The 60,948-nt window shown below is 44.8% G+C and overlaps 2 long non-coding RNA genes across 2 annotated transcripts in view; both read left to right on the forward strand.

The window, feature by feature from the left end:
• The window catches only part of LOC134296887 (uncharacterized), a 7,575-nt gene extending 2,566 nt beyond the window's left edge, over positions 1 to 5,009 (forward strand). Inside the window, exon 2 of the long non-coding RNA XR_010003708.1 lies at positions 4,442 to 5,009. This is a non-coding gene — a long non-coding RNA (uncharacterized LOC134296887). The remainder of the gene's footprint in view (positions 1 to 4,441) is intronic.
• A 39,253-nt stretch (positions 5,010 to 44,262) lies between these two features.
• Positions 44,263 to 51,834, forward strand: LOC134295924 (uncharacterized). Its single transcript, XR_010002460.1, has 2 exons — positions 44,263 to 44,500; positions 51,267 to 51,834. It is a non-coding gene; the product is annotated as an uncharacterized LOC134295924 (long non-coding RNA).
• The last annotated feature ends 9,114 nt before the right edge of the window (positions 51,835 to 60,948 follow it).

The raw sequence follows: 60,948 nt of genomic DNA on the forward strand, positions 1-60,948 counted from the left end.
GACATCCATTCTGGCTTCTTTGCACTTGTCTTATTTTTCTTCTTTGTTGGCACTGTTTGCATTTGCGCCTTGAGTATTTCTCTTTTGAAAAACTCCCATCCATCCTTAACTCCCTTGTTTTTTAATATTGGCGTCCATGGAATGCCTCTCAGAAATTCCTTCATTTTTTGGAAGTCAGCCCTCTTAAAGTCCAGAATGCGTGTTTGACTTGTCTTAGTTTCAGCATTCCTTTGTATTGCAAACTCCAGGAGCACATGGTCACTTGCCCCTAAGGATCCAACCACTTCAACTGTATTGATCAGGTCTTCCACATTTGTTAAGATTAGATCAAGAGTTGCTGATCCTCTTGTTGCCTCTTCTACCTTCTGGACCATAAAAATGTCTGCAAGGCAAGTGAGGAATTTGTTGGACTTTGTACTCTTGGCTGAGTTTGTTTTCCAGCAGACATCGGGATAATTCTTTGTGCCTGTTTGGTCAGCTGTTGACAGAAGGCTTCATCAAGTCCTTCATCCTGACTCGGAGGTCTGTAGTAGACACCCACGACAAGATCTTTTTGAGTCCCGGTTCCCTTGATTCTTATCCAGATGCTTTCAAGCTGGTTTCCCGGATTACAGTCCTTCATTTCTTCTGCAATGTAACTGGTTTTGACATATAAAGCTACTCCCCTCCTCTCCCCTTTGTTCTATTTCTGTGAAAGAGGTTATAGTCCTCAATGGTTAAATTCCAGTGATGGGAGTCATCCCACCAGGTTTCTGTGATGCCTATGACATCGTATGTGTGGTGCTGTGCTAAGAGTTGGAGTTCGTCTTGCTTATTTCCCATGCTCTGAGCATTAGTGTAAAGACATGTAAGCCCCTGTGACCTCCCCTCGAGCTGTTTATTTGGGATTATTGTGCCCTCTGTACTTGGTCCTTGCTGTGTTTGTGCAGCCCTCTGTTTAGTCTTTTGGAGGTTCCCTGTGGTCGTGGGTAATATAGTGTTCGCCAGGCTGTTGTTCCCCTCCCCCAGTGGATCTAGTTTAAAGTGCGCCTGATGAGGTTTGTGAGTCTGTGTGCAAAAAGATGTTTTCCTACTTGTGTGAGATGCACCCCATCGCTTGCCAGTAGTCCATCCGCTTGGAAGAGTAGACCATGGTCAAGGAATCCAAAATGCTCCTCTTGGCACCATTTTCTGAGCCAGTTATTGACCTGTACTATTTTTCCGGCCCTTGTAGAGCCGTGTCCTACAACGGGGAGGAGGGATGAAAAGATCACATGTACATTATACAGTTTTAGCTTTGTTCCCAGAGCTCGAAAATCATTTGTGATCTTTTGAAAAGTATGCCTAGCGGTGTCATTGGTACCTACATGAATCAACATAAGGTGGGGAGGGTGATGGGGCTTTAGGAGCCTGCTGAGCCTCTGAGTGATATGGTGTATTTTTGCCCCCGGGAGGCAGCATGTTTCTCGAGCCATCCCATCCGGTCTGGAAATGATGGCTTCCGTTCCTCTAAGGAGGGAGTCACCTACTACCAAGACCTGTTTCCTTTGAGGATTGACAGGGTCCCTTTTGTGCAAGACAGTGTGTATGTCTCCTGAAGAGAGTTCCTGTTGAAGTTAATCATGTAGGTGTAAAGTGTTGTCATCCTCCTCAGCATCCCCAGTGCATTCATCAATGACAATCCATTGAGATACATCCGAGAGCCCATTACTCTCCCAAGGATGCTCCTGTTGCTCCTGGTCTACGATTGGGGATGGAGCATTTGCATGATTACATAAGTGTGAATGTGGTGATGCACTGTCCCCGTCAGGGCTATCCCCTGCCCATTGATCAAGGGTGGCCCACTGAGTGGTATCTAAGAAACTGTGGTCCTCCACAAGATGTGTTTCCTGATTGTATGTTAATGGTGTAAGACCAACAGTAAGGTCACAACAACTTCTGTGATAGAAGTCCAATATGATGATATGTAGTCTGTTCTCACTCAGAATAAAGTCTACAGCCACTTTACACACCTTTGCAGAAGCATACAAAAAGCTTGGCCTCTCATTGAAAATCAAGAAAACCAAAGTGCTCTTCCAGCAGTCGTCAGCCAATCCCTCTGCAATGCCAAAAATACAGCTTAACGGTTTAAAACTAGAAAATATTGAGCATTTCTGCTACCTTGACAGCCATCTCTCCACAAAAGTCAACATCGACACCGAAATACAACACCGTTTGAGCTCTGCAAATGCAGCTTTTTCTGAAATGAAGCAGAGAGTGTTTGAGGATTGGAACATATGTAGGGAGACCAAGATGCTTGTTTATAAAACTATCACTTTCCCAACTGTTCTATGCCTGTCAAATATGGCCCTTCTACAGACATCACACTTGACTTCTGGAATGATTCCATCAGTATCGTCTCAAAACATCCTGCAAATTTCTTGGGAAGATGAGTGGACAAAAGTGCTGGAAGAAGCAAAAACCACCAGCATTGAAGCCATGGTCCTCCTCCATCAACTTTGCTGGACTAGCCACATTGTCCAAATGCCTGATTACCGTCTCCCAAAGCAGTTACTTTACTCCCAACTCAAGAACGGAAAACGGAATATTAGTGGACAGGAAAAGAGATTTAAAGATGGGCTTAATCCAACCTTAAAAACTGTGGCATGGACACTGAGAACTGGGAAGCCCTGGCCCTTGAAGGCTCGAACTGGAGGTCAGCTGTGACTGACAGCTCTATAGATTTTGAAGAGGCACAAATTGAAGGCAAAGGGGAGAAACATATCAAGAGGAAGAAGGCATCTCAAACAAACCCTTGTCAGAACCGCCTTCCATCTGGAAATCTATGTCCTTATTGTGGAAAAAAGACCATCCAGATCTGGAACAGGTCATTTATGGACTCACTGTCAAGACTCTGCCCTTGGAAGACAATAAGACTTGGCCAAGAGTGATTACTTATGAGCAGTTCTCAACCTGTGGGTCCCCAGGTGTTTTGGCCTACAACTCCCAGAAATCCCAGCCAGTTTACCAGCTGTTAGGATTCTGGGAATTCTGGGAATTGAAGGCCAAAGCATCTGAGGACCCACAGGTTGAGCACTACTGGCTTATAGTAATAGTAATAATTAGGTCAATTTTCTTTTCAAAATAAGAAGTGATCCGAATAAAGTCCATTCTTGAGCCTGAAATGTGCTGGGAGAGGGACAATTGGGGAAACGTTCCCCATTCCCTAAAGCAGTGGTTCCCAACCTTTTTTTGACCAGGGACCACTTTGACCAGGGATCATTAGACCAGGGACCATTTTGACCATGGACCACTCTCCAACAGTAGTACCAAAAGGGTTACACAGCAGTTTTTGATCAACTTTAGATTTGGTTTGGTTATTTGGGGTGCTGATTCAGAATATGGCATTGGATAGACCACATCAGTTCTAGTTTCTGATACAGAACATATGCCACCCAGTAGTCGCTATCTCCTCACCCACAGAAAACCACATTTAATCATCTAGAGCTGATGTGGTCTATTCAATGCAATTTTCTGAATCAGCACCCCAAAGAACCCCAGGAACAGGCCTAAAAATGAAGACACCAAGGTGGCCCCGCTTCCAGGCGCCACATGGAACGGTTTCACTCAGGGGGAGGGAGGAGGAGGAGAATCGGCTTGCTTGCTACCGAAGAGGAAGGCCTTGCTCGGCGGCAAGCGAGCCCTCCAGGAAGGACTAGCTCTTCTCGAGAGATCTTGCAAGGTCTCGCAAGGTCTCCTAAGAAGAGCCTGGCCTTCCTCGTTCTGCCATTTGGCAAGCAATGGTCCCCACCGCCGGCGTTTCGCGAGGTCTCCCAAGAAGAGCTAGGCCTTCCTAGAGCCCGGCCTTCCTCGTTCTGCCGTTGGGCGAACGATGGTCCCCGGCGCTGGTGGTGGTGGTGGTGGCGGCGGGGACCATTGCTCACCAAACGGCAGAGCGAGGAAGGCCAGGCTCCAGGAAGGCCAGGCTCTACTCGGGAGACCCCGCAAGACCTCGCAAGACCTCATGAGGTCTCCCTAGAAGAGCTAGGCCTTCCTGGAGCCTGGCCTTCCTCGTTCGGCCATTCTCCAGCTCTCAGCCTCAGGTATTGGTTTGTGGGGGGGGGGTGCCAAATTTGGGGGGGGGAGATTTAGTTTGCCTACCCCTCAAAATTACCTAAGGCCATAACCTTGGCACTATAAGAGGGTTTCGTGAGACCAGTCACTCTTGTTGCAATGAGGTAGTAACGGTGAAGCTGTGGGCCATATTTTACTTCTTGGGGACCACAGGTTGGGAACCACTGTCCTAAAGGGTATTTGGGGTCATTTTTTGTCACCTGGGGAAGTCTGGGACCCACAAAAGTGGCCTTTGGGTCTCTTTCCCACCCTTGATTTAAGAGTTGGATCCCCTCCCTTGGTTCAAAGGATAGGAACAGTATGTTTCTGAGGAGGCCCCTTTCACATCTGACTTTGCTTCTCTTTCCAGACAAACCCAGTGTGGCGCCTTCTGAGCAGCCTGCAGATGAAACGGCGATGGAGTGACGGAAATCTGATTTCAGCCAAAGAAACATGGAAGGAAAGGAGGAAATCCAAGGATTTGGCTCAAGAACTGGAAGGAGGGAAAGAAGAGAAATATTTGCCCTGTTCTTGAAACAGAGGGACATTTGCAGCAGACTCCTTTTAGGACCTGCGTTGGGACTTGGCCTTCAATTCTGGAGGTGGCTCAAGTTTTGGGTGACACCCAATGCTTTTGGATGCTTAAAACAAACAGAAAAAGAACAATTGACAAGCTCCATGGAAGGACCTCTTCCAAATTGGCCGAGTGGACATTAAGATGACAAGTGAGATAGATTATAAATGAGGATTGAAATGATGCACACTGGGAATTCCACCTTCTCTCTACCATGTTGGGGAATGGGGATGACTGTCCAAGGAAGAGATTGTGGGAGAAGGAGGAAAGGTCCACCCAGTCTGCAGACTCCAATGAAAATAGGCAAAGCCCACTCACCCCTTGTACATAATAAGAAAAAGATTGTAAATAAAACTTGGACTATAACAGTGACCTTTTGCAAATCTATGGGATGGCTATATGTGGAAATCCCAGGTGTTGCTCCTGCCAGGAAAGAGCAAGGCAGGAAATGGTGCAAAACAAGGGCAAGCAAAGGATTGAATCTCGTGTAAGGAAAGGTTGCAGTGTTGTTGGCGGTTTCGCAAACAATACAAGATGTGAACAGTTACCCATGTGTTTTGGACTTCAATTCCTACAATTCCTAACAGCTGGTAGGCTGTTAGGAATTGTGTGAGTTGAAGTCCAAAAGAGCTGGAAGGCCGAAGTTTGCCCATGCCTGCTATAGACTAATGGATAAGTCTAGACATTTCAGCCAAAAAAATCAAGCCAAAAAAACTAGGTTGGTTTATGTATGAGTCAGTGTGAGTACGGCCATGTTTCATTGCACAATAACACACTAACATAATAGTCAACTCCCATTTTGGAGGCCCAACTCCTCACCCTTCCTCATGTCATAGGTTGTGTTAAAAACTAAAACAACTCTCCTCCTTTTCCCCTTTAAAGACAGTTAGAACAAATGGGGAGTCTTCTGTGTTTTCGAAGGCTTTCATGGCTGGAATCACAGGGTTGTTGTGTGGTTTCCAGGCTATCTGGCCATGTCCCAGAAGCGTTCTCTCCTGACGTTTTGCCCATATCTATGGCAGGCATCCTCAGTGGTTGTGCAGTCTGTTGGAAAACTATGCAAGTGGAGTTTATATCTGTGGAATGATGTCCAGGGTGGGAGAAAGAACTTTTGTCTGTTGGAGGCAAGCGTGAATGTTGCAATTAATCACTTTGATTAGCTTTTATGGCCTTGCCGGCTACATGTCCTGGTTTTCTTCCTGCCTGGAGGAATCCTTTGTTAGGAGGTGTTAGCTCCCCCTGATTGATTCATGTCTGGAATTCCTCTGTTTTCAGAGTGTTGTTCTTTATTTACTGTCATGATTTTAGAGTTTTTTTTAATACTGGTAGCTAGATTTTGTTCATTTTCATGATTTCCTCTTTTCTGTTGAAATTGCTTGTGGATTTCAATGGCTTCTCTGTGTAGCCTGACATGATAGTTGTGAGAGTGGTCCAGCATTTCTATGTTCTCAAATAATATACTCTTTCCAGGTTGGTTCCTCAGGTGCTCTGCTATGGCTGACTTCTCTGGCTTAGTGAGTCTGCAGTGCCTTTCATGTCTTCTCTTCCTCCTCTTCGACTCTGGGTAAAGTCAGCTTAAAAAAACAAACAAACTGGAAACTGGGAAACACAAGGCACTGGATTTATTTAATCATATAATGGCAAGGTTTAATTTGAGAGGTGATTTATTTTCACCAGTATATTTGGTGACCGATAAATGGCTAGCCAAGAAGACCTCCATCTGCAGGCTACACAAACATCTTCATAGTTGTATTGTCAAAGGATATGAGAGGCAAAGATGGACTTTGGCCACATCATGAGGAGACAGGACAGCTTGGAGAAGAGAACGATGCTGGGGAAAATGGAAGGAAAAAGGAAGAGGGGCCGACCAAGGGCAAGATGGATGCAATGTATCCTTGAAGGGACTGGCTTGACCTTGGAGGAGATGCAGGTGGCCACGTCTGACAGGGAGCTCTGGCCTGGGCTGGTCCAGGGGGTCATGAAGACTGAACAAATAAACAAGAAATTGTGAAAGGCTTTCATGGTTTTAATCCCTGGATTATTGTGTGGTTTCCATATGGCATTTTCATCTAACATTTCACCTGCATCTGTGGCTGACATCTTCAGAGGAAATTCATCTTCATAGTTATGAATGTATTTGGTCCAAAATTCAAGGCTCATGTTTTTTTTCAGGAATTTAGAGAGGAATGGGATGACCACCGTCTAGTGACCTCGTCTAGTACTGCAGCCTATAAGTGTAGGTACACAAATGACAACACATTTTGAAAGCATTTTTGAAACATTTTTCTTTTACTTTGCACAATGTTGCCAGGCTTCTGTGATTTTAGTGATAGGACAGATACAGGCAACATCAATGTCATATCTATAGACAGGTAGCCTATCAAGGCAATTGCATCATTTGGCTGCACTTTCATGTTGGAAAGCACATTAAAACAGCTTTAGGGATTCTTTATAACTTGTACTTTTTTCTCTGTAAAATTCATGAAAGTCTTAATTATCTTTGTTGCATCAATCTCATTGCCTTCACATATCTCTGCTCTGTAGAATGGGTGCCTCTGAAAGGATCTGAGCAAGATTGACATTAGGGATGTGATTCGTTTCTGAGCCATATAACCCAGAATATCAAGGCACAAAATCCCACAATATCTGCTCTGAATTGGGTTATTTGAGGGCCCTTCCACACAGCCATATAACCCAGAATATCAAGGCACAAAATCCCATATACTCCAGACAATCAGTCCAGCTGTAAATGTCACGGTTGCAGTGCCTGCAGAGAGAAAGCAAAAGGTAGCATCATACTCAGGGTGCATCTTCACTGGCTCTTTATGCCAAAGAGAGGATCAAATCAATTCTGTGGCTGTTGCATGATGCACAGAGCTATTTTGGCATAAAGTGGCCTTGAACTGCATTATGTGATTTCAGCTTGTGCCAGAACCATGGGTTCGGAGACCGGCATGTCTAGTGTTCCAGATGGCTAAATAAAACAGATGGACTGAAGGCAAAATCAGAGGTTTTATTCTCAGTTGCCAAAAATGATGTCAACAGAAACAGCATTCCAAAGAGATGACATCCATCATTGCAAACATTCTGAAATATTTCTAGCACTTAGACAGCATTTGAAATGAAGGACTTCTGTTGCCCTGACTGCCCAAACTGTAGTTTGAAAGAGGTCCGATATGGTTCCCGTCTATTCAATCCTGGGATTTGTAGTTTGGAGAACCCCTAGAACACCCTGGCAAATATGAATAAATATCTCATGAAAAATCCAAGGATTTTTGAGGTTTGAGGTGTTATAACTGTGTGGGACTGACTGTGCACGGAACACACCTATTGGCCAGGGAGGAAGGGAAATGATGGCGAGATAGTTGCCAGGCAACCAGATAACAAAGTTTGTAGTATAAACACAGACCAAAGAAATAAAACAGAAACCACATTCAATACTCAATGGCTTTCCTGTTGGCTAGCAGTCAACGCATTACTTCACCTTGCCATCCCTTTCACTGCTATGACTCATTGCTATGGAACAGTGGGAGTTGCAGTTTGATGAGGCACCACCACCATTTGGAAAAGCAGACCTTGGGAAACTACAACTCGTATAATTCATAGAATTTGGGCCATGTCAGATAATGCGTTGAACTTCATTAATTCTACAGTGTGGATTGTTTGTTCTTATATTCTTCATTAAGAACTGGATTAAAAGCATTGGACGTTAGAAATCTCCTTCCTGCAATATTTTCCCTTCTGTCTCCTAAGGAGACCTAGATTTTCTTTCGAGGAGACTTGGTGTAATGAAGTATGAATTTTGGTTTACAAATGTTATATTAAATTATAGGTATATGTTTGGAATGGGTAAGTATTAGAGTTACCAGTGCATGGGGGATGGTAGCCAGCTCAGCATTCTGAGGCAGGTTGCCATAAAAACGTAGCTGCTCCTGTAGAAATGTAACTATTTCGAAGCTAGCAAGAAAGGGGCGGAGCTAGCTGGATGAAAAAGGAGGGCATGTTTTAAAAAGAGTTCAGTCTGTGTTCAGGAGAAATCACAGGGAAAGACTGGTTCTGAGGTGGTTAGAACCAGGGAAGTTTAAATCGCAATCTGTGCTCTGATGAGACACAGGGAAGATTGATTCCAGGTTGATGGGATCAAGGAAACTCAATTGTTCATTTTGAGTCGGTTTTAAATAAGTTTGGTGACTTATTTAATGTAGTCTGTGTCCTGGAAAGGCACAGAGAATCTGTGATAGTATATCACAGGGGTGACTGTGGTTTGAAGTCACTGGATAGTCCAAGTTTCAGACTTTGGGAACCAATCCCAGCTGGACTCACAGAGATCCATTGAAGTAACAGTTAGAAAGGAGCAGAGGAATAGTTTTTAACTACTTTAAGTAAAAGAAGTGATACTTTAGAGAGTTTGATTCATCTCATTCTAGTATTGTAACTGTTAATAAGAATACCTCTAAGTGAAACATCTTTTGTAACCACCAAGCTTGTGCCCGAATAAACTTGTTATTGTTCTTTTAACATCCAAGCCTCTGTCGCGTATATTCTAAACCAAGTTACGCTATCCTTTAAAGTAAAAGTAAACATCTCCCTGAGTCTTTGGTGGTCGCGCATTGCTGAAATAGGAGGCACCTCCTTTCCAATTGGTGGTTGCATCTTTACAAACTGGTGGCAGTCGTTAATAGTTCTTTACAAATTCTTTACAAATTGGTGGCAGTGGTGGGATAAAAAGATACCCCCTGCCTGAAAGAGCCTTAGTCATTATTAGTCTTTTACACTTGGGTTTAAGGGAAGGTCTTAAGAAACCCCCCTTCCTGGGTTCCTTTCCTTTCTGTGTTTCAAGGAGACCTAGATTTAAAGATTTAACAAACCACGCTTCTTGAGATCCTGTCCTTTCTTTCTTTCAAGGAGACTTGGGTTTGAGGGAAGGTTTTAAGGGCCAGCTGTGGCGCAGCTGGCTAGTAACCAGCTGCAATAAATCACTACTGACCGAGAGGTCATGAGTTCGAAGCCTGGGTCAGGTTAAGTCTCTAACCATTAAATAGCTCAGCTTGCTGTTGACCTATGCAGTCCAAAAGACAGTTGCATCTGTTAAGTAGGAAATTTAGGTACGCTTTATGCTCCATGCAGTCATGCCGGCCACATGACCTTGGAGGTGTGGGAGTTACAGTCCAAACAACTGAAGGGCCGAAGTTTGCCCCATGCCTGCCATAGATAGTTGAGCAAATAGTTTTCATGGTTGCCCCTCACTGTTAGGAATTGTGGGAGTTGAAGTCCAAAACAACCGGAGGGCAGAAGTTTGCCTATGCCTGCTGTAAAGTAAACAAATGCAACTTGGCAGCACTTTTAACTGCCATGTCTCAATGCTATAAAATCCTGGGAGGTTCAGAAAGTCTTTGGGCCGGTGACTCCCTTCCTCAAACCCAGGTATCGGAAGCAACCAATCAGGAGGCAATACCTCAGCCCTCTTCAGGAGCACTCGAAGAGCTCCTTCAACCCCCTTCCGAACCCCCTGCCTGCCCCGAGTCCCGGCTTATGGTGCTGAGGAGTCAGGCGAGGACTTGGGGCTGCTGCAGGAAGTGCCACAGGTTGAAGGGGCTGCCCGCCTTGGCCGCTCCATAGGCGCCCCCATCACCCTGGCGCCTGCTTTCTACGCTGCCACCCTCAATTCCTCACCAGTGCTGGGAGCAAGCTGCGGCCGCCACGCCCAAACTCCTCCTCCTCAGGCCATGCCCCCAGGGAGGAGACTTCAACTCCCAACAGCCTCACTGCTTTGGCTGATGATTGGGGTTGGTGGGAACTGGAGTCCAAAACACCTGGGTCATCACCAAAGCTTGGGAAGCAGTTGAAGGAAGTGACTCTGTGCCTCTGCTTTAAAGTGAAGGCACCTCGGCCGCGGAGACAGGAAGGCCACACCTCGGTGGAGGTGCCTCAATGGCGCCCCCTAGGCGCCCCCCTAGAGGATGGCACCTTAAGCAACCTCATACTTCGCCTAATGGTTGAACCACCCCTGATTCTACAGTATCAGTGCAGCCTCAGTCTACAAAACCCTATGCTACCAACTGTGATCTTCCAGGATGACCCATTGCTGTCAATGGGTTGGATTGAAAACAAATCTTTCGGCTTTCTGGATCCAAAATGGATTTCTGTCCTCTCGAATTCGGGTGGCTCCCGAAAAACAGATAGGGGTCCCCACTGAAATCTGGGACACCCAAATTGGTTGCAGTTTACCCTAGATACTACCCCTTCATTATATATGACTCATCTGCTGCCTGTGCTTTTTGGAGATTGAACCAGGATGAAGAGTCCAGCTCAACCTTTTCCAAGAAATTAGGCATGAAAGAATAGGAAGCCCTTTCCATCCGGGTCAAAGTATTATTTGTGTTACGTTAACCGTTGGCATTAATGATGAGTTGGTTATGATAATAAGCTATAAAAGAATGCTACCATAAATGTAATGACTGGCATCTTGTTAAAACATTTACAAGATCGTAAAACAGACTTATGACCTCTTAACTATTGGAATTGATATTTGTGTTATTTATGTTTATGACATTTGCTATCTGTGACTTACAGTAAATGTAATAAAAGTATAATAACGTTGAAGCTATAAAGGGGGCTGCGGAGAGACACGCAGCGCAGTCTTCGAACTTTCCTTCAGGGTGGATGGATAGTTGTGCAGCTGGAGAGATGAGGATGGAGGTGCTGGAGGAGCGCTACTCGGCCTCGGAGCTGCATCGCCTGCGGGCAGAGGCGGAGGGGCTGCGGGAGAGGCTGGCGGAGATCCAGGGCCAGTGGGAGGACGCGGCCAGAGAAGGCGAAGAGGAAGGGGGGGGCTGGCAAGGCGAGGAGGCCCAGATGACACTCCTGGAGAAGGGCCTGGCACTGATGGAGAGGGTCCAGGCCCTGTGGGAGAGGAGGAGAGCAAGGGGAGGAGAGCCTCCAGGCCCGGCTCCTGAGGAGACCTCTCCCGGCGAAGAAGGAAGGATGGAGCAGGCAGGAGGAGAGCTGGAGGCGGAGGAAGAGGAGGAAGACCATGGGGACCAAGAGAGCGACAGTGAGGGAGGTGACACCCAGGAAGAGGATGGAGACAGTGGTGTAAACAGTGGAGGTGGGCATCATGATGGAGATGAGGATCAGGAGGACGTTGAAGATGAAGACAAAAGTGCCATCTGTGATGTTTTGTTGGAAAGGTTAGACAGTCTGGAACAAGAGGTGGACACAGTGCAGGATCCCTCGCAGGAGAAGACGGACGCCTTGAGGAAGGAGGCAGAAATTTTGAGGAGTGACTACCAAGATAGAAGTCTAGACATGGAAAAGGTCCTAAAGGAGAAGGTGATGGACGTGTGGTCAGTCCTATGGCTTAACTCATTACAGGCCGTGAGTGCCCTTCAGGAAGTCTTGAGTCAATTCTCAGCAGTGGACATGACTGCATTGAAAGCGGAATCTGACTCCTTAGAGGGCTTCCTGAAGGCTGCCCAGAGCAAAGAAACATTGGTAAAGCTGTCCAATTTTTATTGCTCACTGGATGCTCTCTGGAAGTCCCCTCTGCTGAAGACAGACCCTACATGTAATGGCCCACTGAGGGAAAGGGGTGCCATTAAAGGAGAAATGGACTCCTGGTGCTCTGGTCTGCTGCGTGTCCTACTGAAGGAGGGTCAGGAGATGACAAATGCCCTGCAGGAGAAGGTGGACACTGTGCAGGGTATCTCTCCAGAGCAGAAAGGTGAATTGAGGGCAAAGATGGACGCTCTCCAGAAACAAATGGGTCTCCTGTGGAAAGTCCCCCTCAAGAAGATAACAATCTTGCTGGCAATGGCATATAAGCTGGCCTGTAAATTGCGGTCAGGCCCCACAAAGGAAGAGACCACCATCTGGAAGAAAGCATGTGGTCTTGCAGTCACTCTAAAGGTTGACCTGAAGGATGTCCAGCAGGAAGACGGGAATCTTCTGTGGGGGAAAGCGAATGCCTTGCAGGCCACCCTTTATGATATCCCTGTGGAGAAACTGGTGGTGCTGAAGAAGAAAGTGAAGGTGTGTATCAGGAAGATGGATGAGTTGCAGGATACAATATGGGAGCCCTTGGAGGAAGAGCTGAAATTCCTGAAGGAGAAATTGCATTCCCTGAAGGATTCCTCACAGAAGGAGCTGGACGAGCAACAAAAAGAGCTGGATGATTTACAAGACAACCTGGATGTACTGCAGCTATTTCAAATTTACCCACTAAAGGGAACAGTGAAAGCCCTGCAAAAGAGGACAAATGTCCTGCGGAAGAAGATGAATGCCCCCCAGAATGCGGGTGCCCCCCTTGAAGAAGGTGATGAAGCCATGCAAGGGGACAAAACAGGATTCCCAGAGACGTTGAACGCTCAAGATACAGGTATGTTTCCCTAGAAGACTTTCCCATTCCCTGGTTCTTATTAGAGTTGGAAGTGCGTGGAGCCTAAATATTTTTTTGCAGAAGCCTAAATAGACAAGGTTGTCGGTCTGTAAGAAGAAATCCAAAGTCTGCAGCTGGATGATATTTTAAGTTTGGGGACCAGCATTCTTTTCAAACATTTCAGGAAGTGGTGGGGAAATGGATTTTTGGTAATGATCTGGATGTATGGCCTATTCTCTAATGTGATGGCGCCTGTATCCTCTAATGTTTTGCTCCCAAATTTAAAATGAAACATTTCCCCAATTTGTGCAAGGGCAGATTGTGGGAGGAGCCAAAAGTACCCTTGTTAGGGAAAGCAATAATACTACTACAGTAGAGTCTCACTTATCCAAGCTAAACGGGCCAGCAGAAGCTTGGATAAGCGAATATCTTGGATAATAAAGAGGGATTAAGGAAAAGCCTATTAAACATCAAATTAGGTCATGATTTTACAAATTAAGCACCAAAACATCATGTTATACAACACATTTGACAGAAAAAGTAGTTCAATACGCAGTAATGTTATGTTGTAATTACTGTATTTACGAATTTAGCACCAAAATATCATGATATATTGAAAACATTTGACTACAAAAATGGCTTGGATTATCCAGAAGCTTGGATAAGCGAGGCTTGGATAAGTGAGACTCTACTGTACTACTACTACTACTACTACTACTAATAATAATAATAATAATAATAATTTTTTATACCCCCCTCCATCTCCCTGAAGGGACTCGGGGCGGCTTACATGGGGCCAAGCCCGTATAAAACAGCAAATGAAAATAAAATAACATCAAAAAATACAAACACATAGTAAAAGCATAAAATGATAATCATAGTAAAACTGTGGATTTGGCGCCCAAGTAGAGGGGGTAAAACAGACTGGGCAAAGTGCAACGAGTGAATATTGTAACACGAGGAGGTAGTTGATTAAGTGCTACCGTCAATGGGAGAGCAACTTGGGGTGGGTGAAACAGGCTTAAGGTCTTAACTTCTTCTTCATTAACTTTGGCTCGCAAAGTTTTTACTTTGCCAGAACAATTTCTTTTTTAAAAATAGCCTTTCCGGGTCCTTCCCTTCCTTCTATGATATGTCTGTGCCTTGTGTTGCATGGGAAAGCCAGAAGAGAAGGATTATTATTATTATTAACATTATCATTATGCCATATCTCAATGCTGTGCAGTCCTGGGAGTTATAGTTTCCCAAGGTCCATACCCTTCTCTGGATGCATCTGCACTGGAGAATAAATGCAGCCAGGACCCATATTATTATTATTATTATTATTATTATTATTATTATTATTATTATTATTATTATTATTATTATTATCAACACAACGACGTTGTATGGCACAGCAAACAAGATAGATATGCTGGATTTCGTTTCGCAAAACCACAAGTCGAACACTTCCCATTATTATTATTATTATTATTATTATTATTATTATTATTATTATTATTATTATTATTATTATTATTATTATGACATGTCTCTATACTATGGGGTCCTGAGAGCTATAGTTTCCCAAGGTCCATACCCTTATCTGGATGCATCTGCACTGGAAAATAAATGCAGTTAGAAACCATTTTAAATGCCATCATCATCATCTTCTTATTCTTATTCTTATTATTACATGTCTCTATACTAAGGTGTCCTGAGAGCTATAGTTTCCCAAGGTCCATACCCTTATCTGGATGCATCTGCACTGGAAAATAAATGCAGTTGGAAACCATTTTAAATGCCTTCTTCTTCTTCTTCTTCTTCTTCTTCTTCTTCTTCTTCTTCTTCTTATTATTATTATTATTATTATTATTATTATTATTATTACATGTCTCTATACTAAGGTGTCCTGAGAGCTATAGTTTCCCAAGGTTCATACCCTTATCTGGATGCATCTGAACAGGAAAATAAATGCAGTTGGAAACCATTTTAAATGCCATCATCATCATCTTATTATTATTATTATTATTATTATTATTATTATTACATGTCTCTATACTAAGGTGTCCTGAGAGCTATAGTTTCCCAAGGTCCATACCCTTATCTGGATGCATCTGCACTGGAAAATAAATGCAGTTGGAAACCATTTTAAATGCCATCATCATCATCATCATCATCTTCTTCTTCTTCTTCTTCTTCTTCTTCTTCTTCTTATTATTATTATTATTATTATTATTATTATTATTATTATTACATGTCTCTATACTAAGGTGTTCTGAGAGCTATAGTTTCCCAAGGTTCATACCCTTATCTGGATGCATCTGAACGGGAAAATAAATGCAGTTGGAAACCATTTTAAATGCCATCATCATCATCATCATCATCTCCTCCTCCTCCTCCTCCTCCTCCTCCTCCTCCTCCTCCTCCTCCTCCTTCTTCTTCTGCCATATCTCCATGGAAAACATCCATTTCATTAAAAAAGGAGTAAGACTGAGCTCTTTTCTGCCGCACACTTCCCTGCCTAATGTGATGAAGTGGTTGGTTGATTTTCCAGACTGCTTTCCTCCTTTGTTCATTACCCGTTGTTTTCTAATCCCGGTTCTAGATCTTACTGATAGATTAAAATCAACAGAGCTGCAGGAGGGGAGGACAGAGGGAGGGAGTAAAGCATCCCCAGGTGTTTTGGCCTACAACTCCCAGAAATCCCAGCCAGTTTACCAGCTGTTAGGATTTCTAGGAGTTGAAGGCCAAAACATCTGGGGACCCACAGGTTGAGGACCACTGCCTTTAAAGCAAGTCACTCCTCTGTAAGTCCCTAAACTTCTGAATAGTTTTCACCCCAATACTCCTGAAATGCCCACCAGTTAAATGAGAGTTACTTAGCTTTGAAAACACCTAAATTCTGCAATCATTTATTAAAGATTAGCTGTAGGGAAAATAAATATGAATTAATCACTTGAAAGTACAGTACAACCTCCGTAGTATATGTTCTTGAATTTACCATGGAAACAGAAGACCATAGAAAATAGTGAAACCTACTGAAATAAATTACCATGGAAGACCTAGACCTTTGAGGTTTTCTCTCTAGGAATGTGGTAGGTCAGCGTTTCTCAACCTGGGGGTTGGGACCCCTGGGGGAGTCATGAGGGGGGTGCCAGAGGGGTCACCAAGTTTGCAGGTAGTGTGCCAAGTTTGGTGCAGATCCATTGCAGGCTAGGTTCAGAGTGCTCTTTGATTGTAGGTGAACTATAAATCCCAGCTACTACAACTTCCAAATGTCTAGGTCTATTTTCCCCAAACTCCACCAGTGTTCACATTTGGGCATATTGAGTATTTACGCCAAGTTTGGTCCAGATCCATCATTGTTTGAGTCCACAGAGCTCTCTGGATGTAGGTGAACTACAACTCTAAAATGGAAGGTCAATGCCCACCAAACGCTTCCAGTATTTTCTGTTGGTCATGGGAGTTTGTGTGCCAAGACTGGTTCAGATCCATCGTTGGTGGAGTTCAGAATGCTCTTTGATTGTAGGCTAACTATAAATCCCAGCAACTACAACTCCCAAATGACAAAATCAACCCTGCCCCCAACCCCACTAGTATTCAGATTTGGGCATATTTGGTATTTGTTCCAAATTTGGTCCTGCGGAGATGTTGAGATGTTTTTATTAAATAAACATTATTATGTTATAATCGCTGCCACCAAATTATAAAGATGTTTTTATTTAAACTCTGCCACCAGTTATTAAAGATGTTTATAATGTGGCCACCAGATGTAAAGGGGATTATCAACGCTTGCCACCACTATGGGAAGATGTAGACACTAGCTACTCAGAGAGGAGACCTTTTAAATTTTGTTTTTCTTCTTTCTTCTTGTTTGCTTTTGATGGTAATATATGTGACAGAAGCTGAGATATTTAAAAGAACAATAACACGTTTATTCAGGCACAAAGCTTAATGGTTACAGTAACTTTCTCGTTAGAGGCACTTTAGTTAACAGTTGGAAAGCTAGAATGAGGTGTTTCAAATTCCTTAAAATGTCACTTCTTTCTCTACTGCTCTAAACTGCAGTCACCCTGTGAATTACAATCACAGATTATCTGTTCCTTAACAGGAGACAGACTACTTTAAAATAAGTCACCAAACCTATTTTAAACTGACTCAAAAATAAGCAATTGAGCCTCCCCGATTCCTTCAACTGAGGATCAGTCTTCCCTGTACCTCATCAGGACACAGACTAACTGCTACTTTTTCAAACCTGCACTTCTCTACCAAAATGGCAGTTGGCTCTGCCCACTTCTCCATGGTAACCAACTCATGAGTGCAGAGATGTAATAACTGAAATATTGACCCTTTTAAAACACGATTAAACATGACATCTGTAAACTAAAAAAAAATCACACTTCATTACAGGTCCAGAGAATGAAAATACATCCTGCATATCAGATATTTACATTATGATTCATAACAGTAGCAAAATTACAGTTATGAAGTAGCAACAAAAATAATTTTATGGTGGGGGGGGGGTCAACTCAACATGAGGAACTGTATTAAGGATTCGCGGCATTAGGAAGGTTGAGAACCACTGTGCTAGGTCCTCCATAACATCTCTGTGAAAACTCCTGAAGAAGCAACTCATAGAATCACCTGGAAGACCAAGGACATGCCTAGAGTGGAGATATTGTGTTGGATGTTGGTAGATGAAGCCCAAATACCAGCCACATGGGTATAGGGTTTATCCTGTACTGTTAACAAGCCAGTTTTTCCTTTATCCCTCAAGACTGAATGCCTAAGATAGTGCTATGGGATATCTTTTGCCTCCTTTGACACCTTGTGTACTTGTGAGGAACTCTACTCAGTGAGAGCAATGGATCTGGGGAAGTCTTTTGGCCAGATGATATTTAGTTATCAAACCACTGTGTTTGCTAGTTGTTCTGCTGCCTAATACCTCTAAGAATTTAAAAGGGCTTGTGGGCTCTTTTGTGGAAGTCTCATGTGTTGTGTTTTCCTCCAAATCAGGCTGTGCTCCCCATTCTGCATCTCAGAAGAGACCTCCTTGTGAACTTCAGGCGGCAGATGATCCAAGCAAAGCTTTTCAAGAGACAACGTGTGTGGAAGGTTCTGGGGAGAGTCTTGCTGGCTGTGAACCGGCTCTGACGGAAGGAGCGGGTTCAGAACCTCCCCATAAAAAACAGAGAATGAATCCCACCGGTGGGACCCAATAGCCATCTTTAACCCAGGAACTGTTTGCTGTTCTCCAAAAGCACGTTTTCCTTACTATAAACCAAAGTATGGAGAAACTGAGCAACATGGTGAGCGGATTGCATGGCACTGCCTTAAAGGATACAGAAGAAGCAAAAGCCCTGACTGCTGCTTTGGAAAAAGCTCTGGCACTTTTGAGGTTCCTCCTTGAGAATGCCTGATATGAATCTGGGGTGAATAATAATAATAGTAATACAGTAGAGTCTCACTTATCCAACCTTCACTTATCCAACATTCTCTATTATCCAACACAGTCTGCCTTTTAGTAGTCAATGTTTTTGTAGTCAATGTTTTCAATACATTGCGATGTTTTGGTGCTAATTTCATCAATACAGTAATTACTACATAACGTTACCAAATATTGAACTGCTTTTTCTGTCGATTTGTTGTAAAACGTGATGTTTTCGTGCTTAATTTGTAAAAACATAACATAATTTGACCTTTAATAGGCTTGTCCTTAATCCCTCCTTATTATCTAACGTTCTGCCACCCCGTTTATGTTGGATACGCGAGACTCTACCGTAATAATAATAATAATAATAATAATAATAATAATAATAATAATAATAATAATAATAATCAACTTTATTTCTACCCCGCCACGACCTCCCATAAGGCAGCTTACAAAATAGCACACAAAGGTTCCATACATAAAATACATCATACAGTAAAGTCTCGCTTATCCAACATTCGCTTATCCAACATTCTGTATTATCCAACGCAGTTTGCCTTTTAGTAGTCAATGTTTTTGCAGTCAATTTTTCAATACATTATGAAGTTTTGGTGCTAAATTTGTAAATACAGTACTTACTACATCATGTTTTACAACAAATGGACAGAAAAGGCAGTTCAATACACAGTAATTACTACATAGTAATTACTGTGTATTGAACTGCCTTTTCGGTCTATTTGTTGTAAAACATGATGTTTTGGTGCTTAATTTGTAAAATCATAATATAATTTGATGTTTAATAGGCTTTTCCTTAATCCCTCCTTATTATCCAACATTTTAGCTTATCCAACATTCTGCCAGCCCGTTTATGTTGGATAAGTGAGATTCTACTGTACATAAAATAAAATACATCAGCATGAAAACAGTAATAACATTACATAAACCAGGTATATAAATTGGATAAAACAACCTCTATTAAAATAGAATCAATCAAAAGATCAATGCAATCAATATATCAATATAAATGGGTTTGGAGATAGGGTTGTGTACCTAACAAAGAAATCTAGAGACACGAAATTAGGAAAGGAATTTGTCTCTACTGATACTGCACAGCATGAGCCTTGTATGCACTAGTGATATGTTCAAAAATGCCAGTGTAGAAAAAATAAACCTTATTTCTTTTGGCCATGAACATACCATAGAACTGCACAAAGAGGCCCTAGAGAAGCCCACAAACCCTTTTGCATATACAGTTCTGTTTATAAATTCTGACTATATTAAATGATATCAGGGATGCCATTCTTAGCAAAAGAATCCTGCCTGGAGCTCAGGAGAGAATGGTTGCTGGTCAGAAATTAGAGCACTGGGCTACGTGGACCAAACATTGTAGAGTCCATTCAGCTACATAGCTTAGCCCTGTGGTTTATTTATTTATTTACAGTATTTATATTCCGCCCTTCTTTCTCACCCTGAAGGGGACTCAGGGCGGATTACAATGCACATAGATATGGCAAACATTCAATGCCATCAGACAAACAACATAAATTGTTGTGTTGTAAATTAGTTAAATTAGTCTCCCGCATAAAGTGTATCTAAATTTCCTAGTTGACAGATACAACTGTCTTTCGGGCTGCTTAGGTAAACAGCAAGCAGAGCTATTCAATGGTCAGGGCTTAACCTTTAAACCATTAAACTTATGACCTCTCTGTCAGTAGTGATTTATTGCAGCTGGTTACTAGCCAGCTGTGCCACAGCCCGGCCCACAGTGGTTCTCAACCTGTGGGTCCCCAGATGTTTTGGCCTTCAACTTCCAAAAATACTAACAGTTGGTAAACTGGCTGGGATTTCTGGGAGTTGCAGGCCAAAACACCTGGTGACCCACAGGTTAGAACCACTGGCTTAGCCTTTTGCTTATTCATTTGCAAAAACAGTTTTCTGTCTTTTCACCAGTTGAATATAATCACTCCTTTTTAAATATTTGTATCTTCCAATCCATTATTTCTTAATTGAATCATATCAATGATATTTCATAAAAAAGAAAGCTTTTCTTGCTCTGACCAAGTCATTAATGGATTCAGGGTTTATTTCTCAAGTGGAAAGCCCCAGGTAATGGCATGCACCCATCTTTTTGGGGGTGAGGGCATTTCACTCATAGACTCACAAAGACAATCCTATTCCTTTGTTATTGTTTTTGAGTCTGTATTTTGTTCATTCAGGTTGTCTCTCACCAGGAAACAGTTTGTTGAAATTAACCTGAAATTGCTCATTTTAAAATATTCTCATATCGGAGTTCAATTACTAGATCTTTATAGAAGGTACTCAAGCAATTACAGTAGAGTCTCACTAATCCAAGCTAAACGGGCCGGCAGAAGCTTGGATAAGCGAATATCTTGGATTATAAGGACTGATCAAGGAAAAGCCTATTAAACATCAAATTAGGTTATGATATTACAAATTAAGCACAAAAACTTCATGTTATACAACAAATTTGACAGAAAAAGTAGTTCAATATGCAGTAATGTTATGTTGTAATTACTGTATTTACGAATTTAGCACCAAAATATCACGATATATTGGAAACATTGACTACAAAAATGGCTTGGATTATCCAGAGGCTTGGATAAGCGAGGCTTGGATTAGTGAGACTCTACTGTACCTTTATGCTACTTTTGTATATATTTTTAGAGAAAATTTGAACAGAACTTTATAGGGTATCATCTATTTTTAGCACTCTGAATGAATAGCAGAAGTTAATTCCTTTTTTAAATGGTCTACTTCATATTTCTATCTTCTTATTTTGTTGGAAAATGCAAGTCTTCTCCATCAGGTGCTTTAGTTGGGATATGAAATGAAATGCTAACAATGCTGTGAATCTTGGGGTTGTTGTGTGTTTTCACCCTGTTGTTCCATAATTTTAGAAGCCTTATGCCCCAGCCAAGCAGAATAGAAGAATACTATTGTTTCAGGTTGGGTTCGTTCAACTTTTGGTAGAAAAAAAAAACTCTGTAAGGAAATCTGTGGCTCCATTGTTCTATATTAATTATAAAATAAATGTATGATTGCAAATATCCATATATATGTCTCTGTATGTGCTTTTCAACTTACAAGCTGTTGCTCATCTGATTTTTTGATTCAACATGTGAGCCAGATCCAAGTTATGAACCCATTCCAAAAAGGTGGCTGTGTTGGGAGACTCAAACAGGGCCAAGCTTTCAGGGAGGGATTTAGGACTGGCTAAAGCCCCTGTACTCTGTGGGGTCTTGGCAAATGGGTTTAATTTGTTCTGTGTGTGCTGGTACAGCTGTACCAGAAGCTCCGGCTTTATTTTCTTGCTGCAAATGTTTGCAATCATAGGACAGGCCACCTGTCAATCATCATTAAGTTTGGTTCCGCCCCTTCTTCAGGGCTCTGGGAGGGAAGGAGCCATTTTTTAAGTCTGTCTCTCTTAAGGAAGCTAAGCTATAGGGCGTAGACCAGCTCGTCCCATAGAAAAGCTTCATATCTCAATAACATCTGGGGACACAGAACATCAGAGAAATCAGAAACAGGAATTCCAGGGGAAAAGGTCCCAAAAGCTCTGGCTGAGAGCTTACAGCCTCTCAGCCTCACAGCTCCTGAGAGAAACAGCCCTAAGCTTCCAAAGAAACCTCAGAGAGAGAACAGCATCACAGATCCACGGAACCCCAGCTGAAACATCTGCAAGCCTTGGTTGGTAGGTCCACTCAATACCCAGACGAATTTGGAATCGGTAGTGGGTCCCACATCAACTAGGCCCATTTAATAGACAGCCTGGGAGAGGTTATAAGAGGGTTTTCAGTTATCCAAACCAATCGCCTGTCCCCTGGGGACAAGACTGAAAGGGCCAACAGTTTATTAAGGAAACCTTGAAGTGTTATTTGACTCCTTGAAGATTTATTATTTGTTCATCAATAAAGACTTTGTTATCTCATTAAAGACTCAAAGGATCATCCTTTTCAGGAAAATCTTCAACAACCTCTCTTTCGAGGCACCCTGGCTTCCCGCTGGGCATAAAGTATACGTCCTATACAAAGACAATAGTTACAGGCCCAGCGCATGACAGAACACTGTGACCAAGCTCCGAAAGAGATTAATAGCATTTCAATGCTATTTGCTCTGGCATACGAGCAAACTGAGTTACGAGCTTGGTTATAGAATAAATTAAACTCGTATGTCAAGGTATCACTGTACATAGAAAAGAAAAACATGCCAATTGTTTCTCAATTATGGTATTTCACAAGGCAATTTCTATCTCTTTTTTATTGTGCAGTGAAAAAACCATGTCCCCTTTCAGCTACATGGTCTACCTTGCCCGTGTGCCCACCTGCTCGCCTCCTTCTTGCTATGGCACTTCACTCAGCTGAGTCCAAAAGCACTAGGTTGAAGAGAGCCAGCATTGTCACTCTTTTCAATGCCTCACTTTCAGACTCAGTGGAGTGAAGTCCTGTAACTGAAAGGGGAGTGGACAGGTGTGGGTGGGTGACGTGACTCAGTTGCATTAAATGCCCTTGCTGAAAGAGGGTGGATGGGTGAGCAAGCGAAGCAGGGACAAACTTTGGTGGTGAGATGCATCATATGCATCATAGACAAAAGCAAAAATACTGATTTGGGGACCCAGAAAGAGGGGTACGACTATTACGCAGTGGCACCTATTATGCAGTGGAATATGGTTACTTTTAATTTAAAGACATTTGAATTCCATTTTGGAGAGAATGGTGGGATATAAGTGAGATAAATAAATGAAATAACTTTTGTGTTTATACTTTTAATGTTATATAAATGCAGTAAAGAAATAAAAAATGCAAATAAAAAAGCAAAACATAACTTACAACAAAGATCGATCTATCGATTGCATTTGTATGCTGCCTTTCTCCAAGATTGGGACTTGGCGAGGCTTCCAAAACAAAACAAATGAGTGTTATGTTTGGTCTTGCATCAAATCTCCAAGATTCCTCATGATGCATGTAGTACATGCAAACACAAGTATTCCAACTTGTGAAAATATCCCTTGCAGCAAGGGGCAAACCAAGAATGGGCAACTTGGAAGTCCCTAAATAGACTGAGAAGCGGAGTGGGCAGATCAAAAGACAACCTGGCAAGATGGCACTACCTGGAGGAATCTTCCACCTTGTGTGACTGTGGAGCTGAACAAACAACTCCTCATATGTATGCTTGCCCACAATGTCCTGCCTCTTGTACAGAGGAGGAGTTGTTTAAAGCTATGGACAATGCGGTTGCTGTTGCCCGCTTTTGGTCCAAAACAATTTAGCTGTTTGTGATTCCTTTATTTTATCACTTTTAAACTTGTTTATTATGCAATGCTTTTGACACGAAATAAATAAACCCACATCTATGGCAGGCATCCTCAGAGGTTGTGAGGTGACTGCCATCTAGAGACCTCATGTAATACTGCAACATATAGGCGCATTTACACACACGACAACACATTTTGAAAGCATATTTGAAATGGTTCCTTTACTATGCACAGTACGTAGCCAGGCTTCTGTGATTTTACTGGCAGGACAGATGCAGACACACAAAAATGTCATATCTATATATCAAAGACAGGCAGCCAATCAAGGCAATTGCATGAGTTGACTGCACTTCCATGTTGGGAAGCACATTAAAGCAGCTTTTGAAATTCTTTATAACTTGTACTTTTTTTTCTTTCTCTGCAAAATCATGAAAGTCTTGATTATCTTCGTTGCATCAGTCTCATTTCCTTCACATATCTCTGCTCTGTAAAACGGGTACCTGTGAAAGGATCTGAGCAAACAAGAGAAACAGAGAAAGATTGACATTAGGGATGAAATTAGTTTCTGAGCTGGATCGAGAGTTACTTTTGCTCACTTTTGTTCACTTGCTCTTATTTTAAAATGCATGTCTGTGTATAAAAAATAGACTTGGAGGACCTAAAATATGGCAAACTGCCCTCTCTACTCATAGGCAGTATTTGGAGTGTTGCACCCCTAGGCTGTGTAGGCACCTTAAAACCACACTGGAGCCCCAGAATATAAGTAAACAAGCTGTTTATTGATGGTTATAAGTAAGCACAAGCAAATAAAGTTCAGAATCAATAAAATGGGTTTAAATCCACAAGGGTAGTGTGCTTAAAAATCCTAAAGCAAGAGTCTAGGAAAGTCATTCAAAGAACATAGTCCAAACCAGATATCAAACACAGTTCCACGAAAAACATCAGGAATAGTCCAAACAAGATTCAATTTCAAGGCATGGAACAAACTGGAACCACAGGAAACAAGACTAGAATGCAGCATCAAAAGTAATCCAAGGTAACAGAAATCCAAATGGCAAAGTTACTAGAACATTCAACTGGATTCAAAGGCAAAACAAGGATGGAACTTGAGCAAAATCCGTGGCTGCAAGAATATAGGAACACAGAGCAAAGCTCTTTCTCTCTTGAATTGCAATGTTGACACCTCTGCCATAGCAGAGAGGGACCAGGCATTTAAGGAAAATTCAAGGTCTTCCTTTCATGAGAAAACTCTTTCTTTCAGTCATGAGAAAACTATTCATTAGCGCTGCTTCAAAAGCAGTTGTTTACTTTTCCATAAACATTCTATTTCCTTCCTTTAGTGAGTTATCACCTCCCTCCTGTCAAATACATTATCCTCCTCTAAACGAGAATGTCCATCTGACACCTAGTGAACTGGCCTTGGCAGCAGAGAAGAATGTGGTTCAGAATGCCTGCTTGCAACCATTCTGTCTCTGGTCCCAGAATCCACTGGAACAGATGCTTGCTGCATCTCAGGCCCAAACCCAGAGTCCTCTGGCAAAGCTGGCTGCATCTCAGGCCCAAAGTGTGGCTGCATGTCAGGCCCAAACCCAAAGTCTTCTGGCAAAGCAGGTGCAGGGACAATTACAGGCTGAATGGGCCCCATCTCAGGCTCAGCTACAACATGGAAGCACATCATCATCATCATCATCATCATCATCATCATCATCATCATCACAGGGGCATGTGTTCAGGGCTGCGGCCCTCCCAGACTTTCCTACTGGGGTTTTTAATCATTCACAAACTTTGTAAGTTTTTTTCATTTAAGCAAATGAACTTGCAAAACCCAAGTCACCCCTTGATGGTTCCTTCTGTCAGAGTAATGCACGCAGCGTAGCAGCAGATGAATGACGTCAGTGGAGCGCAGAACAAAGGAACGTCAGAGACGATGTTAAAAAGTATTTACAAAGTTTTACTGAACAAAACAAACAGACTTGCAGACAATGGACATAAGACTTTCAATCTAGACAAACAGCACAGATCTTCTCAGTAGGCAGAAACAGAACTCATCTGATGCAATCAGCTATATACAAACACACTTGTAGTCTGGACACTCCTCTCTGTGTTCCAGCCACACATCCAAGGTCAATACAGCTTCTTACCAAATTAACTCTTTACACACTATAGCATTTCCTGGATGATGCAATACACGCTAGACACAAATTTCATTTAAACACTACTAATACACAAATCCCACATTAACACCTTCCCAGGATAATTCTACTTCTAAAGTGTTCCTTACAGAATCTTAGGAATGATTTGGGATAATAACTCACCATTCCTTTCCCGCTTCAGGTGTATTTTCTTCTTCTCCTGACCGACAACGTAAACAATAACGATGGCGGCGATGGCTACAATGCCAAGGACAATGAGACCCTGGAAAGCCATGGTTGCAGGACCTGCAGAGAGAAAGCAAAAGGCAGCATCATTCTCAGGGTGCATCTTCACTGGCTCTTTATGTCGAAGGAGGAATCAAATCAGCTCTGTGGCGGTTGCATGATGCACAGAGCTGACATGGTGTAACCTAGCCTTGAACCACATTAAAAAATCATAGAATTGGAAAAAAAAAAAACCCCAAGAGCATCAAGTCCAACCCCATGCTATGTGGGAACACACATTTAAGGTTGGGACAAGGGCCGGGCTGTGGCGCAGGCTGGTTAGTAGCCAACTGCAGTAAATCACTATGATCCAGAGGTCATGAGTTCAAGGCCAGCCCATGTTGGAGTGAGCAACCGACAATTAAAATAAAAAATAGCCCTGCTGGTTGTTGACCTAAGCAACCCGAAAGATAGTTGCATCTATCAAGTAGGAAATTTAGGTACCACTTATGTGGGGAGGCTAATTTAACTAATTTATGACACCAGAAAAATCATCCAGCAGCATTTGAGGAAGTATCCAAGGACTCGGCATCACAGTGGATGATGAAGCAGCTGCTCCCCCTGTGGCCGGAATTGAGCATCCCCTCAGGAAGCTGGAAGCTGGAGAAGGTTAAATTGCCTCTATGTCTCTGTCTCTATGTTCATATGGCATTGAATGTTTGCCACGTACGTGATCCACCCTGAATCCCCTTCGGGGTGAGAAGGGCAGAATATAAATACTGTAAATAAATAAAAAATATATAAACACACAATTAAAACACCCCTGACAGATGACCATCCAGCCTCCAGAGAATGAGACGCCCAGGCAGCATATTCCACTGTGAAACTGTTCTTACTGTCAGAAGGTTCTTCCTAATGTTCAGGTGAAATCTCTTTTCTTGCCATTTGAACCCATGACTCCATGTCCTAAGACTTTATAAATCTCTCCAAAAGTTTCAAATGCTTGTGAATGTCCATACTGTAATATGGTCTAATATGGTTCTCATCTATTCAATCCTGGGATTTGTAGTTTGGGGAACCACTAGAATATCCTAGCATATATTAGTAAACATCTCATGAAACTACTCATCCGATAATTGCATAGGATTGAGCCAAATAGGTTTGAAGTGTTATGAATGTGTAGTGTGGACTGACAGTGAATGGAACATCCTTGTTGGCCAGGGAGGAAGGGAAAGGATGGCAAGATACAGACAACAAGATACAGACAACAAAGTCTGTAATATAAACACATACCAAAGAAATAAAACAAAACCTGCATTCAATAGTCAATGCTCTTCCTGTTGGCCGGCAGTCAACAAATTAATTCATCTTGACACCTCTCTTACTGCCATAGCTTATTGCTATAGGATAGTGGATGTTGTAATTTGATGAGGCACCACCACAATTTGGAAAAAAAAAAACAGGCTAAAGACCCTGTGATTCCATAGGCTTGGGCAATGTCAGATAATGTGTCAAACTTCATAATTCTAAAGTGTAGATGCATCCTGAGAGAATATAGGTTTTTGTAGATGAAGGCTGCACCTATACAGTAGAATTAATACAATTTGATACCTCTTGAACTGCCATGGCTCAATGTTATAGAATAGTGGCAGTTGTATTTTAGTGAGGCACCAGTGTGTGTGTGTGTGTGTGTGTGTATAGTAGGCTTGCTCAAAGAATTCGATTTCCCCGTTTGTCTTTACTAATTCGTTAGTTTTGTAACTTGTGAAGCAATATTCGACCTAGATTGTCCAGTCGTGTGGATCCCGCGGTTTCGAACCGCGATAGGCCCTTTTTCTAATGTCGTCGTATTTTTCGTTAGGAAAACAAACTTTTGCAAATCACCCAAACTTGTTTCAGTGCACTGGGGCAACCTAGTTTGTTGTTTCCACCTTGTGGCCAATCAGAGAGTACGTTTAACTCAGGGGAGGGGCTTGTACGTCCTGAATGAAAATAGCCAGCAGGGAGCCTCGTGGCTCATTTGCACCGGGGACCTGGAGTGGAGGGTGGGAGTGAGATTTCAGGCAGGCAGGCAGGCAAGATTGCATTGCTGCGTCACAGCTTCCTTGGCTGAGCTAAAGATTAGAAGACCGGGAGAAAAGGGTGGGTGGGTGAGGAAAACTGTTGGGTGTTTGTGGAGGGTGTTTTTCCAAAGGGCCTGTGGGCTTTTTTCCCCACCAGCTTGGCATTTGCCATTTGCCCAGCACTGCAGCCCTGCAACTTTTCTGCTGCGCCATATTGCCTGGTGCGGGGTGGGCTTTTTTCTTTCGGACAAAGAGGAGTTCAGCAGCTTTTTGGGCGTTTGATTAGGAAACTTTTCTTTGCATAGGCATTAAAGTGAGTTGCAAATAGAAGAAATCAAATTTACCAATTTTCATTTTGCAAAGTCTGGCAAAACTCCCCATAATCCACCGAAAAACAACTTGGGGAAAAGGGAGGGTGTATTGTTTTTCCCTTTCCTTTCTCTGAGCTGCTCAATTTGGGCTCGCAGCAAATCTCTTTCCCCTATCAACCCTAGCAAAGTCTGGCCAAAGGTTGCAAGTCCCATCATCCTCCACAATACAACTTGGTTTGGGCAAAAGGGAGGGTGTATTTCTTTTTCCCTCTTTCCTTTCTCTGAGCTGCTCATAGGGCTGGCAGCAGAGACTCTCTTTCCCGATCAACGCTAGCAAAGTCTGGCAAAAGGTTGCAAGTCCCATAATTCTCCGCAATACCACTTGGCTTGGGCAAAAGGGAGGGTGCATTTGTTTTTCCCTCTTTCCTTTCTCCGAGCTGCTCATAGGGCTGGCAGCAGAGACTCTCTTTCCCTATCAACGCTAGCAAAGTCTGGCAAAAGGTTGCAAGTCCCATAATCCTCCGCAATACCACTTGGCTTGGGCAAAAGGGAGGGTGCATTTGTTTTTCCCTCTTTCCTTTCTCCGAGCTGCTCATAGGGCTGGCAGCAGAGACTCTCTTTCCCTATCAACGCTAGCAAAGTCTGGCAAAAGGTTGCAAGTCCCATAATCCTCTGCAATACCACTTGGCTTGGGCAAAAGGGAGGGTGTATTTGTTTTTCCCTCTTTCCTTTCTCTGAGCTGCTCAATTTGGGCTTGCTGCAAATCTTTTTCTCCTATCAACCCTTGCAAAGTCTGGAAAATACAGGTATACCCTTTTTTAAGTATAACAATAAGAACAACAGTAATAGAAGGGTTTGCGGTATTTCGACCCAGAACACATTGCCAAACAAGAAACAACACATCTTTCCCCCCAGTAACGCAATACCTTCTTCCCTTCTGAAAGCTGAAAACACTCCCGTTATCATGAAGCGTTCAGCTGAACGCGGGTCTGGTGGAGCAAGTCCTGCTAGTGGTCAAGCAACAGCCCGGACACTGTGGGGGGCCAAAAAAGTTAGGGTGGGTCCCATCCGTCTGGAACGCAGAACGATGGGAGTGGGTGGACTTGATGATGAAGCTGGCTGTTCGACTGTTGAAAGTTCACAGCCCTCCACCCGGAGCCAGTTGTCGGTTGGAGCTGAGACAAGTGGACGAACAATGGAACATGGAGGTGTTGCCGTCCTGGAAGTACAGGTGGTGGATAGTGAGGATCATGTTAACCCCACCCCTCCACCCTCAACTGACAGTGAGGAGGAGGTAGAGGAGGTAGTACCATCAAATCATAGACTTTCTCATGCCGGCGTTATGGTGCCCACGACTCCTACCTCCCTGGGCGTTGGCACAGTGGCTATGGGGAGGCCAAGGTCATATATTTGGGACCATTTTAATGTCCACACTCAGCGTGCCACTTTGGCAGTTTGTAGACACTGTGGGGCAAATATCAGCAGAGGCAGAGACCCGAGACATCTTGCGACCTCGGGGTTGAGCTCTCACATGAAGCGGCACCATCCCTCGATATCGGTAGGAGGGGGAGCTGCAAGCCCTTGCAGTGGCAGCATTAGCACACAAAGTTCTCCTGGTGTAGAAGGTGGAAGGCAGACACAGTCCACCTTGGAGGGATTGGGGCCTGCCATTAGCCAGGAAGAGAACGGGGGAAACATTACCCACACCCCACCAGATAACCCAAAGTGTGGGAGAGATGATGGCCCTTGATCACCATCCCTTCCGCATGGTTGAACAAGATGGCTTCGTTTGCCTTATGAAACGCCTGTGCCCCTGCTACAAAATCCCCTCCTGTCACACCTTTTCCCGAAAAGTTATTCCCGGATTGTACGAGGGCTGCAAGGAATGCATTATCCAGATGTTGCGTAGCGCCATGGGAGGACACATCCATTTTACCTCTGATATTTGGTCAAGCTTGGGAGGAGGCCATTCCTACCTCTCTCTCACGGCACATTGGTGGGAGAAGGAAGGCAGTATGGATACATCCCATCGTTGGGCACTCCTCGCTTTGGAGGTAGTTGATCATGATCACAAGGCAGAGACCATCTGCAGCTATCTGGAAAACATGATGGGGAGTGGATGCGGTGCAGGCCAGAAGAAATGAGGTGGGGGTTCATGGTGACTGACGCTGGTAAAAATATGATCAAAGCGGTTGAAAGTGCAGGGTTTTTGAATGTCACCTGCATGGCCCACTTGCTTCACAATACCATCAAGGAAGGTTTAAAGAGCCCGGAAGAGCAGCCGGCCAGCACCGCAAACATCGCCCTGCTGATCGAGCGCTGTAGAAAGATCGCGGGCTACTTCCACAGGAGCATCAAGGCAGCCCGGCAGCTGAGAGACAGGCAGAGCCTTGAAGGGTTCCCGCAGCACAAGCTGCTCCAGGACGTCTCTACCCGGTGGAATTCAACCTATAAGATGCTCGAACGCATGGTCGAGCAGAAGAAGGCGGTACACGGCATCTCCCTTACATTGGTTGCGCCTGTTAGCAAGCTTGTTCCAAATAAGCAAGAGTGGGACACCATCTCCCAGCTGGTAGACGTCCTAAAGCCATTCAAACATGCCACAGAGACCCTTTCGGAATCAAAAGCCCTTCTTAGCCAGGCAGTGCCCATGGTCTTGGGGCTAAGGAGGCACCTAGAAAGGCTTGGGGCCGGTCGAACACTGGACTCCCTGGCTGGACCGCTGACACCGCCGGTCCAGGAGGTGGTGAGGAGGTTGTCCTTTGCTGTACGGAAACGCCTAGAGCCACTTCTTTCCAGCAAGGTCCATATGCTGGCGGCCTTGTGTGATCCACGGCTAAAGTACACCGTCTGCCCAAAAGACTTTACCGTATGGAAGGCCCAACTAGTTAACCTTGTGAGGGAGGTCTTTGCTGCCAGGGTGGGGGAAACGGGCACAGTGGCCCCTCTACCGGAAATGCCTGCCACCCCCAGCACTAGCGCTAGTGGCAAGAGTGATAGTCCCGGGGAGCCGGCAGGGGGTTGCCGTAGGGTTACGGATCTCCAGCCGCGACCAGGAAACGCTTTCTTTGCAGAGACGGTGGCCATACTAGCCCGCTCGGAAGATTCCTCTTTGCTGGCTTCTGCGCAAAAGGTAGACTCGGCCGAATGCTCGGTCAACAGGTACTTTGAGGAGCCTCCTGAGATAATTTCTTGTGATCCATTGGCCTATTGGGCTTCACGTGATCACATGTGGCCGGATCTGTCGCACGTAGCCCGTCAGTTTCTCAGCTGTCCGCCCACCAGCGTGCAGAGCGAAAGGGTCTTCAGCCTATCGGGAGATGTAGTCACGCCCACCGCAGCTTGCTGGACCCTCAAACAATTGAGAAACTGGTCTTCCTGAAGGCTAACCTTCCCGTGTTGAATTTCCCCAATTTGGATTTTGACACTGACGCCTCCTAGAACAACAGTACTCCTCCTTTAAGCTGCTCTGCTTCTGATTAACTTTGGCTATTTTGGGGGGGGGGGGGGTTGCCCCTTTGGCCTATGTCCAACAACTCTCTCCTCTATCCTCCTATGCTTTCCTTCCTCTCATCCCTTCTGTTCTCGTCTTAATCATCACACACCGTTGCCCACTTTCGTTTTTGGGTAATAATGATTCTGGCTGGGAAGAAGGATATTCAGGGGGAACTTAGTCTATAAAAGCCAAGGTAGGAAATGCATCCGCTTTGGATTCAGAACGGATTAAATTCAAATCTCTACCCTTTTTTTGCAAAAAATGTTTCGGGAAAGAGCCATGATTGTAAGGTCTTCTCCAGATCCTCGCAGTTACTGTACAGAAAGAACATTGTTATAATCGATGTGGATCCTTCGGTAAGACATTCGGTAAAGGAATACGGTAGAGTCTCACTTTACAGAGATAACGGTCCATCAGAATCTTTGTCGAGGTGAGATTGATGAGAAGCTAGCATCCAATTTGAAAATCATGATTTTACGAATGATAAACGAAAAGATGATGTATTGCTACTTCTTGGTAGAAAAAAAGGAGTTCAATAACACGCACCGATGTAAAGTTGTTTTTAAACAGTAGCACCGCAATATCACGACATATTGAAAACATTTGCAACAGGTAATGGCTTTGATAAAGTATCACTGAGTCTTGGATGATGGAGACCATAGCACTGTTGGGTTGCATCTCTACCTCAAAGTCAACAATGGACTACCTCAAAATCAACAACGGACTACCTCGCCTTGATAACTCGGAAGTGTCTGAGATTGTGACACTCCAAACAACCTTTTCTTTGGGTCAATCGAGCAGCATTATCCTATCCATCGACTTGGGGATGGTGAAGATTTAGCATTGAGTGAAGCAGTAGGAGATGTCAAAAAACATAAAAGTTTGTGGAAGCGACGCAAAGGGGAGGAAAGGTAAAGCAAACAAGAGAAATTGCGAGGTCAGGGGCCCCATTTTTTTCTGCATTCCTGGTCGCGATGGGCAATAAACTGTCTGCTAAGGCCTTGGAGTGCTGGAGTTGTTTTTTGTCTGGCAGTAAAGCCTCTTCGGTTTAATCGAGTGGCGGTATAATCATTTTTCTTTCCCACGTAGGGGTGGGATGACACTTGGGCTTTAATGACAGCCGTTACGGAGACCTTCCGGTAGTGCGGGGCTTCTCTGAGAGAAGTAACATGACAGAATTTCGCCGCAGCGCAGAGGCTAAGATCACAAAAGCAGAAAACTTTGTGGGTGGGCCGGGCCGGTCTCTCAGGGATGCGTGCCGGCCAACTGTGGCTGGCGCAGGGTGGGGTCTTTGCTGCTGAGATAGACATAGAGGTTCGGATCATCTCGGAGGGAAGTTACATGACAGAATTTGCCGCAGGGCAGAGGCTAAGGTCGCAAAAGCAGAAAACTTTGTGGGTGGGCCGGGCCGGTCTCTCAGGGATGCGTGCCGGCCAACTGTGGGCGGCGCAGGGTGGGGTCTTTGCTGCTGAGATAGACATAGAGGTTCGGATCCCCACGGGGATTTTTTCTTTCTGCTTTTTGCTGCCTCTTGGCCAACGTGGTCGAGTTTCCCGTGAAGCATCTTGCTTCTCTCCCAGCTGTCCTTCCGTACATATTTGTGCTATTTTCCCCAGATCCTTCCTTTAGAGCGGGGTCCTCTTGTTTTTTCTCTCTCTCTCTCTGCGGGATGCATGCCGGCCAGCTATGGCCGGCGTGGGGTGGGGTCTTTGCTGCTGAGATAGACATAGAGGTTCGGATCCCCACGGGGATTTTTTCTTTCTGCTTTTTGCTGCCTCTTGGCCAACGTGGTCGAGTTTTCTGCGATGCATCTCGCTTCTCTCCCAGCTGGCCTTCCGTACATATTTGGGCAATTTTTCCCAGATCTTTCCTTTGGAGCGGGGTCCTCTTGTTTTCTCTCTCTCTCTCTGCGGGATGCGTGCCAGCCAACTGTGGCCGGCGCAGGGTGAGGTCTTTACTGCTGGTTCTTATCTCCCCGGGGATTTTTTCTTTCTGCTTTTTTGCTGCCTCTTGGCCAATTGTGTCGAGTTTCCCTCAATGCATCTCACTTCTCTCCCAGCTGTCCTTCCGTACATAATATTTGTGCTATTTTCCCCAGATCCTTCCTTTAGAGCGGGGTCCTCTTGTTTTCTCTCTCTCTCTCTGCGGGATGCGTGCCGGCCAACTATGCCGGCAGGGTGGGGTCTTTGCTGCTGAGATAGACATAGAGGTTCGGATCCCCACGGGGATTTTTTCTTTCTGCTTTTTGCTGCCTCTTGGCCAATTGTGTCGAGTTTCCCGTGATGCATCTCGCTTCTCTCCCAGCTGTCCTTCTGTTCAAGGCTGCAAAACGGTTGCAGTCCTACCTTCCCCTCCCCCTGCCAGTGCTTTTAATGGATCCAAACCCCCATGTCTATCTCTGCAGCTAAGCCCCCGCCCTGCTGCTTTGGGGAAAGGGGCGGGGGTGGGAGCCGCCCCACAGTGGACGGCTCCCCAGGGGAGTGGGATCCAAGCCCCCATGTCTATCTCAGCAGTTAAGCCCCCACCCTTCTGCTTTGGGGAAAGGGGCGTGGGTGGGAGCTGCCCCACGGTGGCCGGCTCCCCAGGGGAGTGGGATCCAAGCCCCCATGTCTATCTCCGCAGTTAAGCCCCCGCCCTGCTGCTTTGGGGAAAGGGGCATAGGTGGGAGCCGCCCCACGGTGGCCGGCTCCCCGGGGAAGTGGGATCCAAGCCCCCATGTCTATCTCCGCAGTTAAGCCCACGTCCTGCTGCTTTGGGGAAAGGGGCGTGGGTGGGAGCCGCCCCACGGTGGCCGGCTCCCCAGGGGAGTGGGATCCAAGCCCCCATTTTGCCATCAGGTGATAAATCAAACCAACGTCGCACAAATCTTACATTTCTTGGGAGGGGGAGGGGCTTGACCACTGTGGTATAATGGCCTCCAATCCGGATGCCTGGGGAAAGTCATTGCGCATTGTGGCAGCACAATGTGTCTCTTGGCCACCAATGTCCTAACATTTTGACAGATTTACGGGCACTGAAACAATGTTACACAAGTAGAAGAAGGACTTTCACAGTGAAGGAACCCCTATTGAACAGGAAATAACAATTCAAAAGAAGGAACAGATTTTTGCAATTGTTAAATAAAGTTTTTTAATATGAACTATGAAATTGCTCAATAAATCTTAGGAAAGGGCAAACGCTCTGCAATTTGGCGAGCAAGCAGGGTGGATTGTGTTCTCGCACTGTACCAAATTTGATCAGTATAGCTGAAAAAATGAGTGCAGGAGAGCCCCATAAACCCCCCCCCCTTGGGCTGTTTTGGGCCACTGCGCATGCGCATCCGCCATTAACGAATTACTTTTGAAACTAATGAATTTTCGTTAATTTTGAATTTTTTTGTGGGCAAAATTCGGAAATGACTTCAGAAACGAAACGCTACCCCCCCCCCCTTTTGAAACGAGTTTAGAATCAATTTTTTCGTGGATCGCTCAAGCCTAATATATATATACTAGCTATGCCCGGCCACGCGTTGCTGTGGCAAAGTATGGTGGTATGGGAAATAAAGTATTGAAGAATTGGTGGTAGTCAAGGTAAAGGTTTTCCCCTGACATTAAGTTGAGTCCTGTCTGACTTTGGGGGTTGGTGCTCATCTCCATTTCTAAGCCAAAGAGCTGGCGTTATCCGTAGATTCCTCCAAGGTCATGTGGCCAGCATGACTGCATGGAGCACCGTTACCTTCCCGCCGGAGCAGTACCTATTCATCTACTCTCATTTGCATGTTTTTGACGTTCTGCCAGCCTGTTTATGTTGGATAAGTGAGACTCTACTGTATATTTATAATTTTATATTATGTGCTTAGAACTGGATTATATGAGGCCCCTTGTACAAAGCTGGATAAAATGCACACTGAAGTGGATTCTATGGCAGTGTGGAGTCAAGATAATGCAGTTCAAAGCAGATAATATGAGATTATAAATCGGTTATATAGGTATGTGGAAAGGCCTTGAGTTGACACTGCCATATAATCCAGTTCAAATCAGATAATCTGTATTTTATAGGCAGTGTGGAAGAGGCCTAAGTGAGACCTAACTCTGTCTGTCCCCTGGGCTGATTGGGTTGCTAGGAGACCAAGTGGGCGGAGCTTAGCCTTCTAACTGGCAGCAATTGGATAAAAACAATTATTCCTCTCCCTCTAATTAGGACTTTATTTTTCTTTTCTTTTTGTTGTATCAACCTAGAGGCGTGGATGAGGGGTTGTGCTGTCAATTTTTGAGGTTGTGGGGTGTTTAGTTTTGTTGTTTTGTTGGTCGCCGGGATTCCATCACTCTTTTATATATATAGATAGATAGAGAGAGAGAGAGAGACAGACAGATAGACAGAGAGCGCTAACATACAAGAGCCGTTAGGAAAAGCAGGCAACAAATTATATTATTGTTATTATTTTTATAACATACCATAAACTCTGTATTGACCTGATAATGAATATTAATATACAGCAGTTAAAAGCAAATTGAGACAAATGAAGACAAACATAATGTAATGTAAACCCTTTAAACTTAATGTAATGTTTCCTCAAAATTATTTTATTTTTTTATTTAAAGTTTTATTTTTTTCAATTTTGTTACCAGTTGCTTGAGAATTACAGTTGCTTGAGTTACTGTTAACTGGGACCCCTTCTACACTGCCATATAATTCAGTTCAAAGGAGATACAGTGTTCCCTCACTACTTTGCGGTTCACTTTTTGCAGATTCACTGTTTCGCAGTTTTCAATAAATTCTAAAAAAAAATTATAAATCATAAAAAATTACAATTTACAGCCTAAGGAAGGGAGGGAGGAAGCAGAAGCCGAAGGGAGAGAAAAGGAGCCCAAGCGGCAACGGGAGGAGAAGGAGGTGATTTATCAACACACGACCAGTTGATAAAGGCTTAAAATAGTGTATAACTACTAAAATAATGTATACATATTAAAATAAATATAGTGTCCCTACTTCACGGATTTTCACTTATTGCGGGAGAGCCTGGAATGTAACCCCTGCAATAAGTGAGGGAACACTGTAATCTGGATTTTATCTGGCAGTGTAGAAGGAGCCAAACTGTCTATTGTATTTATGTATTTTAAAAGTGTTATGTTTGTAGAAGCAGGAAGAAGCAGCCCAAAGTTTGGACGGCACCAAGTGATGCTGGTATTATTCTTCAATGACCTTCCATCCAAAGATTCACTAGGCCTGACCTTGCTCAGCTTCCGAAATCAGACAAGACAAGTGTCCATAGGATGGTTCACTTTCTTAGCTGATCTAAATATAAGCCCAAGAGGAGTGTTCCGTCCCCCAGGACGATGGTTTGCCTTACCTATTGGTCGTTTGTTTGTTTTCCCTCCTTTACATTTTGTTTGAGCCTCTGGCTGCAAAAGCCTAGGAAAAATGGCTTGGAATCTGCAAGAGCTGGCTGCAGTTTTCTTTGCAGTGATTGGTCAAAGAATGCAACATCTTAGGACCGCCCTTTTTACCAGGGTCTAGTCTCCATTTTGGAGCTTCATTCTGGCTATAGTCTTCCAACGTGCTGGAGCTGTGCAAGGCTAACTGGGACAAATCATCCTCAAAACCAGGCCAATCTAAGCCTATCCAAATTAGATAAGTATTGAATTATACTGATCTGGAATAGGAAATCTAGTTAGAGGAGCAGGGTTATTCCATCGCTTCTAGAACTAATCTTTGCTGTAAAGATAGGGAAGGAAAGAGTTTCTCCTTCTAATATAGACAGCGTGATTAGGGTATAGTGGTTCTATAATCACCTTTGCCTTCTGGAACCAGGGATAATTCTGCAACTAAAACCTATGGAAATTTGTTTCATTTTCTGCAACTTTAAGATCTGTGCCAGGTTTACAACCTTGTATGAATAAACATCCTTTTTTGAAGTTATCCAGACTCAGTCGTTCAATATCTATAGGACAGCTTATAGGGATTTGCAGTTCGCCCGGATAAAGGACAGCACGTTTCAGTTTTATAGTTTTTTATTGTCCGGCGGACGGCACAGTTTTGAGGACGATCAGCGGTTTTTCCGCTTCAGCTAGCTTGCACGGCCATAGAGACTTTGATTTTGTGGTCTGTTGCAGTGAAAGCTTGCTGCCAGGCCGAAAGGCAAGTGAGAGAGTGGGGCTCCATTTCTTCAGCCTCTGCAGTATCCTGCTCTTCAGCTTGCGTGTGTGCGCGTAGCCCTGCGGCTGTTTCTGCAATTGCACGGCTGTGCAAAACCCAGCAATCTACCCCGAGCTCCTTCGGTGGCAGGCATCGAGCCGCGGAGCTCCAGCAGTAGGTCCTGGGCTTACACGGAGGTGGTGAGTCCAGAAGCGCTCGGCCGGGACGGTCGCCTGGCGGTGGTGACCTGCCTCATTGTCCTGCGGTGGTGACCTGCCTCATCGTCCTGCGGTGGTGACCTGCCTCATCGTCCTGCGGTGGTGACCTGCCTCATCGACCTGCGGTGGTGACCTCCCTTCACAGCGGGGAGGAGGCGTCTTTTCTCTCCTCCTTTCCAAAGCCAGCCTCGGTGCTCCTTCGGCGGCAGGCCTCGAGCCGCAGAGCACGAGGTGCTTGAAAATTTGGCGAAGTCGCCATTTTGGCAGTTTACGTCACTCGGGCAAGGGAGGTATCAAGTGGCAAGTTGCTGTCAGTTGGCATTTTGCAGCTTGCCCACCAAAGTCTGGCGCCAAAGGTCACAATCTTTGTAAAGTATAGTTACTTAGTGATATATATTGCTATGGTTAAGTGCTGTGAATTGTATTATATATTGAATTTGCCTTTATTGTAAATTTACTTGCAGGTATATTGCATTTGCCTTTGTTGTAAATTTACTTGCTATTAAGAATACATAATGTCTATGCAATTTCAAGATGATGCAGATGGTATACCTCCTTCTGAGGCTGAAAGTAGGAATGAAAGGCCCCAAAGGATAAAGCACCCTTCAGCCAAGATGCTAGCCCATCTAATAGATGAAAAGGAGCTCCTCCATGTGAGGTTAGGTTCGGCATGGGAGCGAATTGTAACATTAATGGACAGAATTGAGAGCTTGGGTATTACAAGGGTGCCATCCATATTACAGACAGACCTTGAAGAGACCTTCGGTATTTGGAGGGGTTTGGTGTCTAAGATAGTCCAGGTCCTCGAGCGCATTAACGCCAAGGATTCAGAGTTAGAAATAGTGAGTGTCTTAGCTGACACTAATGAGAAAGAAAATAAGGTGAGGGCAATTCTAGATGCCTTGGAATTTAGTTCTCCATCTGTTAATCTAAGGTCTGAGCCAAAAGGAAATCAGTCTTCCTTATGCAGCCATGAGACCAATCTTTTAAAATCACCTGCTGTGGCACTTAGTCTTAAGTCCAACCGCTCTAGCCAGGTATCTAAACTAAGGGAGTGTGCATCATCTAAACATAGCCACTCTAGCAAGTCTTCTGCTGCTGGGAGTGCCATCTCTTCCCTAGCTGCCTTGCACATTAAGGAGGCTGCACGTCTAGAGCTAAAGAGCAAGGTAGCGGGGGCGGAGGCTGATGCTAAGGCAGCTGATCTCACCCTTCCCTTTAAAGAAGAAGAGCAACGACTGCAAATAGAACAGGCCCGTAGACAAAGCGAAATGCAAATGGAACAGGCCCAAAGGCAAGGTGAAATAGAAATGCTTAGAATAAGGATGGATGCTACTGCCAAAAAGGTAAGGGCTGAGACTTTGGCCAAGGCCCTAATTGAGCCACTCACAGAAGAAAATGTAAGTCAGTTGCCGAAGCAGGACCTTTCTTCCAAGGTGCTTGTGCATCTTAATAGCTTAAACAGCCAGTTTTCGGATGAGGAACAGGAAGACTTCTCTCCTTACCCAGAGCAGGGCCCCAAAGTCACTTTTGAGTTTCCTGCAGAGCAGAGCGTCATAGCGGGGAGCTCACCCTTGCCCGAGCTACCTGTGCCTCCTGCTAAATCCCTAGGTCAGTCAATCAGGGCCTCAAGGCCGAGTGCTAGTTGGCCCTTACAGACAGCTGCACAGGGAGCCACCGATTCGTCAGTGGTCGATGTCATCCCTCCAAGAGGCCAAAGGTTGACGCAAGGTGCACGGTGGGAGTCCACTCCACAACAGCAAACTCCTCAATTGTTCCCTTCGACGCCAGAGTCCCAGCTTGTCTCCATCATCAGAAGCCCCAGAAGAGATCTTAAGGACAAGGGTGTCGAAAAGTTTTCGGACAAGCCTGAGGAATTTCTTCTCTGGAAGGCCACCTTCCAGAGAGCAATCAGAGACTTAAAGTTATTGCCTGAGGAAGAACTGACTCTTCTGGCTGCATGGTTGGGCCCAGCCTCATCCTCACAAGTTAAGAAGATCTACGCAGCCCACGTAGCCGATCCCGACAAAGCCCTGGAAAAGGCCTGGGCCAGGTTGCAGCAGAGGTATGGGGCCAGCACAGAGATTGAAGCATCTCTTATGGACAAGCTCCAAAGGTTCCCAGCTTTGAAACTCAAAGACTTCAAACTCTTGTGGGACCTCAGCGATCTCCTTACGGAATTAGAGTCGGCCAAGGAGAATCCAGAACTGCCCGGTTTGAAGTGCCTCGATCAGCACCTGTCCCAGAGGCAGATCTTGACCAAGCTGCCCTTCACTTTGCAAGAACGCTGGGGACAGGAGGTCTTCAACTACAAGGAGGCCCACTCCCAGGCATACCCTCCATTTTCTCATTTGGTCCAGTTCATCACCAGGGCAGCCAGAGAAAGGAATGATCCGCAGACGGGCCTCCCCACCTTATACCAAGGGACCCATCCAGGGAAGGCATCTGAAGTGGACAAGAAACCACCTAGAGAGGCCAATAGACCTGTCAGCGTAAAGGCAGTCGAAACTCAACACAAGACTGATGAACCCAGGTCGGAGGTAAAAGAGTTGCTTTGCCCTATCCACCAAAAGCCTCACAGCTTGGCCAACTGCAGGGAGTTTAGTAGAAAGTCATACAAAGAGAGGCAACAGCTAGTTCAAAAGCAGGGAATCTGCTTTAGATGCTGTGGAGCAACTCCACACTTTGCGTCCAACTGCAAAGAAAACGTCAAGTGTGAGAAATGCAACAGCCTCAAGCATTGCACCGCAATGCACAACTCCAGTGTCATCTCCCACCCCAAAGGGAACGTTTCACCAAAAGAAAAGTCAGCAGTCGAAGACACCGACAAGCCAGTCGTACCAGAGATGCAGGTGGAGGTTTCAGCAGTCGCCTGTACAGAGCTGTGTTCTGACTCGCACCAGTACAGAGTTTGTCATCCTATCTGCCTAGCGGATGTATATCCAGCCAAGAGCCCTTGGCTTAGAAAGAGACTCTATGTGGCCCTGGATTCACAGAGCGACGCCTCCCTGGCTACTCCAGAGTTCTTCCGCATGTTTGACCTTAAAACCAAGATGGTTGACTACACTATGACTACGTGTGCAGGAAAAAAGAAGTTGCAGGGTCGCATAGCATCTGGCTTTGTTGTCTCCTCTTGCGACCAGAAGAGGCAGTTCAAGTTGCCAGACCTGATTGAGTGTTCCTCCATCCCTCGGAACAAAAAACAAATTGTAACTAGAGAAGTTGTGGAGGCTCATCCACATTTGCGACGATTAAAGAATGCCATACCTGCTTTCCGTCCAGATGTGGACATTGCCCTTCTGCTTGGTGCGGACTGTCCGAACTTGTTCTATGTGAACGACCAAGTTAAGGGACCTCCAGGGGCGCCCATTGCTCAGCTGCTACCACTAGGCTGGACAGTTACAGGCCCAGTGTGCATAAACAAGATGCACCCACCATCGTCGTTGGACTCCAATCAAGCATAGGTGCTTAAAGGTGGACGTCCTACACTTGTGCGCAGTTGCCTAAGTCACATCTCAGTCTACTGCCAAGCAATAACTCCAGAGTATTCCTCCATCTTCAAAGTCTCTGAGAGAGACGAAGCCACAGCGCTCTCGAAAGATGAGCAAAGGTTTTCGGACATTATGAATGCTCAAGTCTCACGAAGTGCAGAGGTGAAAGCCTGCAAATCAACCACAGAAATCAAGATGGGCCAAAGATCTTGCCTGGAACCACACCGTTTTGAATGTTTTTCGGAGTGGCACAGTCTTCTTAGAGCAGTTGCTAGGCTTATACATCGTTTAGCTTGCAAAGATAGTGAGCCTTTACAGGTCCAGGATATGATAAAGGCTAAGAGCGTCATATTCAAGTCAGTACAGAGATCTGCTTTCAAGCAGGAAATAGCTAGGCTAGAGCAAGGGCTCAACATCCCTAATCAAAGTCTTCTAAATGAGTTAAACCCATTTCTAGACAAGGAGGGTATTTTGAGAGTTGGAGGAAGGTTAGCCAAAGCTAAACTCAAGGCGTGCATAAAAAACCCCATCATCATACCCCCTAATAGTCACACTGCATTGCTGCTCGTTCGGCATCACCATGAAAGGATCCATCATCAGGGTAGAACTCTAACTGAGGCAGCCCTTAGAAATGAAGGTCTGTGGGTAGTTAATGCCAAAAGGTTGGTCAACAGTTGTATTTTCAAATGTGTTAAATGCAGGCGCCTTAGGCGAAACTGTCAAAGTCAGTTGATGGCAGAACTACCTCAGGATAGGACTTTGACAGACCCACCCTTTTCCCATGTGGGAATCGATGTGTTTGGTCCTTGGGAGGTTGTCACTAGGAAAACCAGGGGTGGTGTTGTAAATAACAAGAGGTGGGCAGTTTTGTTTACTTGTTTAGTAATACGAGCTGTCCATATAGAAGTCATAGAAGGGATGGACACTTCATCATTTTTAAACGCATTAAAAAGGTTCATAGCCCTCAGAGGGCCAATTAAGTCAATTCGGTCGGACTGTGGCACCAATTTTGTAGGTGCGACCAAAGAACTCAATTGTGTGTCTAGGTTTGGGAGAGACCCAAAGGTTCAGAACTTTACGAATACTGAACAAATTATGTGGACTTTCAATGTTCCTCACGCCTCCCACATGGGTGGTGTTTGGGAGAGGATGATTGGTATTAGTCGCAAAATCCTTAATGCCATGCTTTTGAGTCATAGGTCATTGACGCATGATGTTTTGGTGACACTTATGGCGGAAGTTACCGCAATTATCAACAACCGGCCGCTGGTTCCCCTTACCAGTGACCCTGAGAACTTACAACCACTGACTCCTGCACTTATTTTGACACAAAAGGTGCCAGGATGGAAGGACGTCATGTTGCCAGTTCCGGACGGAACTCACCGTGCCCTGTGGAAACAGGTGCAGTCCTTGGCCAACCACTTTTGGAAAAGGTGGAAAGCTGAGTACTTAAGCCAGCTTCAAGCTAGAAGAATCTGGCAAAGCCCACAGGACAACATTGAGGTTAACAACGTTGTGTTGTTAAAGGACAAAGACTTGCCCCGCCATGCGTGGCCCATGGGCATTGTATTAAAGACCTTTCCTTGCCCGGACGGTAAGGTCAGGAAAGTTCAATTAAAGACTTGCAACAGAGGCAAAGTGTCCATTTTGGACAGACCAATTAGTGACCTCGTGTTGCTTATTGGAGATGTTTAAAGTTCTAGTGTTTGTATTGTTGTGTATACAAAGGTGTTTGTATGTTTTTGATTGGTAAATTCCCACATCCTGGGAATTTAGCGGGGAGTGTTCCGTCCCCCAGGACGATGGTTTGCCTTACCTATTGGTCGTTTGTTTGTTTTCCCTCCTTTACATTTTGTTTGAGCCTCTGGCTGCAAAAGCCTAGGAAAAATGGCTTGGAATCTGCAAGAGCTGGCTGCAGTTTTCTTTGCAGTGATTGGTCAAAGAATGCAACATCTTAGGACCGCCCTTTTTACCAGGGTCTAGTCTCCATTTTGGAGCTTCATTCTGGCTATAGTCTTCCAACGTGCTGGAGCTGTGCAAGGCTAACTGGGACAAATCATCCTCAAAACCAGGCCAATCTAAGCCTATCCAAATTAGATAAGTATTGAATTATACTGATCTGGAATAGGAAATCTAGTTAGAGGAGCAGGGTTATTCCATCGCTTCTAGAACTAATCTTTGCTGTAAAGATAGGGAAGGAAAGAGTTTCTCCTTCTAATATAGACAGCGTGATTAGGGTATAGTGGTTCTATAATCACCTTTGCCTTCTGGAACCAGGGATAATTCTGCAACTAAAACCTATGGAAATTTGTTTCATTTTCTGCAACTTTAAGATCTGTGCCAGGTTTACAACCTTGTATGAATAAACATCCTTTTTTGAAGTTATCCAGACTCAGTCGTTCAATATCTATAGGACAGCTTATAGGGATTTGCAGTTCGCCCGGATAAAGGACAGCACGTTTCAGTTTTATAGTTTTTTATTGTCCGGCGGACGGCACAAGGAGCATCAATAGAATCGCCTTTGCCTCTTCCTTTTTTTAGTCCCAATGATAAATCAGTACTAGCTGCTCCTCCTTCAGACAGAGACCTGCCAACTCTTGTAACTGGAGATGACTGGGTTAGTTTTGATTCTCCCTTCATCCATTTTATCTCATTTCAGACTCGGCGTGGCCTATTGTCGGAAGTGTTGCTGCCGCTGTTGCTGTGGGCCTCGTGGTAGTATCTGGGCTCATCTTCTACACCAGTAAGTGAAATGTCTGGATGCATTTTGTGGGCCGGGTTTGGAGAGGGGCTGGGGCCTCGAGGAGCCCCTCCATGGGAAGAATTCAAAGAAAACATCTGGATTTTTGTGCTGCCCATAAATGCCGCCCTATGATCTCAGGCATAAGCCTCCTTCATTCCAAAAGGGAGAAAAGAATTAAAATATTTTGTCAGATTAGAGAGTTTGGGCATGTTGGATGCCTTTTTGTCATGGGTGCAACCCCTTTCCCTTAGACATATTAGGTCCGTTGACAGGAAGCTTCCCACCAGTGTGGAAATCACCCATCAGACAAATGCCAAAGTCTTATTTATCCCAGCAGGCTGAAAGCCAAACATAGAATCATAGAATCATAGAATAGTAGAGTTGGAAGAGACCTCATGGGCCATCCAGTCCAACCCCCTGCCAAGAAGCAGGAAATCGCATTCAAAGCACCCCCGACAGATGGCCATCCAGCCTCTGCTTAAAAGCCTCCAAGGAAGGAGCCTCCACCACGGCCCCGGGGAGAGAGTTCCACTGTCGAACAGCCCTCACAGTGAGGAAGTTCTTCCTGATGTTCAGGTGGAATCTCCTTTCCTGTAGTTTGAAGCCATTGTTCTGTGTCCTAGTCTGCAGGGCAGCAGAAAACAAGCTTGCTCCCTCCTCCCTATGACTTCCCCTCACGTATTTGTACATGGCTATCATGTCTCCTCTCAGCCTTCTCTTCTGCAGGCTAAACATGCCCAGCTCTTTAAGCCGCTCCTCATAGGGCTTGTTCTCCAGACCCTTAATCATTTTAGTCGCCCTCCTCTGGACGCTTTCCAGCTTGTCAACATCTCCCTTCATCTGTGGTGCCCAGAATTGGACGCAGTATTCCAGGTGTGGTCTGACCAAGGCAGAATAGAGGGGGAGCATGACTTCCCTGGATCTAGATGCTATTCCTCTATTGATGCAGGCCAGAATCCCATTGGCTTTTTTAGCTGCCGCATCACATTGTAGGCTATGTTTAACTTGTTGTCCACAAGGACTCCAAGGTCTTTTTTGCACACACTGCTGTCAAGCCAGGCATCCTCCATTCTGTATCTTTGATTTCCATTTTTTCTGCCGAAATGAAGTATCTTGCATTTATCCCTGTTGAACTTCATTTTGTTAGTTTCGGCCCATCTCTCTAGTCTGTCAAGATCGTTTTGAATTCTGCTCCTGTCTTCTGGAGTGTTAGCTCTCCCTCCCAGTTTTGTGTCGTCTGCAAACTTGATGATCGTGCCTTCTAACCCTTCGTCTAAGTCGTTAATAAAGATGTTGAACAGAACCGGGCCCAGGACGGAGCCCTGCGGCACTCCACTTGTCACTTCTTTCCATGATGAAGACGATGCATTGGTGAGCACCCTTTGGGTTCGTTCGCTTAGCCAATTGCAGATCCACCTAACCGTAGTTTTGTCTAGCCCACATTTTACTAGTTTATTTGCCAGAAGGTCGTGGGGGACTTTGTCGAAGGCCTTACTGAAATCCAGGTAGGCTACATCCACAGCATTCCCTGTATCGACCCAACTCGTAACTCTATCGAAAAAAGAGATCAGATTAGTCTGGCATGACTTGTTTTTGGTAAATCCGTGTTTACTATTAGCAATGACCACATTTGCTTCTAAGTGTTCGCAGACCACTTCCTTAATGATCTTTTCCAGAATCTTGCCTGGTATCGATGTGAGGCTGACCGGACGGTAATTGTTTGGGTCGTTCTTTTTTCCCTTCTTGAAGATAGGGACCACATTCGCCCTCCTCCAATCTGCTGGGACTTCTCCCGTTCTCCAAGAACTCTCGAAGATAATTGCCAGTGGTTCTGAAATAACTTCCGCTAATTCCTTCAATACTCTTGGATGTAGCTGATCTGGCCCTGGGGACTTGAATTCGTTTAGAGCGGCCAGGTGTTCCTGGACAACTTGTTTCCCTATTTGGGGTTGGATTTCCGCCAATCCTTCGTCCATTCCATGTTGCTGAGGTTGAAGATGGCTTTCTTTTTGTGAGAAGACCGAGGCAAAGAAGGCATTGAGCAGTTCTGCCTTTTCCCTGTCCCCTGTCGCCATCACCCCATCTTCTCCTTGCAGTGGCCCTATCGCCTCCTTTTTCTTCCTTTTTCTACCAACGTAAGCAAAAAAGCCTTTTTTGTTGTTTTTTATGTCCCTGGCAAGCCTAAGCTCATTTTGCACTTTAGCCTTGCAAACCTTTTCCCTACAGGTGTTGGCTATACGTTTGAATTCTTCTTTGGTGATTTCTCCCCTTTTCCACTTCTTGTGCATGTCACTTTTGAGCTTTAGCTCAGTTAGAAGTTCTTTGGACATCCATTCTGGCTTCTTTGCACTTGTCTTATTTTTCTTCTTTGTTGGCACTGTTTGCATTTGCGCCTTGAGTATTTCTCTTTTGAAAAACTCCCATCCATCCTTAACTCCCTTGTTTTTTAATATTGGCGTCCATGGAATGCCTCTCAGAAATTCCTTCATTTTTTGGAAGTCAGCCCTCTTAAAGTCCAGAATGCGTGTTTGACTTGTCTTAGTTTCAGCATTCCTTTGTATTGCAAACTCCAGGAGCACATGGTCACTTGCCCCTAAGGATCCAACCACTTCAACTGTATTGATCAGGTCTTCCACATTTGTTAAGATTAGATCAAGAGTTGCTGATCCTCTTGTTGCCTCTTCTACCTTCTGGACCATAAAAATGTCTGCAAGGCAAGTGAGGAATTTGTTGGACTTTGTACTCTTGGCTGAGTTTGTTTTCCAGCAGACATCGGGATAATTCTTTGTGCCTGTTTGGTCAGCTGTTGACAGAAGGCTTCATCAAGTCCTTCATCCTGACTCGGAGGTCTGTAGTAGACACCCACGACAAGATCTTTTTGAGTCCCGGTTCCCTTGATTCTTATCCAGATGCTTTCAAGCTGGTTTCCCGGATTACAGTCCTTCATTTCTTCTGCAATGTAACTGGTTTTGACATATAAAGCTACTCCCCTCCTCTCCCCTTTGTTCTATTTCTGTGAAAGAGGTTATAGTCCTCAATGGTTAAATTCCAGTGATGGGAGTCATCCCACCAGGTTTCTGTGATGCCTATGACATCGTATGTGTGGTGCTGTGCTAAGAGTTGGAGTTCGTCTTGCTTATTTCCCATGCTCTGAGCATTAGTGTAAAGACATGTAAGCCCCTGTGACCTCCCCTCGAGCTGTTTATTTGGGATTATTGTGCCCTCTGTACTTGGTCCTTGCTGTGTTTGTGCAGCCCTCTGTTTAGTCTTTTGGAGGTTCCCTGTGGTCGTGGGTAATATAGTGTTCGCCAGGCTGTTGTTCCCCTCCCCCAGTGGATCTAGTTTAAAGTGCGCCTGATGAGGTTTGTGAGTCTGTGTGCAAAAAGATGTTTTCCTACTTGTGTGAGATGCACCCCATCGCTTGCCAGTAGTCCATCCGCTTGGAAGAGTAGACCATGGTCAAGGAATCCAAAATGCTCCTCTTGGCACCATTTTCTGAGCCAGTTATTGACCTGTACTATTTTTCCGGCCCTTGTAGAGCCGTGTCCTACAACGGGGAGGAGGGATGAAAAGATCACATGTACATTATACAGTTTTAGCTTTGTTCCCAGAGCTCGAAAATCATTTGTGATCTTTTGAAAAGTATGCCTAGCGGTGTCATTGGTACCTACATGAATCAACATAAGGTGGGGAGGGTGATGGGGCTTTAGGAGCCTGCTGAGCCTCTGAGTGATATGGTGTATTTTTGCCCCCGGGAGGCAGCATGTTTCTCGAGCCATCCCATCCGGTCTGGAAATGATGGCTTCCGTTCCTCTAAGGAGGGAGTCACCTACTACCAAGACCTGTTTCCTTTGAGGATTGACAGGGTCCCTTTTGTGCAAGACAGTGTGTATGTCTCCTGAAGAGAGTTCCTGTTGAAGTTAATCATGTAGGTGTAAAGTGTTGTCATCCTCCTCAGCATCCCCAGTGCATTCATCAATGACAATCCATTGAGATACATCCGAGAGCCCATTACTCTCCCAAGGATGCTCCTGTTGCTCCTGGTCTACGATTGGGGATGGAGCATTTGCATGATTACATAAGTGTGAATGTGGTGATGCACTGTCCCCGTCAGGGCTATCCCCTGCCCATTGATCAAGGGTGGCCCACTGAGTGGTATCTAAGAAACTGTGGTCCTCCACAAGATGTGTTTCCTGATTGTATGTTAATGGTGTAAGACCAACAGTAAGGTCACAACAACTTCTGTGATAGAAGTCCAATATGATGATATGTAGTCTGTTCTCACTCAGAATAAAGTCTACAGCCACTTTACACACCTTTGCAGAAGCATACAAAAAGCTTGGCCTCTCATTGAAAATCAAGAAAACCAAAGTGCTCTTCCAGCAGTCGTCAGCCAATCCCTCTGCAATGCCAAAAATACAGCTTAACGGTTTAAAACTAGAAAATATTGAGCATTTCTGCTACCTTGACAGCCATCTCTCCACAAAAGTCAACATCGACACCGAAATACAACACCGTTTGAGCTCTGCAAATGCAGCTTTTTCTGAAATGAAGCAGAGAGTGTTTGAGGATTGGAACATATGTAGGGAGACCAAGATGCTTGTTTATAAAACTATCACTTTCCCAACTGTTCTATGCCTGTCAAATATGGCCCTTCTACAGACATCACACTTGACTTCTGGAATGATTCCATCAGTATCGTCTCAAAACATCCTGCAAATTTCTTGGGAAGATGAGTGGACAAAAGTGCTGGAAGAAGCAAAAACCACCAGCATTGAAGCCATGGTCCTCCTCCATCAACTTTGCTGGACTAGCCACATTGTCCAAATGCCTGATTACCGTCTCCCAAAGCAGTTACTTTACTCCCAACTCAAGAACGGAAAACGGAATATTAGTGGACAGGAAAAGAGATTTAAAGATGGGCTTAATCCAACCTTAAAAACTGTGGCATGGACACTGAGAACTGGGAAGCCCTGGCCCTTGAAGGCTCGAACTGGAGGTCAGCTGTGACTGACAGCTCTATAGATTTTGAAGAGGCACAAATTGAAGGCAAAGGGGAGAAACATATCAAGAGGAAGAAGGCATCTCAAACAAACCCTTGTCAGAACCGCCTTCCATCTGGAAATCTATGTCCTTATTGTGGAAAAAAGACCATCCAGATCTGGAACAGGTCATTTATGGACTCACTGTCAAGACTCTGCCCTTGGAAGACAATAAGACTTGGCCAAGAGTGATTACTTATGAGCAGTTCTCAACCTGTGGGTCCCCAGGTGTTTTGGCCTACAACTCCCAGAAATCCCAGCCAGTTTACCAGCTGTTAGGATTCTGGGAATTCTGGGAATTGAAGGCCAAAGCATCTGAGGACCCACAGGTTGAGCACTACTGGCTTATAGTAATAGTAATAATTAGGTCAATTTTCTTTTCAAAATAAGAAGTGATCCGAATAAAGTCCATTCTTGAGCCTGAAATGTGCTGGGAGAGGGACAATTGGGGAAACGTTCCCCATTCCCTAAAGCAGTGGTTCCCAACCTTTTTTTGACCAGGGACCACTTTGACCAGGGATCATTAGACCAGGGACCATTTTGACCATGGACCACTCTCCAACAGTAGTACCAAAAGGGTTACACAGCAGTTTTTGATCAACTTTAGATTTGGTTTGGTTATTTGGGGTGCTGATTCAGAATATGGCATTGGATAGACCACATCAGTTCTAGTTTCTGATACAGAACATATGCCACCCAGTAGTCGCTATCTCCTCACCCACAGAAAACCACATTTAATCATCTAGAGCTGATGTGGTCTATTCAATGCAATTTTCTGAATCAGCACCCCAAAGAACCCCAGGAACAGGCCTAAAAATGAAGACACCAAGGTGGCCCCGCTTCCAGGCGCCACATGGAACGGTTTCACTCAGGGGGAGGGAGGAGGAGGAGAATCGGCTTGCTTGCTACCGAAGAGGAAGGCCTTGCTCGGCGGCAAGCGAGCCCTCCAGGAAGGACTAGCTCTTCTCGAGAGATCTTGCAAGGTCTCGCAAGGTCTCCTAAGAAGAGCCTGGCCTTCCTCGTTCTGCCATTTGGCAAGCAATGGTCCCCACCGCCGGCGTTTCGCGAGGTCTCCCAAGAAGAGCTAGGCCTTCCTAGAGCCCGGCCTTCCTCGTTCTGCCGTTGGGCGAACGATGGTCCCCGGCGCTGGTGGTGGTGGTGGTGGCGGCGGGGACCATTGCTCACCAAACGGCAGAGCGAGGAAGGCCAGGCTCCAGGAAGGCCAGGCTCTACTCGGGAGACCCCGCAAGACCTCGCAAGACCTCATGAGGTCTCCCTAGAAGAGCTAGGCCTTCCTGGAGCCTGGCCTTCCTCGTTCGGCCATTCTCCAGCTCTCAGCCTCAGGTATTGGTTTGTGGGGGGGGGGTGCCAAATTTGGGGGGGGGAGATTTAGTTTGCCTACCCCTCAAAATTACCTAAGGCCATAACCTTGGCACTATAAGAGGGTTTCGTGAGACCAGTCACTCTTGTTGCAATGAGGTAGTAACGGTGAAGCTGTGGGCCATATTTTACTTCTTGGGGACCACAGGTTGGGAACCACTGTCCTAAAGGGTATTTGGGGTCATTTTTTGTCACCTGGGGAAGTCTGGGACCCACAAAAGTGGCCTTTGGGTCTCTTTCCCACCCTTGATTTAAGAGTTGGATCCCCTCCCTTGGTTCAAAGGATAGGAACAGTATGTTTCTGAGGAGGCCCCTTTCACATCTGACTTTGCTTCTCTTTCCAGACAAACCCAGTGTGGCGCCTTCTGAGCAGCCTGCAGATGAAACGGCGATGGAGTGACGGAAATCTGATTTCAGCCAAAGAAACATGGAAGGAAAGGAGGAAATCCAAGGATTTGGCTCAAGAACTGGAAGGAGGGAAAGAAGAGAAATATTTGCCCTGTTCTTGAAACAGAGGGACATTTGCAGCAGACTCCTTTTAGGACCTGCGTTGGGACTTGGCCTTCAATTCTGGAGGTGGCTCAAGTTTTGGGTGACACCCAATGCTTTTGGATGCTTAAAACAAACAGAAAAAGAACAATTGACAAGCTCCATGGAAGGACCTCTTCCAAATTGGCCGAGTGGACATTAAGATGACAAGTGAGATAGATTATAAATGAGGATTGAAATGATGCACACTGGGAATTCCACCTTCTCTCTACCATGTTGGGGAATGGGGATGACTGTCCAAGGAAGAGATTGTGGGAGAAGGAGGAAAGGTCCACCCAGTCTGCAGACTCCAATGAAAATAGGCAAAGCCCACTCACCCCTTGTACATAATAAGAAAAAGATTGTAAATAAAACTTGGACTATAACAGTGACCTTTTGCAAATCTATGGGATGGCTATATGTGGAAATCCCAGGTGTTGCTCCTGCCAGGAAAGAGCAAGGCAGGAAATGGTGCAAAACAAGGGCAAGCAAAGGATTGAATCTCGTGTAAGGAAAGGTTGCAGTGTTGTTGGCGGTTTCGCAAACAATACAAGATGTGAACAGTTACCCATGTGTTTTGGACTTCAATTCCTACAATTCCTAACAGCTGGTAGGCTGTTAGGAATTGTGTGAGTTGAAGTCCAAAAGAGCTGGAAGGCCGAAGTTTGCCCATGCCTGCTATAGACTAATGGATAAGTCTAGACATTTCAGCCAAAAAAATCAAGCCAAAAAAACTAGGTTGGTTTATGTATGAGTCAGTGTGAGTACGGCCATGTTTCATTGCACAATAACACACTAACATAATAGTCAACTCCCATTTTGGAGGCCCAACTCCTCACCCTTCCTCATGTCATAGGTTGTGTTAAAAACTAAAACAACTCTCCTCCTTTTCCCCTTTAAAGACAGTTAGAACAAATGGGGAGTCTTCTGTGTTTTCGAAGGCTTTCATGGCTGGAATCACAGGGTTGTTGTGTGGTTTCCAGGCTATCTGGCCATGTCCCAGAAGCGTTCTCTCCTGACGTTTTGCCCATATCTATGGCAGGCATCCTCAGTGGTTGTGCAGTCTGTTGGAAAACTATGCAAGTGGAGTTTATATCTGTGGAATGATGTCCAGGGTGGGAGAAAGAACTTTTGTCTGTTGGAGGCAAGCGTGAATGTTGCAATTAATCACTTTGATTAGCTTTTATGGCCTTGCCGGCTACATGTCCTGGTTTTCTTCCTGCCTGGAGGAATCCTTTGTTAGGAGGTGTTAGCTCCCCCTGATTGATTCATGTCTGGAATTCCTCTGTTTTCAGAGTGTTGTTCTTTATTTACTGTCATGATTTTAGAGTTTTTTTTAATACTGGTAGCTAGATTTTGTTCATTTTCATGATTTCCTCTTTTCTGTTGAAATTGCTTGTGGATTTCAATGGCTTCTCTGTGTAGCCTGACATGATAGTTGTGAGAGTGGTCCAGCATTTCTATGTTCTCAAATAATATACTCTTTCCAGGTTGGTTCCTCAGGTGCTCTGCTATGGCTGACTTCTCTGGCTTAGTGAGTCTGCAGTGCCTTTCATGTCTTCTCTTCCTCCTCTTCGACTCTGGGTAAAGTCAGCTTAAAAAAACAAACAAACTGGAAACTGGGAAACACAAGGCACTGGATTTATTTAATCATATAATGGCAAGGTTTAATTTGAGAGGTGATTTATTTTCACCAGTATATTTGGTGACCGATAAATGGCTAGCCAAGAAGACCTCCATCTGCAGGCTACACAAACATCTTCATAGTTGTATTGTCAAAGGATATGAGAGGCAAAGATGGACTTTGGCCACATCATGAGGAGACAGGACAGCTTGGAGAAGAGAACGATGCTGGGGAAAATGGAAGGAAAAAGGAAGAGGGGCCGACCAAGGGCAAGATGGATGCAATGTATCCTTGAAGGGACTGGCTTGACCTTGGAGGAGATGCAGGTGGCCACGTCTGACAGGGAGCTCTGGCCTGGGCTGGTCCAGGGGGTCATGAAGACTGAACAAATAAACAAGAAATTGTGAAAGGCTTTCATGGTTTTAATCCCTGGATTATTGTGTGGTTTCCATATGGCATTTTCATCTAACATTTCACCTGCATCTGTGGCTGACATCTTCAGAGGAAATTCATCTTCATAGTTATGAATGTATTTGGTCCAAAATTCAAGGCTCATGTTTTTTTTCAGGAATTTAGAGAGGAATGGGATGACCACCGTCTAGTGACCTCGTCTAGTACTGCAGCCTATAAGTGTAGGTACACAAATGACAACACATTTTGAAAGCATTTTTGAAACATTTTTCTTTTACTTTGCACAATGTTGCCAGGCTTCTGTGATTTTAGTGATAGGACAGATACAGGCAACATCAATGTCATATCTATAGACAGGTAGCCTATCAAGGCAATTGCATCATTTGGCTGCACTTTCATGTTGGAAAGCACATTAAAACAGCTTTAGGGATTCTTTATAACTTGTACTTTTTTCTCTGTAAAATTCATGAAAGTCTTAATTATCTTTGTTGCATCAATCTCATTGCCTTCACATATCTCTGCTCTGTAGAATGGGTGCCTCTGAAAGGATCTGAGCAAGATTGACATTAGGGATGTGATTCGTTTCTGAGCCATATAACCCAGAATATCAAGGCACAAAATCCCACAATATCTGCTCTGAATTGGGTTATTTGAGGGCCCTTCCACACAGCCATATAACCCAGAATATCAAGGCACAAAATCCCATATACTCCAGACAATCAGTCCAGCTGTAAATGTCACGGTTGCAGTGCCTGCAGAGAGAAAGCAAAAGGTAGCATCATACTCAGGGTGCATCTTCACTGGCTCTTTATGCCAAAGAGAGGATCAAATCAATTCTGTGGCTGTTGCATGATGCACAGAGCTATTTTGGCATAAAGTGGCCTTGAACTGCATTATGTGATTTCAGCTTGTGCCAGAACCATGGGTTCGGAGACCGGCATGTCTAGTGTTCCAGATGGCTAAATAAAACAGATGGACTGAAGGCAAAATCAGAGGTTTTATTCTCAGTTGCCAAAAATGATGTCAACAGAAACAGCATTCCAAAGAGATGACATCCATCATTGCAAACATTCTGAAATATTTCTAGCACTTAGACAGCATTTGAAATGAAGGACTTCTGTTGCCCTGACTGCCCAAACTGTAGTTTGAAAGAGGTCCGATATGGTTCCCGTCTATTCAATCCTGGGATTTGTAGTTTGGAGAACCCCTAGAACACCCTGGCAAATATGAATAAATATCTCATGAAAAATCCAAGGATTTTTGAGGTTTGAGGTGTTATAACTGTGTGGGACTGACTGTGCACGGAACACACCTATTGGCCAGGGAGGAAGGGAAATGATGGCGAGATAGTTGCCAGGCAACCAGATAACAAAGTTTGTAGTATAAACACAGACCAAAGAAATAAAACAGAAACCACATTCAATACTCAATGGCTTTCCTGTTGGCTAGCAGTCAACGCATTACTTCACCTTGCCATCCCTTTCACTGCTATGACTCATTGCTATGGAACAGTGGGAGTTGCAGTTTGATGAGGCACCACCACCATTTGGAAAAGCAGACCTTGGGAAACTACAACTCGTATAATTCATAGAATTTGGGCCATGTCAGATAATGCGTTGAACTTCATTAATTCTACAGTGTGGATTGTTTGTTCTTATATTCTTCATTAAGAACTGGATTAAAAGCATTGGACGTTAGAAATCTCCTTCCTGCAATATTTTCCCTTCTGTCTCCTAAGGAGACCTAGATTTTCTTTCGAGGAGACTTGGTGTAATGAAGTATGAATTTTGGTTTACAAATGTTATATTAAATTATAGGTATATGTTTGGAATGGGTAAGTATTAGAGTTACCAGTGCATGGGGGATGGTAGCCAGCTCAGCATTCTGAGGCAGGTTGCCATAAAAACGTAGCTGCTCCTGTAGAAATGTAACTATTTCGAAGCTAGCAAGAAAGGGGCGGAGCTAGCTGGATGAAAAAGGAGGGCATGTTTTAAAAAGAGTTCAGTCTGTGTTCAGGAGAAATCACAGGGAAAGACTGGTTCTGAGGTGGTTAGAACCAGGGAAGTTTAAATCGCAATCTGTGCTCTGATGAGACACAGGGAAGATTGATTCCAGGTTGATGGGATCAAGGAAACTCAATTGTTCATTTTGAGTCGGTTTTAAATAAGTTTGGTGACTTATTTAATGTAGTCTGTGTCCTGGAAAGGCACAGAGAATCTGTGATAGTATATCACAGGGGTGACTGTGGTTTGAAGTCACTGGATAGTCCAAGTTTCAGACTTTGGGAACCAATCCCAGCTGGACTCACAGAGATCCATTGAAGTAACAGTTAGAAAGGAGCAGAGGAATAGTTTTTAACTACTTTAAGTAAAAGAAGTGATACTTTAGAGAGTTTGATTCATCTCATTCTAGTATTGTAACTGTTAATAAGAATACCTCTAAGTGAAACATCTTTTGTAACCACCAAGCTTGTGCCCGAATAAACTTGTTATTGTTCTTTTAACATCCAAGCCTCTGTCGCGTATATTCTAAACCAAGTTACGCTATCCTTTAAAGTAAAAGTAAACATCTCCCTGAGTCTTTGGTGGTCGCGCATTGCTGAAATAGGAGGCACCTCCTTTCCAATTGGTGGTTGCATCTTTACAAACTGGTGGCAGTCGTTAATAGTTCTTTACAAATTCTTTACAAATTGGTGGCAGTGGTGGGATAAAAAGATACCCCCTGCCTGAAAGAGCCTTAGTCATTATTAGTCTTTTACACTTGGGTTTAAGGGAAGGTCTTAAGAAACCCCCCTTCCTGGGTTCCTTTCCTTTCTGTGTTTCAAGGAGACCTAGATTTAAAGATTTAACAAACCACGCTTCTTGAGATCCTGTCCTTTCTTTCTTTCAAGGAGACTTGGGTTTGAGGGAAGGTTTTAAGGGCCAGCTGTGGCGCAGCTGGCTAGTAACCAGCTGCAATAAATCACTACTGACCGAGAGGTCATGAGTTCGAAGCCTGGGTCAGGTTAAGTCTCTAACCATTAAATAGCTCAGCTTGCTGTTGACCTATGCAGTCCAAAAGACAGTTGCATCTGTTAAGTAGGAAATTTAGGTACGCTTTATGCTCCATGCAGTCATGCCGGCCACATGACCTTGGAGGTGTGGGAGTTACAGTCCAAACAACTGAAGGGCCGAAGTTTGCCCCATGCCTGCCATAGATAGTTGAGCAAATAGTTTTCATGGTTGCCCCTCACTGTTAGGAATTGTGGGAGTTGAAGTCCAAAACAACCGGAGGGCAGAAGTTTGCCTATGCCTGCTGTAAAGTAAACAAATGCAACTTGGCAGCACTTTTAACTGCCATGTCTCAATGCTATAAAATCCTGGGAGGTTCAGAAAGTCTTTGGGCCGGTGACTCCCTTCCTCAAACCCAGGTATCGGAAGCAACCAATCAGGAGGCAATACCTCAGCCCTCTTCAGGAGCACTCGAAGAGCTCCTTCAACCCCCTTCCGAACCCCCTGCCTGCCCCGAGTCCCGGCTTATGGTGCTGAGGAGTCAGGCGAGGACTTGGGGCTGCTGCAGGAAGTGCCACAGGTTGAAGGGGCTGCCCGCCTTGGCCGCTCCATAGGCGCCCCCATCACCCTGGCGCCTGCTTTCTACGCTGCCACCCTCAATTCCTCACCAGTGCTGGGAGCAAGCTGCGGCCGCCACGCCCAAACTCCTCCTCCTCAGGCCATGCCCCCAGGGAGGAGACTTCAACTCCCAACAGCCTCACTGCTTTGGCTGATGATTGGGGTTGGTGGGAACTGGAGTCCAAAACACCTGGGTCATCACCAAAGCTTGGGAAGCAGTTGAAGGAAGTGACTCTGTGCCTCTGCTTTAAAGTGAAGGCACCTCGGCCGCGGAGACAGGAAGGCCACACCTCGGTGGAGGTGCCTCAATGGCGCCCCCTAGGCGCCCCCCTAGAGGATGGCACCTTAAGCAACCTCATACTTCGCCTAATGGTTGAACCACCCCTGATTCTACAGTATCAGTGCAGCCTCAGTCTACAAAACCCTATGCTACCAACTGTGATCTTCCAGGATGACCCATTGCTGTCAATGGGTTGGATTGAAAACAAATCTTTCGGCTTTCTGGATCCAAAATGGATTTCTGTCCTCTCGAATTCGGGTGGCTCCCGAAAAACAGATAGGGGTCCCCACTGAAATCTGGGACACCCAAATTGGTTGCAGTTTACCCTAGATACTACCCCTTCATTATATATGACTCATCTGCTGCCTGTGCTTTTTGGAGATTGAACCAGGATGAAGAGTCCAGCTCAACCTTTTCCAAGAAATTAGGCATGAAAGAATAGGAAGCCCTTTCCATCCGGGTCAAAGTATTATTTGTGTTACGTTAACCGTTGGCATTAATGATGAGTTGGTTATGATAATAAGCTATAAAAGAATGCTACCATAAATGTAATGACTGGCATCTTGTTAAAACATTTACAAGATCGTAAAACAGACTTATGACCTCTTAACTATTGGAATTGATATTTGTGTTATTTATGTTTATGACATTTGCTATCTGTGACTTACAGTAAATGTAATAAAAGTATAATAACGTTGAAGCTATAAAGGGGGCTGCGGAGAGACACGCAGCGCAGTCTTCGAACTTTCCTTCAGGGTGGATGGATAGTTGTGCAGCTGGAGAGATGAGGATGGAGGTGCTGGAGGAGCGCTACTCGGCCTCGGAGCTGCATCGCCTGCGGGCAGAGGCGGAGGGGCTGCGGGAGAGGCTGGCGGAGATCCAGGGCCAGTGGGAGGACGCGGCCAGAGAAGGCGAAGAGGAAGGGGGGGGCTGGCAAGGCGAGGAGGCCCAGATGACACTCCTGGAGAAGGGCCTGGCACTGATGGAGAGGGTCCAGGCCCTGTGGGAGAGGAGGAGAGCAAGGGGAGGAGAGCCTCCAGGCCCGGCTCCTGAGGAGACCTCTCCCGGCGAAGAAGGAAGGATGGAGCAGGCAGGAGGAGAGCTGGAGGCGGAGGAAGAGGAGGAAGACCATGGGGACCAAGAGAGCGACAGTGAGGGAGGTGACACCCAGGAAGAGGATGGAGACAGTGGTGTAAACAGTGGAGGTGGGCATCATGATGGAGATGAGGATCAGGAGGACGTTGAAGATGAAGACAAAAGTGCCATCTGTGATGTTTTGTTGGAAAGGTTAGACAGTCTGGAACAAGAGGTGGACACAGTGCAGGATCCCTCGCAGGAGAAGACGGACGCCTTGAGGAAGGAGGCAGAAATTTTGAGGAGTGACTACCAAGATAGAAGTCTAGACATGGAAAAGGTCCTAAAGGAGAAGGTGATGGACGTGTGGTCAGTCCTATGGCTTAACTCATTACAGGCCGTGAGTGCCCTTCAGGAAGTCTTGAGTCAATTCTCAGCAGTGGACATGACTGCATTGAAAGCGGAATCTGACTCCTTAGAGGGCTTCCTGAAGGCTGCCCAGAGCAAAGAAACATTGGTAAAGCTGTCCAATTTTTATTGCTCACTGGATGCTCTCTGGAAGTCCCCTCTGCTGAAGACAGACCCTACATGTAATGGCCCACTGAGGGAAAGGGGTGCCATTAAAGGAGAAATGGACTCCTGGTGCTCTGGTCTGCTGCGTGTCCTACTGAAGGAGGGTCAGGAGATGACAAATGCCCTGCAGGAGAAGGTGGACACTGTGCAGGGTATCTCTCCAGAGCAGAAAGGTGAATTGAGGGCAAAGATGGACGCTCTCCAGAAACAAATGGGTCTCCTGTGGAAAGTCCCCCTCAAGAAGATAACAATCTTGCTGGCAATGGCATATAAGCTGGCCTGTAAATTGCGGTCAGGCCCCACAAAGGAAGAGACCACCATCTGGAAGAAAGCATGTGGTCTTGCAGTCACTCTAAAGGTTGACCTGAAGGATGTCCAGCAGGAAGACGGGAATCTTCTGTGGGGGAAAGCGAATGCCTTGCAGGCCACCCTTTATGATATCCCTGTGGAGAAACTGGTGGTGCTGAAGAAGAAAGTGAAGGTGTGTATCAGGAAGATGGATGAGTTGCAGGATACAATATGGGAGCCCTTGGAGGAAGAGCTGAAATTCCTGAAGGAGAAATTGCATTCCCTGAAGGATTCCTCACAGAAGGAGCTGGACGAGCAACAAAAAGAGCTGGATGATTTACAAGACAACCTGGATGTACTGCAGCTATTTCAAATTTACCCACTAAAGGGAACAGTGAAAGCCCTGCAAAAGAGGACAAATGTCCTGCGGAAGAAGATGAATGCCCCCCAGAATGCGGGTGCCCCCCTTGAAGAAGGTGATGAAGCCATGCAAGGGGACAAAACAGGATTCCCAGAGACGTTGAACGCTCAAGATACAGGTATGTTTCCCTAGAAGACTTTCCCATTCCCTGGTTCTTATTAGAGTTGGAAGTGCGTGGAGCCTAAATATTTTTTTGCAGAAGCCTAAATAGACAAGGTTGTCGGTCTGTAAGAAGAAATCCAAAGTCTGCAGCTGGATGATATTTTAAGTTTGGGGACCAGCATTCTTTTCAAACATTTCAGGAAGTGGTGGGGAAATGGATTTTTGGTAATGATCTGGATGTATGGCCTATTCTCTAATGTGATGGCGCCTGTATCCTCTAATGTTTTGCTCCCAAATTTAAAATGAAACATTTCCCCAATTTGTGCAAGGGCAGATTGTGGGAGGAGCCAAAAGTACCCTTGTTAGGGAAAGCAATAATACTACTACAGTAGAGTCTCACTTATCCAAGCTAAACGGGCCAGCAGAAGCTTGGATAAGCGAATATCTTGGATAATAAAGAGGGATTAAGGAAAAGCCTATTAAACATCAAATTAGGTCATGATTTTACAAATTAAGCACCAAAACATCATGTTATACAACACATTTGACAGAAAAAGTAGTTCAATACGCAGTAATGTTATGTTGTAATTACTGTATTTACGAATTTAGCACCAAAATATCATGATATATTGAAAACATTTGACTACAAAAATGGCTTGGATTATCCAGAAGCTTGGATAAGCGAGGCTTGGATAAGTGAGACTCTACTGTACTACTACTACTACTACTACTACTACTAATAATAATAATAATAATAATTTTTTATACCCCCCTCCATCTCCCTGAAGGGACTCGGGGCGGCTTACATGGGGCCAAGCCCGTATAAAACAGCAAATGAAAATAAAATAACATCAAAAAATACAAACACATAGTAAAAGCATAAAATGATAATCATAGTAAAACTGTGGATTTGGCGCCCAAGTAGAGGGGGTAAAACAGACTGGGCAAAGTGCAACGAGTGAATATTGTAACACGAGGAGGTAGTTGATTAAGTGCTACCGTCAATGGGAGAGCAACTTGGGGTGGGTGAAACAGGCTTAAGGTCTTAACTTCTTCTTCATTAACTTTGGCTCGCAAAGTTTTTACTTTGCCAGAACAATTTCTTTTTTAAAAATAG

The sequence above is a fragment of the Anolis carolinensis genome, chromosome 2 (genome assembly GCF_035594765.1).
Source record: "Anolis carolinensis isolate JA03-04 chromosome 2, rAnoCar3.1.pri, whole genome shotgun sequence".
Classification (NCBI taxonomy): Eukaryota; Metazoa; Chordata; class Lepidosauria; order Squamata; family Dactyloidae; genus Anolis; species Anolis carolinensis.